Raw genomic sequence first — 71,184 nt, 5'->3', positions numbered from 1 at the left:
GGATAGCTATCTCAAGTTGCACTCACCACTTTAATTGCTACGGTTCGACATTGCGGAAACGTGGGAGTTGTAGTTTGGTGAGGCTAAAGACCTTGTCAAACTACACATCCCAGGATTGCTATCTCAAGCTGCACTCACCACTTTAATTGCTACAATTCGACGTTGCGGAAACGTGGGAGCTGTAGTTTGGTGAGGCTAAAGACCTTGTCAAACTACACATCCCAGGATTGCTATCTCAAGCTGCACTCACCACTTTAATTGCTACAATTCGACGTTGCGGAAACGTGGGAGCTGTAGTTTGGTGAGGCTAAAGACCTTGTCAAACTACACATCCCAGAATTGCTATCTCAAGTTGCACTCACCACTTTAATTGCTACGATTTGACGTCGCGGAAACGTGGGAGCTGTAGTTTGGTGAGGCTAAAGACCTTGTCAAACTACACATCCCAGGATTGCTATCTCAAGCTGCACTCACCACTTTAATTACTACAATTCGACGTCGCGGAAACGTGGGAGCTGTAGTTTGGTGAGGCTAAAGACCTTGTCAAACTACACATCCCAGGATTGCTATCTTAAGCTGCACTCACCACTTTAACTTCTACAATTCGACGTCGCGGAAACGTGGGAGCTGTAGTTTGGTGAGGCTAAAGACCTTGTCAAACTACACATCCCAGGATTGCTATCTCAAGCTGCACTCACCACTTTAATTGCTACGATTCGACGTTGCGGAAACGTGGGAGCTGTAGTTTGGTGAGGCTAAAGACCTTGTCAAACTACACATCCCAGGATTGCTATCTTAAGCTGCACTCACCACTTTAACTACTACAATTTGACGTTGCGGAAACGTGGGAGCTGTAGTTTGGTGAGGCTAAAGACCTTGTCAAACTACACATCCCAGGATTGCTATCTCAAGCTGCACTCACCACTTTAACTACTACAATTCGACGTCGCGGAAACGTGGGAGCTGTAGTTTGGTGAGGCTAAAGACCTTGTCAAACTACACATCCCAGGATTGCTATCTCAAGCTGCACTCACCACTTTAATTACTACGATTTGACGTTGCGGAAACGTGGGAGTTGTAGTTTGGTGAGGCTAAAGACCTTGTCAAACTACACATCCCAGGATTGCTATCTCAAGCTGCACTCACCACTTTAATTACTATGATTTGACGTTGCGGAAACGTGGGAGCTGTAGTTTGGTGAGGCTAAAGACCTTGTCAAACTACATCTCCCAGGATAGCTATCTCAAGCTGCACTCACCACTTTAATTACTATGATTTGACGTTGCGGAAACGTGGGAGTTGTAGTTTGGTGAGGCTAAAGACCTTGTCAAACTACACATCCCAGGATTGCTATCTCAAGTTGCACTCACCACTTTAATTACTATGATTTGACGTTGCGGAAACGTGGGAGCTGTAGTTTGGTGAGGCTAAAGACCTTGTCAAACTACATCTCCCAGGATTGCTATCTCAAGCTGCACTCACCACTTTAATTACTATGATTTGACGTTGCGGAAACGTGGGAGCTGTAGTTTGGTGAGGCTAAAGACCTTGTCAAACTACATCTCCCAGGATAGCTATCTCAAGCTGCACTCACCACTTTAATTACTATGATTTGACGTTGCGGAAACGTGGGAGTTGTAGTTTGGTGAGGCTAAAGACCTTGTCAAACTACACATCCCAGGATTGCTATCTCAAGTTGCACTCACCACTTTAATTACTATGATTTGACGTTGCGGAAACGTGGGAGCTGTAGTTTGGTGAGGCTAAAGACCTTGTCAAACTACATCTCCCAGGATAGCTATCTCAAGCTGCACTCACCACTTTAATTACTATGATTTGACGTTGCGGAAACGTGGGAGTTGTAGTTTGGTGAGGCTAAAGACCTTGTCAAACTACATCTCCCAGGATAGCTATCTCAAGCTGCACTTACCACTTTAATTACTATGATTTGACGTTGCGGAAACGTGGGAGTTGTAGTTTGGTGAGGCTAAAGACCTTGTCAAACTACATCTCCCAGGATTGCTATCTCAAGCTGCACTCACCACTTTAATTACTATGATTTGACGTTGCGGAAACGTGGGAGCTGTAGTTTGGTGAGGCTAAAGACCTTGTCAAACTACATCTCCCAGGATAGCTATCTCAAGCTGCACTCACCACTTTAATTACTATGATTTGACGTTGCGGAAACGTGGGAGTTGTAGTTTGGTGAGGCTAAAGACCTTGTCAAACTACACATCCCAGGATTGCTATCTCAAGTTGCACTCACCACTTTAATTACTATGATTTGACGTTGCGGAAACGTGGGAGCTGTAGTTTGGTGAGGCTAAAGACCTTGTCAAACTACATCTCCCAGGATAGCTATCTCAAGCTGCACTCACCACTTTAATTACTATGATTTGACGTTGCGGAAACGTGGGAGTTGTAGTTTGGTGAGGCTAAAGACCTTGTCAAACTACACATCCCAGGATTGCTATCTCAAGCTGCACTCACCACTTTAATTACTATGATTTGACGTTGCGGAAACGTGGGAGTTGTAGTTTGGTGAGGCTAAAGACCTTGTCAAACTACATCTCCCAGGATAGCTATCTCAAGCTGCACTTACCACTTTAATTACTATGATTTGACGTTGCGGAAACGTGGGAGTTGTAGTTTGGTGAGGCTAAAGACCTTGTCAAACTACACATCCCAGGATTGCTATCTCAAGCTGCACTCACCACTTTAACTACTACAATTCGACGTCGCGGAAACGTGGGAGCTGTAGTTTGGTGAGGCTAAAGACCTTGTCAAACTACAGCTCCCAGGATTGCTATCTCAAGCTGCACTCACCACTTTAATTACTACAATTCGACTTCGCGGAATCGTGGGAGCTGTAGTTTGGTGAGGCACCAGCACTCCTTGGTACAGAAGGCTAAAGACCTTGTCAAACTACAGCTTCCTGGATTCCATAGCAGTGAGCCGTGGCAGTCCCAGTGGAGTCAAATTACATCAGTGAACCCACAGAATGCCAAATATCCCACCAAACTACAACTTCCAGGCTTCCGCAACGTTGAACCATAGCAATTAAAGGAGTGAGTGCAGCTTGAGACTGCAATCCTGGGATGTGTAGTTTGACAAGGTCTTTTGCCTGAATTGCATTCAGCCATGGCAGCTCAATCGGTACCAAACTATGGCACAATCCTGGGAGTTGTAGTTTTACCATCTCTTTCCCCTTTGGTGCCCAGGAGTGCTGGTACCTCCCCAAACTACAACTCCCAGGGTTGCATAGCCTTGGGCTAAAGCAGTTCACATTGGGCCAAACTGCATCAAAGGCCATGGGATTTTGGGAGTTGTAGTTCGACAAGGTCTTGAGCTTTTCCTTGACCAAGAGCACCCAAACTACATCTCCCAGGATTCCATAGCCTTGGGCTAAAGCAGTTCACATTGTGCCAAACTGCATCAAAGGCCATGGGATTTTGGGAGTTGTAGTTCGACAAGGTCTTGAGCTTTCCCTGCCCAAACTACATCTCCCAGGATTCCATAGCCTTGGGCTAAAGCAGTTCACATTGTGCCAAACTGCATCAAAGGCTATGGGATTTTGGGAGTTGTAGTTCGACAAGGTCTTGAGCTTTCCCTGCCCAAACTACATCTCCCAGGATTCCATAGCCTTGGGCTGAAGCAGTTCACATTGTGCCAAACTGCATCCAAGGCTATGGGATTTTGAGAGTTGTAGTTCGACAAGGTCTTGAGCTTTCCCTGCCCAAACTACATCTCCCAGGGTTCCATAGCCTTGGGCTAAAGCAGTTCACATTGTGCCAAAGGCTATGGGATTTTGAGAGTTGTAGTTCGACAAGGTCTTGAGCTTTTCCTTGACCAAGAGCACCCCAACTACATCTCCCAGGATTCCATGAAAGGTCTAGACTTACCAGACGTCACCGAAAAGTATCAGATCTGGACGGAGCGGAGATGCGTTCAGTGCCGATCCCTCGATCCGGACGGCTTTTATACTCTCCGGAGTGCCGGGATTGTGTTATCCGCCCCGCCCTCCCATCCTTTTTCCTTCCTCCTTTGCAAAGGGCTTCGCGTTGTGCAACGTCAATATGCCTCACTGTCACGCCCTGATGTCTACATCGCGTGGCACCGGGTGCAAATCCGGACGGCTCTTCCTCTTGCCAGACCTTTTTGCACGAGAGCCTTGTTGTTATATTATTATTATTATTTTGCAAAACCAAGCCTTTACACAAAGACCAAAGCGTGGAGCAAGACCTTGCTCCACGTTTCGCACCCGGGTCTCGTTTTTGTGCAACCGAAGATGAAGCAAGAAACACAGCACATATGTCGAATGTTTCCAGTACATGTTGCAAACGTTTCGCTCGAATCGTATCAAACCGAGCCCTGGATCAAAATCAAGTCCAGATGTATCCTAGCTGTTTGATACAATGACTCTCCTATGGGATCCGTAGTTTGATGTGGAGCAACTTTAACTATCACCGTTCCATCCCATCGAAGACTGGGATTTGTAGTTTGTTGTGGTCCCACTTTAACTATCACTGTTCCATCCCATCAAAGACTGGGATTTGTAGTTTGTTGTGGACCCACTTTAACTATCACCGTTCCATCCCATCAAAGACTGGGATTTGTAGTTTGTTGTGGACCCACTTTAACTATCACCATTCCATCCCATTGAAGACTGGGATTTGTAGTTTGTTGTGGTCCCACTTTAACTATCACCATTCCATCCCATCGAAGACTGGGGTCTGTAGTTTGTTGTGGTCCCACTTTAACTATCACTGTTCCATCCCATCAAAGACTGGGATTTGTAGTTTGTTGTGGACCCACTTTAACTATCACCGTTCCATCCCATCGAAGACTGGGATCTGTAGTTTGTTGTGGACCCACTTGTTCCATCCCATCGAAGACTGGGATCTGTAGTTTGTTGTGGTCCCACTTGTTCCATCCCATCGAAGACTGGGATCTGTAGTTTGTTGTGGTCCCACTTGTTCCATCCCATCGAAGACTGGGATCTGTATTTGTTGTGGTCCCACTTGTTCCATCCCATCGAAGACTGGGATTTGTAGTTTGTTGTGGTTCCACTTTAACTATCACTGTTCCATCCCATCAAAGACTGGGATTTGTAGTTTGTTGTGGTCCCACTTTAACTATCACTGTTCCATCCCATCAAAGACTGGGATTTGTAGTTTGTTGTGGTCCCACTTTAACTATCACTGTTCCATCCCATCAAAGACTGGGATTTGTAGTTTGTTGTGGTCCCACTTTAACTATCACCGTTCCATCCCATCGAAGACTGGGATCTGTAGTTTGTTGTGGTCCCACTTGTTCCATCCCATCGAAGACTGGGATCTGTAGTTTGTTGTGGTCCCACTTGTTCCATCCCATCGAAGACTGGGATTTGTAGTTTGTTGTGGTCCCACTTTAACTATCACTGTTCCATCCCATCAAAGACTGGGATTTGTAGTTTATTGTGGTCCCACTTTAACTATCACTGTTCCATCCCATCAAAGACTGGGATTTGTAGTTTGTTGTGGACCCACTTTAACTATCACTGTTCCATCCCATCAAAGACTGGGATTTGTAGTTTGTTGTGGACCCACTTTAACTATCACCGTTCCATCCCATGGACGCCTGGGATCTGTAGTTTGTTGTGGTCCCACTTGTTCCATCCCATCGAAGACTGGGATTTGTAGTTTGTTGTGGTCCCACTTTAACTATCACCATTCCATCCCATCGAAGACTGGGATCTGTAGTTTGTTGTGGTCCCACTTTAACTATCACTGTTCCATCCCATCAAAGACTGGGATTTGTAGTTTGTTGTGGACCCACTTTAACTATCACCGTTCCATCCCATGGAAGCCTGGAATCTGTAGTTTGTTGTGGTCCCACTTGTTCCATCCCATCGAAGACTGGGATTTGTAGTTTGTTGTGGTCCCACTTTAACTATCACCATTCCATCCCATCGAAGACTGGGATTTGTAGTTTGTTGTGGTCCCACTTTAACTATCACTGTTCCATCCCATCAAAGACTGGGATTTGTAGTTTGTTGTGGACCCACTTTAACTATCACCGTTCCATCCCATGGAAGCCTGGGATCTGTAGTTTGTTGTGGACCCACTTGTTCCATCCCATCAAAGACTGGGATTTGTAGTTTGTTGTGGTCCCACTTTAACTATCACCGTTCCATCCCATCGAAGACTGGGATCTGTAGTTTGTTGTGGACCCACTTGTTCCATCCCATCGAAGACTGGGATCTGTAGTTTGTTGTGGTCCCACTTGTTCCATCCCATCGAAGACTGGGATCTGTAGTTTGTTGTGGTCCCACTTGTTCCATCCCATCGAAGACTGGGATCTGTAGTTTGTTGTGGTCCCACTTTAACTATCACCGTTCCATCCCATCGAAGACTGGGATCTGTAGTTTGTTGTGGTCCCACTTGTTCCATCCCATCTAAGACTGGGATCTGTAGTTTGTTGTGGTCCCACTTTAACTATCACTGTTCCATCCCATCAAAGATTGGGATTTGTAGTTTTTTGTGGACCCACTTTAACTATCACCGTTCCATCCCATGGAAGCCTGGGATCTGTAGTTTGTTGTGGACCCACTTTAACTATCACCGTTCCATCCCATGGAAGCCTGGGATCTGTAGTTTGTTGTGGACCCACTTTAACTATCACCGTTCCATCCCATGGAAGCCTGGGATCTGTAGTTTGTTGTGGACCCACTTTAACTATCACCGTTCCATCCCATGGAAGCCTGGGATCTGTAGTTTGTTGTGGCTCCATTTTAACTTTCACAGTTCCATCCCATCGAAAATTGGGATTTGTAGTTTGTTGTGGACTCCCTTTAACTTTCACTGTTCCAGCCCATCGAAGCCTGGGATCTGTAGTTTGTTGTGGCTCCATTTTAACTTTCACCGTTCTATCCCATCAAAATCTGGGATTTGTAGTTTGTTGTGGACCCCCTTTAACTATCACTTTTCCAGCCCATTGAAGCCTGGGATCTGTAGTTTGTTGTGGCTTCACTTTAACTATCACCGTTCCATCCTATGGAAGCCTGGGATCTGTAGTTTGTTCTGGCACCAGAGCCATTGATCTGTGCTATGGAATATTGGGATCTGTAGTTTTTGTGACCGACGAGAGCCAAGACCTTGCCAAAACTACACAAACCATTCATAGGATTTGCCCCGGTGAGGAAGACTCAGAGATGGGTTTTTCCAGTCCTATGGAACCAATGGGGCTAGTAATGCATTGGTGGCCTCCCATCCAAGGTCTAATCAGGGCTGACCCTGCTTAGCATCTAAGATAAGGGTATTTTTATGCCACGAAGATCAATATAATTTCATAGGAACTAGTTCATGATCAAAACCACATCTGATTGACCTTTAGAACTTGGAAGGAGGAGTGTTTTGGCCAAGGAGAACCAATGTCTCCAGAGAAGTCAGGGTGGAAGTCTAGGTATCTCCTGGATGCTCTCTGGGCCCCGCTCCACCCTGGGAGATATAGCATCTCAGAGATAAGCATCAACAGGTGTCTTGAAGGAGGAACAAGGACAAGGACTATCTCCCCGGAGCGTGGGAGGAGATGTGGATGATCTTTGGCGGTGCACGTAGAAGTGGTAGACTTCAAACGAGAGCTGCCTTCCTCTTCCAACCAGATTTGTTCTTTGAATTTGGAGTCTTGCTGGAACACCTCCATGGAGTTCCTCCTTGCCAAGACCTTTTTCCGAGTGAACCTGGTTAAAGACAACGCCAAGAGAGATGGACCAAAATCTGACACAGACAATAGTGAGAGAGATGGAGCAATATCCAGAGTAGACAATCCTGGTGTTGACCATACTGGGCTTTGAGGAGCAACATCTTGTACAGACAATTCTGAGCTTGAGGGATCAATCTTAGTCTAGTCAACACTGAGCTAGATGGAACAATTTTTGGTCTAGACAACGTCCAGCTAGATGGATCAATATCTGATAGAAACAAGATGGAGCTAGATGGAACAATATCTGGTCAAGACATTCAGTTAGATGGAAGAATATCTCATCTAGACAACTAGCTAGATGGATCAATATCTGATAGAGACAAGACGGAGCTAGACGGAACAATATCTGGTCAAGACATTCAGCTAGGTGGAAGAATATCTCGTCTAGACAACGTTCAGCTAGATGGAACAATATCTTGTCTAGACAACATCTAGCTAGATAGATCAATATTGGATAGAGACAAGACGGAGCTAGATGGAAGAATATCTGGTCAAGATGTTTAGATAGATGGAAGAATATCTCGTCTAGACAACGTCTAGCTAGATGGATCAATATCAGATAGAGACAAGACGGAGCTAGATGGAAAAATATCTGGTCAAGACGTTCAGCTAGATGGAAAAATATCTCGTCTAGACAATGTCTAGCTAGATGGATCAATATCGTCTAGACAATGTCTAGCTAGATGGAACAATATCAAGTCTAGACAACGTCCAGCTAGATGGATCAATATCTGATAGAGACAAGACGGAGGTAGATGGAAGAATATCTGGTCAAGACGTTCAGCTAGATGGAAGAATATCTCGTCTAGACAACGTCTAGCTAGATGGATCAATATCATCTAGACAATGTCTAGCTAGATGGATCAATATCTGATAGAGACAAGACGGAGCTAGATGGAAGAAGATCTGGTCAAGACGTTCAGCTAGATAGAACAATATCTCGTCTAGACAACGTCTAGTTAGATGGATCAATATCGTCTAGACAATGTCTAGCTAGATGGAACAATATCAAGTCTAGACAACATCTAGCTAGATAGATCAATATCTGATATAGACAAGACGGAGCTAGATGGAAGAATATCTGGTCAAGACGTTCAGCTAGATGGAAGGATATCTCATCTAGACAACGTCCAGCTAGATGGATCAATATTTGATAGAGACAAGATGGAGCTAGATGGAAGAATATCTGGTCAAGACAACGTCTAACTAGATGGAAGAATATATCGTCTAGACAACATCTAGTTAGATGGACCGCTATTTTCTAGAGACAATACGGAGCTAGATGGAACAATATCTGGTCTAGACAACCTCTAGCTAGATGGATCAATATTTGATATAGACAATACGGAGCAGATGGAACAATATCTGGTCTAGACGACGTCTAGCTAAATGGAACAATATTTGAGAGAGACAATACAGAGCAGATGGAAGAATATCTGGTCTAGGCAATGTCTAGCTAGGTGGATCAGTATTTGATATAGACAATACGGAGCAGATGGAACAATATCTGGTCTAGACAACATCTAGCTAGGTGGAACAATATTTGATATAGACAATACGGAGCAGATGGAAGAATATCTGGTCTAGACTATGTCTATCTAGATGGAACAATATTTGAAACAGAAAACATGGAGCTAGATGGAAAATATCAGTATAGACAATACTGAGCCACACAATAATGAATGGTCTACACAATACCAGTTGTGGGAGGAGCAAACCAAAGGGACGAGAGGAGGAAGAGTGATTGTTCCTGCAAGAGCTCATCTTCTCAAAACCTTATTAGGTTGTGCTGGGTGGTAAACAAAGCCGTTAGCGCTTCTTGGAAATGTCTGCTCTGTCATACCACCCACATCCGTACCTACTCCAGATGGGGCAAGACCTAACCAACAAGTTCCTGTTATGAAAATCTTCAAACCTGGTTCCTTCCCTATTCCATCATCCCTTGATTGTTGTTTCCTGGAACCACTCATGTGACTGAACTTGTCCACCTTCCTCCCCACCGCAGCGATTTTGTTATTGTGGGTTAGGCATGGAAGGACAACATTGGAGATGGGTTTTGAACCTTTTGACTACAGATCCGGAGGCCATGGTTCAAATCCATGGAAAGCCATTGGATGACCTTGGGCGAATCCCATATTCATAGCTCTGGAAAAGTCTATGAAGTACTTCCAGCCCTTAGAGTCACACTGGAGGACTGAGAAAGTCTTAGAGAGAACATTTTTAGGTCCTCCAATGATCCTATGGTCAACTTCTGGTAGACATTGGCCATTAAGTTGAATTCAAGGATTGAGAGATTCTTAGAGAGAACATCTCTAGGTCTCCCAGTGTCATCTGTGGTCAACTTCTGGTGGACATTGATCATAAATTGGCACTGAAGGATTGAGAGATCCCTAGAGAGAACATCTTTAGGTCCTCCAATGATCCTATGGTCAACTTCTGGTAGACATTGGCCATAAAGTTGCATTCAAGGATTGAGAGATTCTTAGAGAGAACATCTCTAGGTCTCCCAGTGTCATCTGTGGTCAACTTCTGGTGGACATTGATCATAAAGTGGCACTGAAGGATTGAGAGATCCCTAGAGAGAACATCTGTAGGTCCTTCAATCATCCAATGGTCATCCAATGGAAAGCCATTGGATGACCTTGGGCGTATCCCATACTCCTAGCCCTGCAAAAGTCTATGAAGTCCTTCCAGGCCTTAGAGTTGCACTGGAGGACTGAATGAGTCTTAGAGAGAACCTTTGTAGATCCTCCAGTGCGACTCTATGGTCAACTTATGGTAGACATTGGCCATAAAGTTGCATTCAAGGACTGAGAGATCCTTAGAGAGAACATCTGTAGGTCTCCCAGTGTGGTCAACTTCTAGTGAACATTGATCATAAAGTGGCACTGAAAGACTGAGAGAACATCTGTAGGTCCTTCAATCCTTCAGTGAGATCCTATGGTCAACTTCTGACGGACATTGATCATTCATTGTCTTCTATAGTTGACCAAGTTGACCAGGTCAAGAAACTCTTCCATATGCTTAGGTGGAATGTCTTTTTCTTGCAGTTCGAAGTTCTGGGACTAATCTCTGGAGCAGCAGAAAACAAGATGGCCCCATCTTCTCCATGGTGTCCCCAGCCACCTCTCCATCTTCTTTCCTCCAAGTGAAACTTTTGCCAACTTGGTTTTCTTTCCATGCACACGTTCCATCTTGAATTGTGGTGCTCAGAACTGTACATGACATTCTTGATGAGGTCTACGTTTGATCTGGACACTAAATTTATACCAAAGTATCCTAGTCCTCATTGCTACTATGATTGGATAGGGATCTTCATGAAATCATGTCCTACGGAGCCTACTAGGGCTAACATCTGAGCATCAAGTCAAAGTCTGCAACAGGTTGGATTATGGGGATCGAGATATGTTTTTTGATATCCCTTTATATGTTAGGACACAAGGAGAATGTAAAGATTTCTCTGGTGGGAATCTTGTATGACCTAGAACGCGATACTTGTAACACCTAGAATCCAAACATTGAGGAGCTGAAGGATTTTGGGGTATGTCTTTGATGTTCCCATATTCCTTAAAGCATGAATAATGCATCCACCTCCTAGAGTTGAAGTATAGAAGAATCCAAAACTCATGTAACACCTAGAACCTGGTACTTATCATGCTTAGAATGCTTCTCCTCAGGGGTTCAAAATCCATTGTGAACCTGGAACTTGCCACACAAATACCTCAAATATTTGGCTCAAGGGATAGGATATAGAATTGCTCTACAACTTAAGAACTGGAAAGCTGAAGGAACCCAAAACTCATGTGATACCTAGAACCTGATATTTATCACATCCAGAATTTTCCACCTGGGAGTTTCAAATCTTGCTGTAGCCCTTCAGGTGCACATGGATTACAAAACTCCAATGGGATCCCCCTATATGTATTACAACACAAGGAGAATACCAAGATTATGTGATGGGAGTTTTGTGTGACCTAGAACGTGAGTCTTGTAGCACTTAGAATCTAGCCCTTCAGGAGCTGAACGATTTTTGGGTATATCTTTGATGTTTCCATATTCCTTACAGCATGAATAATTCATCCACCTCCTAGAGTTGAAGTATAGAAGAATCCAAAACTCATGTAACACCTAGAACCTGCCACTTATCATGCCTGGAATGCATCTCCTCAGGGGTTCAAAATCTATTGTGATCCCGGAACTTCTTAAATAAATACCTCAAATATTTGGCTCAAGGTATGTGATATAGAATTGCTCTACAACTTAAGAACTAGAGTGGAAAGCTGAAGAACCCCAAACTCATGTGATACCTAGAACCTGATCTAGAATTGTCCACCTAGAAGTTTCAAACCTTGTTGTAGCCCTTCAGGTGCTCATGGATTACAATGCCCCATGGATTACAATACCCCACAATGGCTGTGGGGGTGGTCATGGTTCTCTTGATCTAGAACATCAGTGCTCAAACTCTAGTCATCTCAGTCAGGCAAGTCTTTTGGACTCCATCTTTGACAGTACTTAACCATCAGGAGTTCAAAAGACCTGGAGCTGGAAATGGCTGGTGTAGAACATTATCTAGAACATACAGGCACAAGACTTGACTGACTCCATAAAGACATCTTCCACACTCGTTCCTGGTCGAATTGTGTCCTCAGACAGATTTTCAAGGACATGAAGGAGGACAACAGGGCCCCCAGTTTTCACGAGACAGAACACCCATGTTGTTCTTGGCTGTGGAAGGAGGTCTACACACCCAATGGACAGGGAGAGGCGTGAAATCCTTGGAGACATCTACCTGCCTTTGACTGATTAGTAAGGCATCTCCATTGGGTTGAAAACCTGCTGAGGCAACATGGAGACGGGCCTGGACTTGATGGTATCACTTTATTGGATTACTCCAGGGAGGATTTGCATCCTTGGAGCCATAGTAATTAGTAGAAATTCGAGGAGAGGCTCTAGGGTCAGAAGAAGTCTAACTCTGAGTAGTCTACCATGATGGGGATGGTGCTGGTGCAGTGCCTTCAAGGCATTTCTGACTCACGGTGACGGAACCTTGGCCAGATGTCTTCAGAGGAAACTTTCCGTCGCCTTTCTCTGGGGCTGAGAAAGTATGACTTGCCTAAGGTCACCCCAAAAGTACTTAAGTAAGTAGTAGAGATGCTAACAAATCGTGTTGCTGAATTGCAGAGATGCATAGTAGGACATGCATTGAGTTTGGACCTCAACGTTGGAAGGGTCTACACAATACCAACACCAAGTTACACCAATTGGGTGCACACAGTTGTAGTTTGGATGATTCCCATGGCTCTATACTCTGGAGTCCTGGGAGTTGTAGTTATGTCTCTTTTGCCAGAGCGTGCAAAACTACGACTCCTCAGATCTCATGTCAATCAAAGTGTGGATGGATGAATGGAAGCTGTGAAAAGGCTTCTTCATGGAGTTCTCCAAGGTGCCCATTCATTCTACAGTGTGGATGGATGAATGGAAGCCATGAAAAGGCTCTTTCATGGAGCTCTCCAAGGTGCCCAGACTAGAAATCCCGGAATTTGGACATCTTACTCAAAGTTTGGAATTAAAAACACCACAAAGTCCAAGTAACTGACTTGGAAGTACTAACTTGAAAAGGGAAGAGTTGTCCTTTGACCCAACCGGATGGTCAACCCAACCAGATGGACAACGTCTTCTCCGTTGACCATTGCAGTATGACATGACTCGAACTGCTTTAGCTCCATGTTATGGAGTCCTTGGAGTTGTCTTTTCACAATTCCTTTTGCCTCCCCATGCCTAAGAGTGCTGGGGCTTCACCGAACTACACATCCCAGGACTCTCCAGATGGTCAACCCAACCAGATGGCCAACGTCTTCTCTGTTGACCATTACAGTATGACATGATTCCATGTTATGGAGTCCTAGGACTTGTCATTTTGCAATGCCTTTTGCCTCTCCTGTCTAAGAGTGCTGGGGCCACATCGAACTACACATCCCAGGACTCCCCAGATGGTCAACCCAACCAGATGGCCAACGTCTTCTCCGTTGACCATGGCAGTATGACATGATTCCATGTTATGGAGTCCAAGGAGTTGTCTTTTCGCAATTCCTTTTGCCTCCCCTGTCTAAGAGTTCTGAGGCCACACCGAACTACACATCCCAGCACTCCCCACATTGAGCGGAGAGGCGGGAAGGTCCCCAAAGGGTGGATCAGGAAGTCCAAGGTCTCAAATGGATCGGGCCGGTGACTCAAAGGCCTTCCTTTGGTGAGATGCCACTCTTTGGGACCTCCTTGCCCCACATCTACCCAACGTTGCATTATGGGCTTGGCAATCCCATCACGATCATGAGACACCAAGTCATGGCGATCGAGGCGGCATTGCAAAACCCTCTCCAGAAATAACATCTAACTTCATGCCTTGGACGTCTCTTCCTGCTGAGCTCATCCCTTTGAGGAGGACCTGGTTGGATTTCCACATCGGGCTGGGTCGTTGGGGACATGCCAAGGAGTCCTTCCAGATTCCCGTACGACACCTTTCCGGGAACTGAGGATCGATCTGGGTGTGTCCAGAGACACCTACACGTTGGGACTGATGCAGATCGGAACTCGAACTACATGGCTCAACTCAAGAGTCCTGGGATGTGCAGTTTTACAAGGTCTTTGCTCGATGCGAAGGGGTCTTCGGTAGACATTTCTGTAGACTTTGGTGCATCAATATTTAAGTTTAGTCTGGCTAGGATCCGTAGTTTGTTGTGGCCCCACTTTAACTATCACGGTTCCATCCCATAGAAGCCTGGGATCTGTAGCTGGCACAACAAAACATTGCATGGAAAGTTCCTTGACAAAATTGAAGGAAAAGCTGATAAGGAGAAGACCTGGCTCTGGCTCACGAATGGGACCCTGAAGAAGGAGACAGAAGGCCTGATCCTTGCAGCCCAGGAGCAAGCCATCAGGACAAAGGCAATTAATAATAATAATAATAATAATAATAATAATAATAATAATAATAATAATAGAAGACCTGGCTCTGGCTCACGAATGGGACCCTGAAGAAAGAGACAGAAGGCCTGATCCTTGCAGCCCAGGAGCAAGCCATCAGGACAAAGGCAATTAATAATAATAATAATAATAATAATAATAATAATAATAATAATAATAATAGAAGACCTGGCTCTCACTCACGAATGGGACCCTGAAGAAGGCGACAGAAGGCCTGATCCTTGCAGCCCAGGAGCAAGACATCAGGACAAATAATAATAATAATAATAATAATAATAATAATAATAATAATAATGAGAAGACCTGGCTCTGGCTCACGAATGGGACCCTGAAGAAGGAGACAGAAGGCCTGATCCTTGCAGCCCAGGAGCAAGACATCAGGACAAAGGCCATTCAGGCCAAGATCGAAAAATCAACTGATGACCCCAAATGCAGACTGTGCAAGGAAGCCGACGAAACCATGGATCATATCCTCAGCTGCTGTAAGAAAATCGCACAGACAGACTACAAACAGAGGCACAACTCTGTGGCCCAAATGATTCATTGGAACTTATGCCTCAAGTCCCACCTCCCTGCAGAAAAGAACTGGTGGGATCACAAACCTGCAAAAGTCTTGGAAAATGAGCACGCAAAGATACTGTGGGACTTCCGAATCCAGACTGACAAAGTTCTGGAACACAACACACCAGACATCACAGTTGTGGAAAAGAAAAAGGTTTGGATCATTGATGTCGCCATCCCAGGTGACAGTCGCATTGACGAAAAACAACAGGAAAAACTCAGCCGCTCTCAGTACCTCAAGATTGAACTTCAAAGACTCTGGCAGAAACCAGTGCAGGTGGTCCCGGTGGTGATGGGCACACTGGGTGCCGTGCCAAAAGATCTCAGCCGGCATTTGGAAAGAATAGACATTGACAAAGTTACGATCTGCCAACTGCAAAAGGCCACCCGACTGGGATCTGTGCGCATCATCCGAAAATACATCACACAGTCCTAGACACTTGAGAAGTGTTCGACTTGTGATTTTGTGATATGAAACCCAGCATATCTATCTTGTTTGCTGTGTCATAATAAAATAATAATAATAATAATAATTCACAATTATTCACAATATATATGCTGGATTTCGTATCACAAAATCACAAGTCGAACACTTCCTAATAATAATAATAATAATAATAATAATAATAATAATAATAATAATAATATCACACAGTCCTAGACACTTGGGAAGTGTTCAACTTGGGATTTTGTGATATGAAATCCAGCATATCTATCTTGTTTGCTGTGTCATAATAATAATAATAATAATAATAATAATAATAATAATAATAATAATACATCACACAGTCCTAGACACCTGGGAAGTGTTCGACTTGTGATTTTGTGATACGAAATCCAGCATATCTATCTTGTTTGCTGTGTCATACAATAAATAATAATAATAATAATAATAATAATAATAATAATAATAATACATCACACACTTGGGAAGTGTTTGACTTGTGATTTTGTGATACGAAATCCAGCATATCTATCTTGTTTGCTGTGTCATAATAAAATAATAATAATAATAATAATAATAATAATAATAATAATAATAATATAAAATGGTAGATTAATACAAATATTGACAGGCCAGATCTGGCCCGGAAGACATTAAAACCTAAAAATAGTAATCAGACGGGAGGTGCGATCAATGATTGATTTTGGGCATCTCTCAGGTGTCCTTTGTTTGATTTACAAATTAAGGAAAACAAAGGCTGCACAGGCTCGTTGCAGCGGGTTCGATTTTGCCACACTGCGATGATTGCGCGACCGGGAGAACAAGGGAGAAGTTGTGGTTGGCTCGATGATTTGCAAACTCTTGGTGGACTCATTCCAGGAAGAGAAAAGAAATCACAAATGGGGAAAGGAGGAACTTGACGTTGTTGTCATCATCACATCGAGGCGTTGGTACACACCACGTTGCCCGGGCGAGTTTCGTCACTTCTGTTGAAATCCGGATCCGGAGAGGTGTATATAAAAGCCCCAGGCCGGTTGCCTCCAGACATCAGCCTTGTCTCCTGGATTCATTCGTTGAGTTTGGTGAGTGCCAAGAATCTCATTTTCTTGCTCCATTTTGGGCTCGGTTTATCTCAATTCGGAACACTGGGAGAGGGGAAAAAGCCCTTTGGGAACTACAGATCCCAGAACAAATTTTGCAACATTTTCCTCCTCTAAATTGCCCTAGAGAAAAATGTCCTTTGGAAACTATAACTCCCGGAACTGACTTTGCAACTCTTTCCTAAGGGGCGAGGGTTCCCAAAAATTCATTTTCCGGGATCACCTTTGCAACTCTTTCCTAAGGGTAGAGATTTCCCAAAGATTCATTTTCCTTCTCTAAAGTGCCTTAGAGAAAGATGTGCTTTGGGAACTACAGAACCCCGAACAAGTTTTGCAACTCTTTCCTAAGGGGCGAGGGTTCCCAAAATTCATTTTCTGGGATCAGCATTGTGACTCTTTCCTAAGGGGCGAGGGTTCCCAAAATTCATTTCCTGGGATCACCTTTGCAACTCTTTCCTAAGAGTAGAGATTTCCCAAAGATTCATTTTCCTTCTCTAAAGTGCCCTAGAGAAAGATGTGCTTTGGAAACTATAACTTCCAGAACCAGCTTTGCAACTCTTTCCTAAGGGGCGAGGGTTCCCAAAAATTCATTTTCCGGGATCACCTTTGCAACTCTTACCTAAGGGTAAAGATTTCCCAAAGATTCATTTTCCTACTCTAAAGTGCCTTAGAGAAAGATGTCATTTGGAAACTATAACTCTCAGAATTGACTTTGCAACTCTTTCCTAAGGGGCGAGGGTTCCCAAAAATTCATTTCCCGGGATCAGCTTTGCAACTCTTTCCTAAGGGTAGAGATTTCCCAAAGATTCATTTTCCTTCTCTAAAGTGCCTTAGAGAAAGATGTGCTTTGGGAACTACAGAACCCCGAACAAGTTTTGCAACTCTTTCCTAAGGGGCGAGGGTTCCCAAAATTCATTTTCTGGGATCAGCATTGTGACTCTTTCCTAAGGGGCGAGGGTTCCCAAAAATTCATTTCCCGGGATCACCTTTGCAACTCTTTCCTTAGAGTAGAGATTTCCCAAAGATTCATTTTCCTTCTCTAAAGTGCCCTAGAGAAAGATGTGCTTTGGAAACTATAACTTCCAGAACCAGCTTTGCAACTCTTTCCTAAGGGGCGAGGGTTCCCAAAAATTCATTTTCCGGGATCACCTTTGCAACTCTTACCTAAGGGTAAAGATTTCCCAAAGATTCATTTTCCTACTCTAAAGTGCCTTAGAGAAAGATGTCATTTGGAAACTATAACTCTCAGAATTGACTTTGCAACTCTTTCCTAAGGGGCGAGGGTTCCCAAAAATTCATTTCCCGGGATCAGCTTTGCAACTCTTTCCTAAGGGTAGAGATTTCCCAAAGATTCATTTTCCTTCTCTAAAGTGCCTTAGAGAAAGATGTGCTTTGGGAACTACAGAACCCCGAACAAGTTTTGCAACTCTTTCCTAAGGGGCGAGGGTTCCCAAAATTCATTTTCTGGGATCAGCATTGTGACTCTTTCCTAAGGGGCGAGGGTTCCCAAAAATTCATTTCCCGGGATCACCTTTGCAACTCTTTCCTTAGAGTAGAGATTTCCCAAAGATTCATTTTCCTTCTCTAAAGTGCCCTAGAGAAAGATGTGCTTTGGAAACTATAACTTCCAGAACCAGCTTTGCAACTCTTTCCTAAGGGGCGAGGGTTCCCAAAAATTCATTTTCCGGGATCACCTTTGCAACTCTTACCTAAGGGTAAAGATTTCCCAAAGATTCATTTTCCTACTCTAAAGTGCCTTAGAGAAAGATGTCATTTGGAAACTATAACTCTCAGAATTGACTTTGCAACTCTTTCCTAAGGGGCGAGGGTTCCCAAAAATTCATTTCCTGGGATCAGCTTTGCAACTCTTTCCTAAGGGTAGAGATTTCCCAAAGATTCATTTTCCTTCTCTAAAGTGCCTTAGAGAAAGATGTGCTTTGGGAACTACAGAACCCCGAACAAGTTTTGCAACTCTTTCCTAAGGGGCGAGGGTTCCCAAAATTCATTTTCTGGGATCAGCATTGTGACTCTTTCCTAAGGGGCGAGGGTTCCCAAAAATTCATTTCCCGGGATCACCTTTGCAACTCTTTCCTAAGGGTAGAGATTTCCCAAAGATTCATTTTCCTTCTCTAAAGTGCCCAAGAGAAAGATGTCCTTTGGAAACTATAACTCCCGGAACTGACTTTGCAACTCTTTCCTAAGGGGCGAGGGTTCCCAAAAATTCATTTTCCGGGATCACCTTTGCAACTCTTTCCTAAGGGCAGAGATTTCCCAAAGATTCATTTTCCTTCTCTAAAGTGCCTTAGAGAAAGATGTGCTTTGGAAACTATAACTCCCAGAACTGACTTTGCAGCTCTTTCCTAAGTGGAGAGGGTTCCCAAAAATTCATTTCCCGGGATCAGCTTTGCAACTCTTTCCTAAGGGTAGAGATTTCCCAAAGATTCATTTCCCTATTCTAAAGTGCCCTAGAGTAAAATGTCCTTTGGAAACTATAACTCCCAGAGCTGACTTTGCAACTCTTTCCTAAGGGCAGAGGGTTCCCAAAGATTACTTTTCCGGTATCATCTTTGCGACTCTTTCCTAAGGGCAGAGGGTTCCCAAAGATTCATTTTCCTACTTTAGAGTAAGGTGTCCTTGGGAAACTACAACTCCTTGGATCAGATTTGCAGCTCTTTCCTAAGAGGGGAAGTTTCCCAAAGCTTCATTTCCTTGCTTTAGAAAAAGTTGTCCTTGGGAAACTACAACTCCCAGGATCAGCTTTGTGACTCTTATCTAAGGGACGAGGGTTCCTAAAGATTCATTTTCCTGGTTTAGAGTAAGGTGTCCTTGGGAAACTACAACTCCTTGGATCAGATTTGCAGCTCTTTCCTAACAGTGGAAGGTTCCCAAAGATTCATTTCCTTGCTTTAGAGTAAGGTGTCCTTGGGAAACTACAACTCCCCAGATCAACTTTGCAGCTGCTTCCTAATGGGTGACGGTTACCAAAGATTCATTTTCCTACTTTAGAGTAAGGTGTCCTTGGGAAACTACAACTCCTTGGATCAGATTTGCAGCTCTTTCCTAAGAGGGGAAGTTTCCCAAAGCTTCATTTCCTTGCTTTAGAAAAAGGTGTCCTTGGGAAACTACAACTCCCAGGATCAGCTTTGTGACTCTTATCTAAGGGACGAGGGTTCCTAAAGATTCATTTTCCTGGTTTAGAGTAAGGTGTCCTTGGGAAACTACAACTCCTTGGATCAGATTTGCAGCTCTTTCCTAAGAGGGGAAGTTTCCCAAAGATTCATTTCCTTGCTTTAGAAAAAGGTGTCCTTGGGAAACTACAACTCCCAGGATCAGCTTTGTGACTCTTATCTAAGGGACGAGGGTTCCTAAAGATTCATTTTCCCGGTTTAGAGTAAGGTGTCCTTGGGAAACTAAAACTCCTTGGATCAGCTTTGCAGCTCTTTCCTAAGAGGGGAAGTTTCCCAAAGATTCATTTCCTTGCTTTAGGAAAAAGTGTCCTTGGGAAACTACAACTCCCAGGATCAGCTTTGTGACTCTTACCTAAGGGACGAGGGTTCCTAAAGATTCATTTTCCCGGTTTAGAGTAAGGTGTCCTTGGGAAACTACAACTCCTTGGATCAGATTTGCAGCTCTTTCCTAACAGTGGAAGTTTCCCAAAGATTCATTTCCTTGCTTTAGGAAAAAGTGTCCTTGGGAAACTACAACTCCCAGGATCAGCTTTGTGACTCTTATCTAAGGGACGAGGGTTCCTAAAGATTCATTTTCCCGGTTTAGAGTAAGGTGTCCTTGGGAAACTACAACTCCTTGGATCAGATTTGCAACTGCTTCCTAATGGGTGATGGTTCGCAAAGATTCATTTTCCTGCTTTAGAGTAAGGTGTCCTTGGGAAACTACAACTCCCAGGATCAGCTTTGCGACTCTTATCTAAGGTTCCCAAATATCCAGTGTCGATAGAATACACCCTGTGGCACTAAAAAATCCCGGGAGTGGTAGTTTGCCAAGGACCGCCTCTTTGGTACAATTGAAACGCCTTGCCAAACTACAACTCCCATGAGCCGTGGCAGTTAAAATAGTGTCTGTGGTGTCAAACTGTATTGATTTTCAGTGCCAATACAATACAGTAAAGCACAAAAGTCAGCAAACTTCTGACCATGGTATTGAGACATGGCCGTCTCAATACCCTAGAACTGCAGAACTACAACTCCCAGATTTCCATAGCATTGAGACACAGTGGTTCAAGTGGGGTTGTGGATATCTTTTCTAGATTTTTCTAGAAACATCATGTCTCACGCCCATGCCACTCCCGCCGGGCACAAGCCGAAGTTGGGCGACGCCGAGGGAAACTGCACCCTGGAGAAGGCCTTCACCACCATCATAAACGCTTACCACCGGTACTCTCCGCGACAAGGCAAGGACGACTTCCTGAGCCCCCAGGACCTGAAGGAGATGCTGCAAGAACAGTTGCCCACGTTTCTCGAGGCCTGTGTAAGTAGACCCCATGGGAGGGAGGGGTTTACAATCGCAGGTTACAATCGCATTGGCCGCTTGAGCTGCCGCATCACATTGTTGGCTCACGTTCAGCTTATGGTCTGGAATGGACGGGTGGACAGTCAGACAGATAAAGATATACTTGGAGCTCTCCTTGAACAAAGGAGATAGATTGTGTGTTTCCTTGAGCAGAGAATTAATATGGATGAATAGGTGTGGATGGATAGATAGAGATAGATAGATACTGATAGACAGATAGATAGATGATAGATAGATAGATAGATAGATAGATAGATAGATAGATAGATAGATACTGATAGATTGATAGATAGTTACTGATAGATAGATACTGATAGATAGATCTATCATCTGACTAGGGTCAGATCTATCTACCTATCTTGCACCTCTGCTCAAGGAAGCATCCAGGTATCGATGTATCTATTGATTGATTGATTGATCATCTGACTGTCTATTAATCTACCTATCTCTATTGCACCTCCACTCAAGGATGCATCCAGATATCAATCCATCCATCCATCCATCCATCCATCCATCCATTCATATTACTGCTCTGCTCAAGGAGGGACACAAGTCTACCCTATCTATCTGTCTGTCTATCTAGTATCTATCTATTATCTCTCTATCTCTATCTATCTATCTATCTATCTATCTATCTATCTATCTATCTATCTATCTATCTATCTATCTATCTCTACATCCATCCATCCATCCATCCATATTACTGCTCTGCTCAAGGAGGGACACAAGTCTACCCTATCTATCTGTCTGTCTATCTAGTATCTATCTATTATCTCTCTATATCTATCTATCTATCTATCTATCTATCTATCTATCTATCTATCTATCTCTACATCCATCCATCCATCCATCCATATTACTGCTCTGCTCAAGGAGGGACACAAGTCTACCCTATCTATCTGTCTGTCTATCTAGTATCTATCTATTATCTCTCTATATCTATCTATCTATCTATCTATCTATCTATCTATCTATCTATCTATCTATCTCTACATCCATCCATCCATCCATATTACTGTTCTGCTCAAGGAGGCACACATGTATCTATCAATCAAATGATCCATCCATCCATCCATCTGAATTCTCTGGTCAAGGAGGCACACAAGTCTATCTCCCTTATCTGTCTATCTTTCTATCTACCCTATCATCAATCAATCAATCAATCAATTATCTATCTATCCATTCACACCCATCCATCCATATTACTTCTCTCCTCAAGGAGGCACAAGTCTATCTACCCCATCTGTCTGTCTATCTATCTATCTATCTATCTATCTATCTATCTATCATCCATCCATCCATCCATCCATCCATCCATCCATATTACTGCTCTGCTCAAGGATGTATCTATCGATTGAATGATCTATCTATCTATCTATCTATCTATCTATCTATCTATCCATCCATCCATCCATCCATCCATCCATCCATCCATCCATCCATCCATCCATCCATCCATCCATATTACTTCTCTGCTCAAGGATGTATCTATCGATTGAATGATCTATCTATCTATCTATCTATCTATCTATCTATCTATCTATCTATCTATCTATCTATCTATCATCCATCCATCCATCCATCCATCTATCCATATTACTGCTCTGCTCAAGGATGTATCTATTGATTGAATGATCTATCCATCCATCCATCCATCCATCCATCCATCCATCCATCCATATTACTTCTCTGCTCAAGGAGACACACACATCTATCTACCCTATCATCTATCTATCTATCTCTATCTATCTATCTATCTATCTATCTATCTATCTATCTATCTATCCATCCATATTAATACGCTGTTCAAGGAGGCACACAAATCTACCTACCCTATTATCTATCTATCTATCTATCTATCTATCTATCTATCTATCTATCTATCTAGCCGTCCATCCATATTACTTCTCTGCTCAATGGGACACACACATCTATCCTATTATCTATCTATCTATCTATCTATCTATCTATCTATCTATCATCTATCTATCTATCTATCTATCTATCTATCTATCTATCTATCCTATTATCTGTCTGTCTGTCTGTCTGTCTATCTATCTATCTATCAATCTATCTATCCATCCATCCATATTACTTCTCTGCTCAAGGAGGCACACAAATCTATCTACCCTATCATCTATCTATCTAGCACCTTGGCTCAAGGATACCTCCAATCGTATCTCTCTGACTGTCCACCCATCCATCCAAGACCATAAGCTGAACATGAGCCAACTGTGTGACGCGGTGGCTCAAGAGGCTAATGCAATTGTTGGTTGTATCAATAGGAGTCTGATTTGACCACAAGCTGAACAGGAGCCAAGAGTGTGGTGCAGCATCCAAAAAGTTAACGTGAATCTAGTTTGCATCAATAAGAGGATAGTATCTAGATCAAGGGAAGTCATAGTCTTCTGCTTTGGTCAGGCCTCGCCTGGAATAGTCCTGTATCTAGTTCTGGGCAAAGTTCCAATTGTGGCAGAATGAGGTTGGACTGGATTGCCTTTGGGGGTCCCTTTCCAACTGTGGTTCTAGTAAACATGGCCACCCGACCCACCTCCGGGACTCAATGTAGCAATGTTCAGGTTTCATTCCGTCTTCTTTTCTTCCCTTCAGGGCCGTAACCGCCCCGGTTACATCGAGCAGCTCTTCAAAGAGTCGGACATCAATAAAGACAAGGTTCTGACTTTTGAGGAGACCGTCCGCATTTTCCTCAAAGTGGCTGACGATGCCCACCGCCTCAGCCACAAGGAGGACCGGTGTGGACCCGACAAGGATTGAGCGCCACTCCTTCGGAGAAGAACCCATTGCAGCATATATTTCAGATCTTGGGGTTAGGATTCCAATACCTTCTGGCCTTCACCTCCCATAGGTCCACACCTTCTGGCCTTCATCTCCCATAGGTCCACATCTTCTGGCCTTCACCTCCCATAGGTCCACACCTTCTGGCCTTCATCTCCCATAGGTCCACACCTTCTGGCCTTCATCTCCCATAGGTCCACATCTTCTGGCCTTCACCTCCTATGGGTCCACACCTTCTGGTCTTCATCTCCCATAGGTCCACATCTTCTGGCCTTCATCTCCCATAGGTCCACATCTTCTGGCCTTCACCTTCCATGGGTCCACATCGTCTGGCCTTCACCTCCCATGGGTCCACACCTTCTGGCCTTCACCTCCCATGGGTCCACACCTTCTGGCCTTCATCTCCCATAGGTCCACATCGTCTGGCCTTCATCTCCCATGGGTCCACACCTTCAACTCCCATAGGTCCACATCGTCTGGCCTTCATCTCCCATGGGTCCACATTTTCTGGCCTTCATCTCCCATAAGTCCACATTTTCTAGCCTTCATCTCCCATAGGTCCTGGGGATCTTCTGGCCTTCACCTCCCATGGATCCACATCTTCTGGCCTTCATCTCCCATAACTCCTTCCCATTGGTGCGGCTCTTCAGGCTTTGCATCCGCCCCTCCTTATTTGAGCCAAGTAGCGTCAGATGGGATGAGCGATATATATGTTCTGCAATGATATATTGTCCACCATGTTTGAGTCCAAAATGTTGAATAAAGACACCTTGTAACAAACCAAGGAGCCTTGGATTGAGTCTTTCATGTCTTCCAGAGAAGGAGATTGGTTATCGTGTGCTTAAGGTTTTGTGCATTCCATACTAGCATTTCATGGGAGACACAAGAATACCCCATTGATATGACAGGTTAAGGTAGCGTTTCTCAACCTGGGGGTCGAGACCCCTGGAGGGATCATGAGGGGGTGTCAGAGGGGTTACCAAAGACCACCAGAAAACACATATTTCTGATGGTCTTAGGAACCCCTTTGAGTTGAAGGTTGAAGATCTCTCCACCTGTCCTTCTCTTCCTTTTTGGATACGGATGGTGAATCCTCCCACCAAAACTCCTCCTCTTGCTGTGACTGGATGGAGGGAGAACTGCAATTACCATCATGCTGGGTCATTCCCACCCCACAAACTCCACCAAAATTCAAAGTTGGTCTTATTGGGTATTTGTGCTATGTTTGGTCCAGATCCATCAGTTGGGTGCACATTGTGTAACAACTGCCACCAATAATAATAATAATAATAATAATAATAATAATAATAATAATGAACACACAAAGATACTGTGGGACTTCCGAATCCAGACTGACAAAGTTCCGGAACACAACACACCAGACATCACAGTTGTGGAAAAGAAAAAGGTTTGGATCATTGATGTCGCCATCCCAGGTGACAGTCGCATTGACGAAAAACAACAGGAAAAACTCAGCCGCTCTCAGGACCTCAAGATTGAACTTCAAAGACTCTGGCAGAAACCAGTGCAGGTGGTCCCGGTGGTGATGGGCACACTAGGTGCCTTGCCAAAAGATCTCAGCCGGCATTTGGAAAGAATAGACATTGACAAAATCACGATCTGCCAACTGCAAAAGGCCACCCGACTGGGATCTGCACGCATCATCCGAAAATACATCACACAGTCCTAGACACTTGGGAAGTGTTCCAAAGTTCCATCCATGATCCAAACCTTTTTCTTTTCTACAACTGTGATGCCTGGTGTGTTGTGTTCCAGAACTTTGTCAGTCTGGATTCGGAAGTCCCACAGTATCTTTGCGTGCTCATTTTCCAATACTTTTGCAGGTTTGTGATCCCACCAGTTCTTTGCTGCTGGGAGGTGGTACTTGAGGCATAAGTTCCAATTGATCATTTGGGCCACAGAGTTGTGCCTCTGTTTGTAGTCTGTCTGTGCAATTTTCTTACAGCAGCTGAGGAGATGATCCATGGTTTCGTGGGTTTCCTTGCAGAGTCTGCATTTTGGGTCATCAGCTGATATTTCGATCTTGGCCTTGATTGCCTTTGTCCTGATGTCTTGCTCCTGGGCTGCAAGGATCAGGCCTTCTGTCTCCTTCTTCAGGGGATATTATTATTATTATTATTATTATTATTATTATTATTATTATTATTTGTCCTGATGTCTTGCTCCTGGGCTGCAAGGATCAGGCCTTCTGTCTCCTTCTTCAGGGTCCCATTCATGAGCCAGAGCCAGGTCTTCTCCTTCCCAGCTTTTCCTTCAATTTTGTCAAAGAACTTTCCATGCAATGTTTTGTTGTGCCATTATTATTATTATTATTATTATTATTATTATTATTATTATTATATGTTTATGAATATTTACATAAAGGTCAAATTTAAGATAAGACTGTCCAACTCTGATCAAATCATTATTCTCATCTTCTTCAATGTCAATGTGCTTACAAATGTGGACCTTCAAAAAAGGCAGAATTTTGTCTTCCAATTGAAATGCCTATAGCCTGTCATTTCATCTTTAGCCACTAGAGGGCAGCCTTACATTACAAACAAGATCGGAAAAAAGGAATACAATACAATACAAAGATCTGAGAGCAGAGAGAGGTAGTTTTGCTTCACTTCCCATTATAAGGGGACCTTGGTATCCACTGGTGAGAACTGCAAAAGGAGATAAGATAATATTTAAGACTTAGCTTTCAATCGGAGCTCTTTCATTGACCTCGTTGTTCACAGAGGGTATTTTAAGGGATTTTTTGCACTTGTTTTAATAACTGAAATTCTTAATTCTATTTTAATATTTCTCCTATTAAATTCTAGATTTGTGTGGGCTGCTGTGGGTCCCAGTCCTAGATAATTTTCACTTTTATTATGTGTATAGATGGGCGGATCCCTAGACACCAGTAAATTTCCACTGGGAGTTTTAAAAAAAGGAAAAAACCAGTTCTACTTCCCTTGAAAAAAATTTCCTTTGCTGAATCCAAAGCAAAAGGCTAACATTTTTCTCGTCTGAATTAATAGTTGATAGGAATGATCTTTTCACCAACCCCGGAGCAGAGAACTATTTGACTCCTTCCCAGTTCCTCCCACTACATTTTCTCCTAAGTAAAGAAAATTTAAATTAAAACCAGAAACGTATCTATTAGGATTTACAACTGCAACATTCAATAAAAATGAAGATAGAATACTATTCCACATTAGCTCAACTAGCAAGAGTGTGGAAAGGGGAAGAAGTCCCAAAGGTTGAAGATTGGCTAATTAAAATACTAGACATTATACAAATGGACATTTTGACACAAAAAATAAGAGAAGGGAAAAATAAAGCAGACTGGACAAATGTTGCAAACTTCTTGAGAAAAAGGAAAATGGACTTCATGATAGATCTGTCTTGCATATAAAAACAAACAAAAAAGTTGGTGGCTAGAAGAAATGAAAAAGTATCAGAAAAGACGAGAAAAAAGTCTTCGAAGCATAAGATGGGAAGTCAAATTGCACCGTCGTCTTTTTTTCCTTTTTAATTTTTTTCTCTTTTCTCTTCTGTCTTCCCTTCCTACTATTCTTTACTATTTATTTTGTTGTCCCACTGTCGATGTATTGACACTCTTAAGAAATAAATAAAAATTATATTGCAAAGAAAATGTCAATGTTCGCTGACGATTTAATATTAAGATTATAAGACCCTTCCATTATTATTATGGTTTTCCTGGACTTTTAAGTCACTGACGTTAGGATTTTAGTAGCAGTAGCTTGCATGCTAAGGAAGGATGGGAGCTGTAGTCTCCCAACATCTGGCAGAGCCGGATGACTTTTCAGGAATAGCCATTGGAAATTCTCCCACTTTCGATGTATTGACACTCTTAAGAAATAAATAAAAATTATATTGCAAAGAAAATGACAATGTTCGCTGATGATTTAATATTAAGATTATAAGACCCTTCCATTATTATTATGGTTTTCCTGGACATTTAAGTCACTGACTTTAGGATTTTAGTAGCAGTAGCTTGCATGCTAAGGAAGGATGGGAGCTGTAGTCTCCCAACATCTGGCAGAGCCGGATGACTTTTCAGGAATAGCCATTGGAAATTCTCCCACTTTCGATGTATTGACACTCTTAAGAAATAAATAAAAATTATATTGCAAAGAAAATGACAATGTTCGCTGATGATTTAATATTAAGATTATAAGACCCTTCCATTATTATTATGGTTTTCCTGGACTTTGAAGGCACTGACATTAGGATTTTAGTAGCAGTAGCTTGCATGCTAAGGAAGGATGGGAGCTGTAGTCTCCCAACATCTGACTTTTCAGGAATAGCTTTTGGAAATTGGACATTTATTCAATCTAGCTGGGTTTTGGAGACAAGACTGGGCTGGGTTGACTGTTGTTCTCCATATCGGCATTTTCCTTCAGGAAATAAAAGAGAGAAATGGCTCTTGCTTCACTTGTTTCCTAAGACGCCTGCGGTATTTTCAATTTCAGGTTTTGCAACGGAGAGTCAATAAAGTGAGAGCTGAAAAAAAATGAAGCCACACAGAGGGGATTATTGATGGGGGTTTCCAAGTTTCCCAACTTAGGAGATATGGAAACACTATCAAGGGAAGGCTAAGAGCTTGAACACTGTTCCCACCCTAAATATCTTGGCATCACCTTAGACTGAACACTAACATTTAGGAAACACTGTGCAAACACCTTACTTACAGACTTACTTACTTACTTACTTACTTACTTAGACGATCCCTCGTAACCCGAGGATGATGGTCCTCCAAGTGTAGTGTCTTGGTGGTCAGTGCGTAGGTGGCTGTGGAGACCTATTCTTGACCCGCATGTTCTTCTATAGTGAAGACATCAGTTTCCAGGTGGAAAGTGGTCCTGGTGAGAGTTGGCTTGATACATCTTCCTCTTGGCACGTTTCTCCCTTAAGCCCTCCATTCGTGCCTCTTCAACCTCTTTTTCTGTCCACCAACATTACGTGAGTTAGGAGTATAGTGACTGCTTTGTGAAACGGTGATCGGGCATTTGGACAACATAGCCAGTCCAGTGGGGTTGATGGCGTAGGAGTGTCATTTCAACGCTGGTGGTCTTTGCTTCTTCCAGCACGCTGACATTTGTCCACCTGTCTTCCCAAGAAATTTGCAGGATTTTCCAGAGGCAACGCTGGTGAAATTGTTTCAGGAGTTGAGTGTGACGTCTGTAGACAGTCCACGTTTTGCAGGCGTAGAGCAGGGTTGGAAGGACAATAGCTTTATAAACAAGTCCCTTGGTGTCCCTACAGATGTCCCAATCCTCAAACACTCTCTGCTTCATTCAGAAGAATGCTGCACTCGCAGAGCTCAGGTGGTGTTGTATTTCAGTGTCAGTCAGGGCTGTAGCCAGAAAAAAAATTCGGGGGGGGGGGGGGTTGAAAATTTCAGGGGGGGGGGTTGAACCCCTAGCACCCCGACCCCCGCTACAAACCTGTCAATATCTGCTTGAGATAGTGCCTGGAGGGACTCTTAATGTTTTCCGTCTCATAGACTTAGCATGGGGATTTGGTTAACCAGTTAAAATTCATGAGTAAACCAGGTTTTTTTAATAACCTGAAAAATTTCAGGGGGAGGGTTGAACCCCTACCCCCCGCCCCCCCTTCGCTACAGGCCTGGTGTCAGTATTGACTTTTGTTGAGAGGTGGCTGCCAAGGAAGCAGAAATGGTCAACATTTTCTAACGTTACACCATTGAGCTGTATTTCTGGCCTTGCAGAGGGATTGGCTGGTGCCTGTTGGAAGAGCACTTTGGTTTTCTCGATGTTCAATGAGAGGCTGAGCTTCCCGTATGCTTCTGCAAAGGTGTTTAGAGTGGCTTGCAGATCTTCTTCTGAATGCGCACAGATTTCATTGTCATCGACATATTGGAGTTCTATAACAGATGTTGTTGTGACCTTAGTTTTGGCTCTCAGTCTGCTGAGGTTAAATAGCTTGCCATCTGTCTGATAGATGATTTCCACTCCAGTGGGAAGCTTCCCATCAACAAGATGAAGTATCATAGCGAGGAAGATGGAAAATAAGGTTGGGGAAATAACACAAACACCAAGCACAAAGTAGCTGCACGCAATAACATCCTGCGGAAACGTACTAATAATGGATAGGGTGCAGACCCACAAGTAATAAGAACATCAGCCCTGGCCTTGTTTTACTCAACTTCTGAGTATGCCTGCCCTGTTTGGCACAAGTCTGCCCATGTGAAGCAGGTGGACATAGCACTGAATGAGACATGTAGAATAATCACAGGATGTCTTAAACCTACACTTCTGGGTAGACTCTATAAGCTAGTTGGCATTGTCCCCCCTGATGTTGCTGCTAACTGGAAGAGAAATAAGGTTGAACACTGCGAAAGCCACCCACTGTATAGCTATCAACCTCTTCCCAGTAGACTTAAATCAAGGAAAAGTTTCATGAGAACCACCACTCCTCTTAATGTTCCTCCAGCAACAGCAATAATATCTCTGTGAGCAGCAAAATCAGGCAGTCCCAACTGGATGGTCCCCCATGAGGGACAAACCAACAATGGGCAACTTGGAAGTCCCTGAACAGACTCAGAGGCGTACTTGGCGGATCAAAAGACAACCTGTGTGCAAAATTTTCAACTTCTGCTTTCTATTGACGAGGAACCCGGATTAATTTTTCCGACAGCCTTTGGGTTTCACATGTTGAACTACAATCACTCCTGAGGATTATGTGATGTTTGCATTTCTCCAGTTTCACCCGAAAGGTGATTTTATGAGTGAGGTGCGAGGCAACAAAATGTAATCCATTTGGATTGCTGTCTTTCAGCATTCCTCGTTTCTTGCAACGCTTCAAGAATTCCATTAAATGCATTTTGTATTTGGCCTCTGATTCTTGCTTCTCAATATTCAATGGTGATGGTCCAGTACTATAAAAAGCATTGCACAGCTTTAGAGTGCATCTGCACTATGGAATGGATGTGGTTTGACACCACTTTGGTTTTTTAAAATTTTTATTACATTCCAACAATTAACAAAATTTTAGCGATGCATGTCTTATTTCAATATACATAATACCAAAAGTAACTAATGCTTAAATGACATTTTAAATGATCCTTTGGAATGTTAGCAATTCTGTTTTTGTTTCCTCCCACTACCCATTTTTGAAAGAGTTATCCCATTTCTTCAACAAATTGATAGGGATATTCACCGGGAGGGTTTGGAACAAGAATAAGAACTTGGGCAAGATCTTCATCTTGTAAATTTTTAGCCTTGAGGAGATATCTCGAAATTTCTTTCCCCATGAAATGATTTGTTTGCTCATATTTTTTCCATAAATGATTGTAGTTCATTGGTATAATATTATTAATATTTTTGGTATATCTACTCCCAGGTATTTCATCTTCTTATTCCCCAGTTGTATTCCCATGATGTTTTGAACCTTCTTAAGTTCTTCCCATGTTAGATTTTTATGTAGAATCTCTGATTTCCCTAAATTAATTGTGAGGCCAGAAGTTTTACCAAAATCCTTAACTGTTCTGAATATTAATTGTGGTGACTCCTCCACCTCCCCTAAAATTATCATAACATCATCAGCGTATAGATTAATTTTGGTGACTTCCTTGCCCACCTTATAACCTTTAATAGCTGGGTTGTTCCTTCTGAATTTGCTAAGGGTTCAATGGCCAATGAGAATAGGGCTGGGGAAAGGGGGCATCCCTGTTTAGTTCCCCTGTTAATGTTTATTTGTCTAATTTGTTCCCCGTTAACTGAGATAGTAGCTTTGTTTTCAGTATATAGTTCTTTTATTACCTTACATACTCCCCCCCCCCCCGCCATATTGCTTTCCTCACCACTTTGACACCACTTTGGTTGATATGAGTCCATGCAATGGAATTCCCGGGATCTGTGGTTTTACAGGATCTTTAGCCTTCTCTGCCAAACTACCACTCCCAGGATTTCATAACATTGAGCCACGGTAGTAAAGGTCAAACTTCATTAGTGGTAAGTTCTATCTGATCTTTGGCTGGAATCACCTCTCTTCTAATTCAAACCCAGCCCCAAACAAGCCATCTCCAACGTGAAAACCCCGCAGATATCTGAAGATCTTATCTTTTCACCTTTCACTCATCTCTGGGAGATATACCGCCCCATAACTTTACCTCTCAGGCCTCCGTTTCCAGACCTTTCACCCATCTGGGCTGTCCTTCTTGGGACACATTCAAGCTTGTTGACCTCCTTTGGAAAGAACCGCACCCAAAACCCAAGTGGAGGTCCAACCAACTCATTTGTTTGGGGTCAAACTTGTGGCTTTTTAGATATATTGGACTTCAGCTCCCAGAATTCCTGGCCATTGGACAAGCTGGCTAGGGCTTCTGGGAGTCGGAGGTCCAGATATCTGGAGAGCCACAAGTTGGACACCTTTGTTTTAGAGGAAAGTGGTTGTTGTTTTTTAATTGACAAGCAGCCTCAAATGCAAACCAAATTGTGCTGCTTCATAACACAATGAAAATAAGACAGGTCTCCTAAAACAGCATTGGAAATTAGTTGGACCTCCACAAACAACACAGGAAATCAGGTGGATTCCACCAAAACAGCACTAGAAGTTAGGTGGACCTCTCCAAACAATGCTTGAAATTAAATGGACTTCTCCAAACAATCTTGAAATTAGGTGGACCTCCACAAACAGCAGTGGAAATTAGGTAGGTGTCCCAAAATTGCCCTGGAAAAAAGGTGTATGTTTCAAAACTATACTAGAAATTAGATGGGCCCCCACAAACAGTACTGGCAATCATGAGGTCTCAGCAAACAGCATAAAAAATCAGGCGTACCTCTCAAAACAATTCTTGAAATTAGGTGGACCTCCAAAAACAGCCCTAGAAATTTGGTGGACTTCCAAAAACAGTCCTAGAAATGAGCTGAACCTTCATAAATAACACTGGAAATTATGAGGTCTCACCAAACAGCATAAAAATTAGGTGGACCTCTCAAAACAATAGTTGAAATTAGGTGGACCTCCAAAAACAGCCCTGGAAATTTGGTGGGCTTCCAGAAATATCACTGGAGAATAGTGAGTCTCATCACACAGCCCTGGAAATTAGGTGGACCTCCAAAAACAGTTCTGGAAATGTGGTGGACTTCCATAAATATCACTGGCAATTAGGGGGTCTTGCCAAATGCCACTGGAAATTAGATGGACCTCCAAAAACAGCCCTGGAAATTAGGTGGACTTCCATAAATATCACTGGAAATTAGGGGGTCTTGCCAAATGCCACTGGAAATTAGATGGACCTCCAAAAACAGCCCTGGAAATTAGGTGGACTTCCATAAATATCACTGGCAATTAGGGGGTCTTGCCAAATGCCACTGGAAATTAGATGGACCTCCAAAAACAGCCCTGGAAATTAGGTGGACTTCCATAAATATCACTGGAAATTAGGGGGTCTTACCAAATGCCACTGGAAATTAGATGGACCTCCAAAAACAGCCCTGGAAATTAGGTGGACTTCCATAAATATCACTGGAAATGAGGGGAATCTTTCAAAACAATACTCGAAATTAGGTGGACCTCCAAAAAATGAGAAATGAAGTGGGTTTCTATAACTAACACTGGAAGTCAGGTGGATCTTCAAAATAACACTGGAAATTAGGAGGGTCTCCATAAACAGCACTGTAACATGTGTGGGTTCCCCCAAACAGCCCTGGAAATCCACTGTTGAGTTCCATCATATCATCAAGCCAGGCCTCAATGGTCTCCCCCAAACCCTCTCTGATTGAGAGCAAAAAAAGAAGGAAGGATGTATCTAAAGAAGTATCTAAAGAAGATGGAAACTTACCTCTGCTGGAATTTTCCTTTGGCTCAAGAACATCTGCTGATTGCAGGAGACTTCACTGGAAAATATTTCCCCCACCAAACCAGCCGCGTGGACAAAAGGCCATTTTCTTTTCCTCTTTGATGTCCACAGTGTTGATGGAAAAATTGGAGTTGGGTAAGAAGTCGGTGTTTGTTGACAGTTGATGGCTATCAACCCAAGGGGGATTGTTTCAACATCAATCAGATCTTCTCAGAGAAGTATAAAAGTTCCCCAAAACTTAGGGGATCTATTCCATCCCAGCCCCAGCTCTTTGCAGAAGGTCCTGAGCGCTTGGAGACCAGGTAAGCCAAAGCTTTGCTGACTCTGATCTTGTGCTTGTATCTGAGTATGCTTACTCTCAAGAAAGACTGGAAAGAAAGTTCAGTCTTCCAGATGTTGCTGTATGTAACTACCATCAGTCCTTACTTTGGTTGCATCTATGTAGAATAAATGTGGGTTGGCACTACCTTAACTGTCATGGCTCAGTGCTGTAGAATCCTGGGAACTGTAATTTTGCTAGTCTTCTCTGCCAAAGAGTGTTGGATTCTCACCAAACTATAGCTCCTATAATTCCATACTATTGAGCCAAGGCAATTGAAGTGGTATCAACCCGAGTTCATTCTACAGCAGGGATCCTCAAACTTTTTAAGTAGAGGGCCAATTCACAATCCCTCAGACTGTTAGGGGGCCAGACTAGGATGAAATAGTCCAAAACCAAGATTGTTGTTGTTGTCTGACTTCAAGTCGTTTCAGACTTAGGTCAACCCTAAGTCTAAAGTTTAGGACAGGGGTCTGGTAAAGGACCTTGGAGGACCGCATCCGGCCCACGGGCTTTCATTTAGGGACCCCTGATCTAGATGGTCTCATAAGACCATAGGTAAGGAAAGGGCCCCCCAAAGACCATCTAGATGGTTTCATAGGACCATAGGTAAGGAAAGTGATCTCCAAAAGCCATCTAGATGATCTAATAAGACCATAGGTAAGGAAAGGGACCCTCAAAGGCCATCTAGACAGTTTCATAGGACCATAGGTAAGGAAAATGACCTCCAAAAGCCATCTAGATGGTCTCATAAGGCCGTAGCTAAGCAAAGAGACCTTCAAAGAACATCTAGACAATCTCATAAGACCATAGGTAAGCAAAGAGACCTTCAAAGAACATCTAGACAATCTCATAAGACATAGGTGGCCTTAGTCTGGGGATGCCTGTTCTACAGTGTCGTTGCATCCTTAGTCTCCTACTCTTCCGTGGGTCTTATTTCCAACTTGAGTGGTAGACACAACCTTATGTTAGAAAGTCCAATACGTTTGATGGAAGTTACTCCTGGGTAAGAATCCATCTAGTGTTGGATATGACCCATAAAGTCCTTTATAGACTATCTGAAAGACTATTCATTCCAATATAAGCCTGATTGAGTGTTACGATCTTCTGTAGAAGGCTTTTTCTTAGTCTCACCCAGGTTATTCCTGGGTAAGGGTCCATATAATGTTGGATATGACCCATAGAGTCCTTTATGGACTATCTCAAAGACTGTCCATGCCAATATCCTTATCCAAGAGTAACTTGGGTGGGACCAAAAGAAATCCTTCTACAAAGGATCTTAATGTTCAGTCAGGCTCATATTGGAACGGATATGAATGTTAAGATCCTTAGGCTTTCTCTTGGTCCCACCCAAGTTATTCTTGGGTAAGGGTCCATATAATGTTGGATATGACCCATAAAGTGCTTTATAGATTATCCAAAAGACCATCCATTCCAATATGAACCTGACTGAGTGTTAAGATTCTCTGTAGAAGGCTTTTTCTTACTCCTACCCAAGTTATTCCTAGGTAAGGGTCCATATAATGTTGGATATGTCCCATAAAGTCCTTTACAGACTATCTGAAAGACTATCCGTTCCAATATGAGCCTGACTGAGTGTTAGGATCTTCTGTAGAAGGCTTTTCTTAGTATCACCCATGTTTTTCCTGGGTTAGGGTCCATATAATGCTGGATATGACCCATAAAGTCCTTTATGGACTATCTCAAAGACTGTCCATGCCAATATCCTTACCCAAGAGTAACTTGGGTGGGACCAAGAGAAAGCCTTTTACAAAGGATCTTAATGTTCAATCAGGCTTATTTTGGAACAAATATGAATGTTAGATCCTTTGTAGAAGGCTTTTTCTCAGTCCCATCCAAATTATTCTTGGGTAAGGATCCATACAATGCTGGATATGTCCCATAAAGTCCTTTACAGACTATCTGAAAGACTGCCAGCTCCAATATGAGCCTGACTGAGTGTTAAGATCTTCTGTAGAAGACTTTTCTTAGTATCACCCAAGTTATTCCTGGGTTAGGATCCATATAATGCTAGATAGAATCCTTTATGGACTATCTGAAAGACCATCTGTTCCCAAGAATAATTTAGGTGGGACCAAGAGAAAGCCTTTTACAAAGGATCTTAACGTTCAATCAGGCTTATTTTGGAATAAATATGAATGTTCAGATCCTTTGTAGAAGGCTTTTTCTCGGTCCCATCCAAATTATTCTTGGGTAAGGATCCATATAATGCTTGATATGTCCCATGAAGTCCTTTACAGACTATCTGAAAGACTATCGATTCCAACATGAGCCTGATTGAGTGTTAAGATCCTCTGTAGAAGGCATGGAGGGAGGGCTTCTTGGTGACTCCTCCCAAACTATGGGATTTTCTACTACAAGTAGATAGTTGGCCAACTTCATGTTTCTGTTGGGTCGAATTAGATTGTGGTCTCTTTCAACTGAGTCTCTTTGGACCATCAGGCTAAGACCTCACCAAGCTATAACTCTCACAATTCCATGCTTTGGACCATAGCTGTTGAAGTGGGATCAAACTGCACTAAAATTGACATTGTAGCATCAGCCTTGGTTTCATGCATGGACCAAGATTTGTTCTGATCTCGTGTCTTCTCCATCTTGTTGTTTCCCTCTAGACACCTTTCTCAACAATGTCTCAGATGGAAAATGCCATCGACATCATCATCAATGTCTTCCACCAATATTCGATCCAGAAACCCCATCCGGACAAGCTGAGCAAAGGCGAGACCAAAAACCTGATCCAGAAGGAGCTGGCGGAGTTCTTGAAGGTGAGTCTGGCATGGATGGAGTCAGGCGGGGGGACACCATCAGCTCTGTGTATCTATGGACTCTGTACCCCATTGTCCATGACTTGAAAATATCCCTCTTTTCAGATTTAGGGTTCAATGGGGCCTACATATTCCGAGTTTAGATGGACTGCATATTCCGAGATTAAATGAAGTTTCTAGCTTCCATGGTTAAATAGAGTTGCAATATTCAGGCGTTCAGAACTGATGCTGTGGGGCCAGAGTGAAGACCATTCCATCTTGTCTCCTGTGCCATCATTTGGGGGCTTCTCCCCCCAGTAACATCTATATATATATAATGGTAATGAAATTTTGGCCTAGGAACTCTGGATCTTTGATTCCTAAGTTCTAAATTCTTTACAGCCACATGGCACTTCATGCTCTACTTGCTGTGAGCCGAATGCTCAAACTATAAGTATCTACAGCCACATGGTACTTCATGCTCTGCTTGTTGTGAGCTGAATGCTCAAATATAAGTATCTACAGCCACATGGCACTTCATGCTCTGCTTGCTGTGAGCCGAATGCTCAAACTATAAGTATCTACAGCCACATGGCACTTCATGCTCTGCTTGCTGTGAGCCGAATGCTCAAACTATAAGTATCTACAGCCACATGGTACTTCATGCACTGCTTGCTGTGAGCTGAATGCTCAAACTATAAGTATCTACAGCCACATGGCACTTCATGTTCTGCTTGCTGTGAGCTGAATGCTCAAACTATAAGTATCTACAGCCACATGGTACTTCACGCTCTGCTTGCTGTGAGCCAAATGCTCAAACTATAAGTATCTACAGCCACATGGTACTTCATGCTCTGCTTGCTGTGAGCTGAATGCTCAAATATAAGTATCTACAACCACATGGCACTTCACGCTCTGCTTGCTGTTAGCCAAATTCTCAAATTAAATGAGAGTTTTAAGATTTAGGAGCTACGTGGATCTTAATATTATCTAAGCAGCTATTCTAAACTGAATAAGCAGAATGAAGATCAGTGTAGGAATCAATGGTTTTTTTTCTCCCTATTCTATCCAAGTAGGATGGACTTTATGTTGATACTAGCTCTCTAGCATGTTCAGTTGCTGATCAATTCCTCTGTTTGCTGCGTGCCATAGAAAAGAATAGGAAAGGGTTAAGGGAGAGACAGTGGGCGGGATCATGCAAATTCCTCACTAATGGAGAGAGTCAGAAACACTGGGATGTCTGTGGTGGAGGAAAAACAGAAAATCTAGGATGAAATTGTCTGCCTTCACTTGGGTGGTGGTCAGGATGGTGTTTGTGGAGGTCATTGGCCGAGCTCTTGGACATGTTCATGGTGCTCACTATAACCCGCAATGTCATTGGACGGAGGGCCATTGGTGCCTCCTGAGTATTTTCACTTTTATCATATGTATAGATGTGTCTCATAAATGTCTTTCTTTTTTGGCGGTCAGAACCAAGTCAACCCGCTTGTTGTCGAGGAAATGTTCAAGCAGCTGGACCAAGATCAAGACAAGGAGCTGTCTTTCCAGGAATTCATGCAGTTGGTTGTCCAGGTCACGGTCGCGACCCATAACAACCTTCATGCTCAATGAAGGGCAGGCGGAGATGCCGCTGAGTCAACTGCAGTGGAGAAGAAGAAGAAGATAGCAGAAGATGAGGATGAAAAAGATTGAGGAGGAGGAGGAGAATGAAGAGGGTACAAAATGCACGTGTGCCAAGCTGGGCGCCCTGATCCCTGCCATTGGGGCACAGAGTCAAAGTTGGAGTCATGGTTTCATTGAGACATCAATAAAAGCAACATTTCATCCAGGTTCTTAGTCGTGTTTATGTTTGTGGTAGTATTGAAAGGTCCGTCTTGGCCTAAAGGAGACATCAAGATTCTAGAATGACATCAAACTACAGCCCGCGGGCCACATGCAGCCCATTGAAGCCATTTATCCGGCCCCCACGGCACAAAGGCTGAAGGGGGTTGGGCTAAATGGCCCAAGGGGTCTCTTCCAACCCTCTTTATTATTATTATTATTATTATTATTATTATTATTATTATTATTATTATTATTATTATTTTATTATGACACAGCAAACAAGATAAACATACTGGATTTCGTATCACAAAATCACAAGTCGAACACTTCCCAAGTGTCTAGGACTGTGTTATTATTATTATTTTATTTTATTATGACACAGCAAACAAGATAGACATGCTGGATTTCATATAACAAAATCTCAAGTCAAACACTTCCTAAGTGTCTAGGACTGTGTGATGTATTATTATTATTATTATTATTATTATTATTATTATTATTATTATTATTATTATTGTATGACACAGCAAACAAGACAGACATGATGGATTTCGTATCACAAAATCACAAGTTGAACACTTCCCAAGTGTCTAGGACTGTGTGATTTATTATTATTATTATTATTATTATTATTATTATTATTATTATTATTATTATTATTATTATTATATGACACAGCAAACAAGACAGACATGCTGGATTTCATATCACAAAATCACAAGTCGAACACTTCCCAAGTATCTAGGACTGTGTTATTATTATTTTATTTTTTTATGACACAGCAAACAAGATAGATATGCTGGATTTCGTATCACAAAATCACAAGTCGAACACTTCCCAAGTGTCTAGGACTGTGTGATGTATTATTATTATTATTATTATTATTATTATTATTATTATTATTATTATTATTATGACACAGCAAACAAGATAGATATTCTGGATTTCGTAACACAAAATCACAAGTCGAACACTTCCCAAGTGTCTAGGACTGTGTGATGTATTATTATTATTATTATTATTATTATTATTATTATTATTATTATTATTATTATTATGACACAGCAAACAAGATAGATATGCTGGATTTCGTATCACAAAATCACAAGTCGAACACTTCCCAAGTGTCTAGGACTCTGTGATGTATTTTCGGATGATGCGTGCAGATCCCAGTCGGGTGGCCTTTTGCAGTTGGCAGATCGTAATTTTGTCAATGTCTATTGTTTCCAAATGCCGGCTGAGATCTTTTGGCACGGCACCCAGTGTGCCCATCACCACCGGGACCACCTGCACTGGTTTCTGCCAGAGTCTTTGAAATTCAATCTTGAGGTCCTGATAGCGGCTGAGTTTTTCCTGTTGTTTTCTGTCAATGCGACTGTCACCTGGGATGGCAACATCAATGATCCAAACCTTGTTGTTGTTGTTGTTGTTGTTGTTGTTGTTGTTGTTGTTCTTCTTCTTCTTCTTCTTCTTCTTCTTCTTCTTCTTCTTCTTCTTCTTCTTCTTCTTCTTCTTTTTCTTCTTCCTCCTCCTCCTCCTCCTCTTCTTCTTCTTCTTCTTCTTATTATTATTATTATAAATCACGTTTTATTGATTAGCCCATCGGCCATATCAAAACATTAAACACATAGACATACATACAACATACAACCCGCGGTACAAAAGCAGTTAAAATAAACAAGCTGTTAACAAGATCCCGCTCATGTCAAATATCTGCATCACCTCCACAGTTTATCCCAATTGATTCCAAATATGCAATTCTCAGCTGTGTTGCTTTGAATAGGAAAAGGGCTGTTTTGTGTGCTATTGTAGGATTCTGGCCAGCCAACAAAAATGAAGTTTTAGTATGTGGGTCCCAGTTGTGAGAGCATGGAGTGCCATGAGGCTGTAGATACTTATAGTTTGAGCATTCAGCTCACAGCAAGCAGAGCGTGGAGTGTCATGTGGCTGTAAAGAATTTAGAGCTTAGGAATCAAAGATCCAGAGTTCTATCTTTCTGCTTGCTCTGAGCTGGATGCTCAACTATAAGTATCCTGTTTTTGCATATTTTTGGATGCTCTGCTCTTTTTGGGTAGTTTTCCCTGACACTCAGAAAATCGTAACACCAACCACAATAAGTGTGGATAATCCAGTCCCAGGAGTAAAGATGTGCCCGAAATGCAAGTTCTGGCTTGTCTTTTGCAAAAGAGCCGAATGGGGAAGGAGATGCCTCCTTCTGCTTTGGTTTGGTTTCCCAAGGCATGTGGAATGTGATTTCGAAAGATGGCAAGAGCTTAAGCCTCACCTAGATAATGGTCCGGGCTGTCATTAGGAAAACAAACAAACAAACAACCCAGGGTGGCCAAGAGTTCATCCATGACAGATTTTGCGAAGGTGGCTTTTTTGTTGAGTTGTATGTCGTAGTTGCTATTGTGGGCGATGGACTTAGTTCTGGGATTTAGTTCAGACTTTTTAGCAGTTTTCGAAGACCCTGTTACCTCACAACCTCTGAGGATGCCTGCCATAGATGTAGGCGAAACGTCAGGAGAGAATACTTCTGGAACATGGCCACACAGCCCGAAAGACATACAACAACCCTTCCCCTTATATGTTTGCAGGTCTTTGCAAATCCTTTATAGATATAGATCCATGTACCTGTGTATCTGTAGCCATACATATACATTATTTTTGTATACGAATTTCCCCTTATATGTTTGCAAGTCTCTGCAAATATCTATATAAAGAGAGATGTCTGGATAGATATGAATATATTCTTACCTACCTATATATAGGGCTTCCAAATATTACAGGGGGGAAATGAACACACAAATATATATAGACATGTCTAGATAGATAGATATATATATGGCTTGCAAATATTGTAGGGGAAATGCACACACACACACACAGAGGAGATTTACAAATGTTTCAGGGGAAAGCATATGTGAAATTAGTATCTATAATTATAGATCTATATCTAGCTCTGCATTGTTTATATAAGCATTGAATGTTTGCCTGTTACTATGTTGGAAGCCGGCCTGAGTCCCCATGGGGAGATAGGGTGGGATCCAAATGAAGTTTTTATTATTATTATTATTATTATTGACACAACGACGTTGTATGACACAGCAAACAAGATAGATATGCTGGATTTCGTTTCACAAAATCACAAGTCCAACACTTCCCAGGTGTCTAGGACTGTGTGATGTATTATTATTATTATTATTATTATTATTATTATTATTATTATTATTATTATTATTATTATTATTATGACACAGAAAACAAGATAGATATGCTGGATTTCGTTTCACAAAATCACAAGTCCAACACTTCCCAAGTGTCTAGGACTGTGTGATGTATTTTCGGATGATGCGTGCAGATCCCAGTAAGGTGGCCTTTTGCAGTTGGCAGATCGTAATTTTGTCAATGTCTATTGTTTCCAAATGCCGGCTGAGATCTCCATTATTATTATTATTATTATTATTATTATTATTATTATTATTATTATTATTTTATGATGACACAGCAAACAAGATAGACATGCTGGATTTCATATAACAAAACCACAAGTCGAACACTTCCCAAGTGTCTAGGACTGTGTGATGTGTTTTCGGATGATGCTGTAGATCCCAGCAGGGTGGCCTTTTGCAGTTTGTCAATGTCTATTGTTTCCAAATGCCGGCTGAGATCTTTTGGCACGGCACCCAGTGTGCCCATCACCACCGGGACCACCTGCACTGGTTTCTGCCAGAGTCTTTGAAGTTCAGTCTTGAGGTCCTGAGAGCGGCTGAGTTTTTCATGTTGTTTTTCATCAATGCGACTGTCACCTGGATGGCAACATCAATGATCCAAACCTTTTTCTTTTCCACAACTGTGATGTCTGGTGTGTTGTGTTCCAGAACTTTGTCAGTCTGGATTCGGAAGTCCCACTGTATCTTTGCGTGCTCATTTTCCAATACTTTTGCAGGTTTGTGATCCCACCAGTTCTTTGCTGCTGGGAGGTGGTACTTGAGGCATAAGTTCCAAGTTGTGCCTCTGTTTGTAGTCTGTCTGTGCGATTTTCTTACAGCAGCTGAGGATATGATCCATGGTTTCGTCGCTTTCCTTGCAGAGTCTGCATTTTGGGTCATCAGCTGATGTTTCGATCTTGGCCTGAATGGCCTTTGTCCTGATGTCTTGCTCCTGGGCTGCAAGGATCAGGCCTTCTGTCTCCTTCTTCAGGGTCCCATTCGTGAGCCAGAGCCAGATCTTCTCCTTGTCAGCTTTTCCTTCAATTTTGTCAAGGAACTTTCCATGCGATATTTTGTTGTGTCAGCTGTCAGCTCTAGTTTGTAGTGCGGTTTTCTTGTACTGGTTTTTTTGTCTGCTGTGCTTTGAGGTGGCATCTGCGGGGGGGGGATTATTATTATTATTATTATTATTATTATTATTACTATTATTATTTGTCCTGATGTCTTGCTCCTGGGCTGCAAGGATCAGGCCTTCTGTCTCCTTCTTCAGGGTCCCATTCGTGAGCCAGAGCCAGATCTTCTCCTTGTCAGCTTTTCCTTCAATTTTGTCAAGGAACTTTCCATGCGATATTTTGTTGTGTCAGCTGTCAGCTCTAGTTTGTAGTGCGGTTTTCTTGTACTGGTTTTTTTGTCTGCTGTGCTTTGAGGTGGCATCTGCGGGGGGGGGGGGATTATTATTATTATTATTATTATTATTATTATTATTATTATTATTATTATTATTATTTTGTTGATACCATATTGTTTTTGTTGCCCCTACTTTTCCACTTATAGAGCTAGTTTATTGCTTTTCTTTGAAATACGGTAAATATCCAAAAACATTTAACCTCTTGATGCCTCTATTAATGAAATTCTATTGGTATCTATTTTTATTTTGATATTTACCCGTAGCTGCTGCATTTCCCACCCTCGGCTTATACTCGAGTCAATAAATTATCCCAGTTTTTTGTGGTAAAATTAGGTGCCTCGGCTTATATTCGGTTCGGCTTATACTCGATTATAAAGGGTAACTTAAGTGGTCAGTGTAGATGGGCCTCTAGAAGCTGAGGCCACCAGCCAACAAAGCTATTGCACAACTCGCCAAATGCTGCCAAAATGAAGACTAATCCGAGGACAGCTATAATCCCTTCAGCGCATTGTCCTCTTTTGCTGTCCCACCCAGCTCAAGGAAACAAGTCAATGCCTAATAAATCTGCATCGATAATCCCATCTACTCCTTTCTTTGTTGTGACATTTGGCTCTGATGCCACGCAATCAAAATAAGTGGCAGGTCGGACTGATCTCAGACACACCAATTACTTAGACAATGTCACGAGATTCGGGTGGGAGGGGTATCTTGGTCCTTTCTTTACCCTTGACAAAAAAAGGTGAGGCTCAACGCCCAAAAGAAGATTTCAAAGAAAGGATTTTTTTTTTTTGGATGGGAGGGTCTGAACAGACCAGAACTGGGTGAGGCAGATATGGTAGAGCCAAGAAAAAGAGGCCACTGGGCTATAAATAAGACGTGCCTTGTTTGACATCTCCATCCCATTCTTCTTTCATTGGTGTTCTTGGATCCTGAGCTAGGTAAGTTTCAATGAGCAGATTTACTTTTCCCTCTGTCTTCTGTATGTCCTCCTCTTTTATTTCTGCCACAACTTCTTCTGTCTGGAAACTAAGGTTCTTCTATCTGCTTTCTCTAAAGGTTCTTCTGTTTTGAGACAAAGGAAATCAAGGTTCTTCCATCTCTTTTCTCCAAAGTTTCTTCCATCTGGAACCCAAGGTTCTTCCATCTCTTTTCTCCAAAGTTTCTTCCATCTGGAACCCAAGGTTCTTCTATCTCTTTTCTCCAAAGCTTCTTCTCTCTGGAGACCAAGGTTCTTCTGTCTCTTTTCTCCTTCTATCTGGAGACCAAGGTTCCTCTATCTCTTTTCTCCAAAGGTTCTTGTCTCTGGAGATCAAGTTTCTTCTATCCCTTTTCTCCAAGCGTTATTGTCTCTGGAAACCAAGGTTCTCTTATCTCTTTTCTCCAAGTGTTATTCTATTTGGAGACCAAAGTTCTTCTATCACTTTTCTCCAAGTGTTCTTCTCTCTGGAGACCAAGTTTCTTCTATCACTTTTCTCCAAGTGTTATTCTCTCTGGAAACCAAGGTTCTCTTATCTCTTTTCTCCAACTGTTATTCCGTCTGGAGATCAAGGTTCTTCTATATCTTTTTCTCCAAGTATTATTCTCTCTGGAGATCAAGTTTCTTCTATCCCTTTTCTCCAAGCGTTATTGTCTCTGGAAACCAAGGTTCTCTTATCTCTTTTCTCCAAATGTTATTCTATCTGGAGATCAAGGTTCTTCTATCTCTTTTCTCCAAAGGTTCTTCTCTATGGAGATCAAGGTTCTTCCATCTCTTTTCTCCAAAGGTTTTTTTCTCTGGAGACCAAGGTTCTCTTATCTCTTTTCTCCAAGTGTTATTCTATCTATAGATCAAGGTTCTTCTATCTCTTTCCTCCAAGTGTTATTCTATCTGGAGATCAAGGTTCTTCTATCTCTTTTCTCCAAAGGTTCTTCTTTCTGGAGATCAAGTTTCTTCTATCCCTTTTCTCCAAGTGGTATTCTCTCTGGAAACCAAGGTTCTCTTATCCCTTTTCTCCAAGTGTTCTTATCTCTGGAGACCAAGGTTCTTCTATCTCTTTTCACCAAGTGTTATTCTATCTGGAGATCAAGGTTCTTCCATCTCTTTTCTCCAAAGATTCTTCTGTCTGTTTTCTCCAAAGATTCTTCTATTGTTTCCTCTAAAGCTTCTTCTGTCTGGAGACAAAGGTTCTTCTTCTGTTTCCTCCAAAGATTCTACTGTCTACCAAGGTTCTTTTGTCTGTTTCTTCACCAACTTCCCAGATAAGGTTGATGGAAATGGGAGGCAGGAACTATTCAGTTTGGAATTCCCCTTTTGTGCAGCTAGAATATCCAATTCCTTTCTAGTTTTCTATCATAGCCATTCTTCCCCCACCTCAAATCCAAAATACAGGAAACTTCACCCAAGTATTTCAGATAAAAGAGACTTATCCTGAAGATGTATATAAGATTTGTTTTGTATAAAGAATGTGGATAGAAAGAGAAATGAACTGATTGTGCCCATTTTCTCCTTATTCATTCTAGGTTGCTCCTCGAAACTATTCAAAATGACTAAGACTAAGATGGAGACAGTTGCTGATAACATCATTGACATGTTCCATAACTACTCTGGGCAATCCAAAGATAGTGAAAAGGACACTCTGGATCCAGTTGAATTTAAGAAGATGATTGAAGTGGAGCTGCCTCACTTTGTCAAGGTGACGTTTCCCAACTTAACCTGCCATCTATCTTCTATCCCTTATTCTCCCCTTTCAAAGTCCCCTTTTCTAGGAATTCTGGTACCAAATATTCACGAATAATATGCCCATTTTGTGTTTTACCCATGCGCTGCAGCAAAACATTTGTCTATCTATCTATCTATCTATCTATCTATCTATCTATCTATCTATTTGGACTATACCAAGCTTTGAAGGTCTGTTTCACAATTCAGAGATTTAATACAAATCTCCAAATTACTAATCGGAATGGGACCCCTCTGAAGCATTACAAAATGCAACAGAAGCCTCTGAAACATTTCAGAGATTAGTAAAGATTTGTTGTTTCAGCGCATTTCAAGCTGTGTTTCTTTCAATGAAACGTACTTCGTAATTGTCTGGGGTGGGGATGGGGGTGCGAGGGGTCTGATGTGATTGACAATGGCAGTTGCATGCTGTTTATTTCCTTGTTAGCAAATCACACAGCTTTCCACAAAGCCGGTCTCTTGTGGAGTTAGTAGGGTTGTGCATTCTGGGTAAACCTTAACCCGCTTTCGGTGTGGGCCCAATCCATTTTTTCAGAGACTCACGAAATTGGGAGGGCAGATATCTGTTTTCCATATGGGACCCCGAAAGATCCGTTTTCTATCGGACTATTATGGGGCTTCGCCTTCCCAGCGCAGGGTTTAGGGAGGCTTCTTACCTGCTTTCTACTCTAGAGGAGGCGCTCAGCTGCAGGCACTGGCAGGCATGCATGCTTTCTGAGCATACATGCCATGCCACACTCACATTCTCCTTGGAAAGAGTGCGTGTGTGGCATGGCATGCAGTCCTGGAAAGTGCAAGTGCCTGCAGTGCCTGCAGCCAAGTTTCTCTTAGTCTAGAGTAAGAGGTGCTCGGCTGCAGGTACTGGCAGGCGTGTATGCTTTTTGGGCCTACACCCCACGCCATGCCACACTCACACTCTCCTTGGAAAGAGAGTGCGTGTGTGGCATGGCATGCAGTACTGGATAGTGTGAGTGCCTGCAGTGCCTACAGCCAAGCGTCTCTTACTCTTAGTCTAGAGTAAGAGGTGCTTGGATGCAGGTACTGGCAGGCGTGTATGCTTTCTGGGCCTACACACCATGCCATGCCACACTCACACTCTCCTTGGGAAGGGAGTGTGTGTGTGGCATGGCATGCAGTCCTGGAAAGTGTGAGTGCCTGCAGTGCCTGCAGCCAAGCATCTCTTACTCTCAGTCTAGAGTAAGAGGTGCTTGGCTGCAGGTACTGGCAGGCGTGTAAGCTTTCTGGGGCTACACACCATGCCATGCCACACTCACACTCTCCTTGGAAAGAGAGTGCATGTGTGGCATGGCATGCAGTACTGGAAAGTGTGAGTGCCTGCAGTGCCTGCAGCCAAGCATCTCTTACTCTTAGTCTAGAGTAAGAGGTGCTCGGCTGCAGGTACTGGCAGGCGTGTATGCTTTCTGGGCTTACACACCACGCCATGCCACACACACACTCTCCTTGGAAAGAGAGTGCATGTGTGGCATGGCATGCAGTCCTGGAAAGTGCGAGTGCCTGCAGTGCCTGCAGCCAAGCGCCTCTTACTCTTAGTCTAGAGTAAGAGGTGCTCGGCTGCAGGTACTGGCAGGCGTACATGCATTCTGGGCCTGCACACCACACATGAACTCTCTTTCCTAAATAAGGAGATAGGTTCTGGAAGGCGCTTGGCTGCAGATGAAAGCAGGCTTGGAGCTGGGATCAGCTTTCGTATTGAGCTGATTTTTCTGCGGGGAGGAGGCTTCCAATTTCGTGCTCCCAAAGAAACGAAAGAAATGAAAGCAACGGGAGAAACGAATTCTGTGCACAACTCTAGTTGTTAGTAGGAGAAAAAAAACTTTTTAAAATCCCTAAAGATCAGTAGACGAATGACACTTTGCAGGGTTAATGCCCTTCTTCTGTTGAGTAACTGTGCAGAAATTCAAGGGGATATCTCTTGTAGTTTTTTTTGACAAAACATTTGTAAAAACTTTAAAACTTTCTGAAAAATTAGTGGATGTCCGAAACGTTCTGAAACTTGGCAGGCTTAAAGTTGCAAACGAGGTTTACAATGAAAAAAAAGGAAGGAAGGAAGGAAAGAGCCACAGAACCATATTGCCACAGAGATGGGCTCTTTTAAAGCTGGAGAAGGGAGAATGAAGAGTGGAAGGAAAGAAAGACGAAAGAAAGAAAGAAAGAAAGAAAGAAAGAAAGAAAGAAAGAAAGAAAGAAAGAAAGAAAGAAAGAAAAGAAGGAAGGGAGAAAGAGACAGGGAAGAGGTATGAGGGGAGGAATGGAGGACCACAGGGAGAACTGAATATTGCTCCAAGGAAAATGTTTCTTTTGCTCTCGTCTTTGGCTTAAGATTTTCTGGTGGCCAACCTTTTAAGAACAAAGCATCTCTTGCATAGAAAGATCCAGGCAATTATTGTCTTCCCAATTCCATTCAGTGCTCTCCTCTCTTTCTTTTTGCAGCAAGTTCGTGATCCCAAGGCTTTGGAGAATTTCTTTGCCAAGGTGGATGGAAACAAAAATAAGCATATCAATTTTGAGGAATTCATGAAACTTTTTGGGGAATTCGTGGTGCTCAGCCATGAGAAATTCCACCATCAGGAGGGTGGACCCCATGACCATCCTCATCACCACTGAAAGGCCAGGCACAAGAGCACCCCGGGGAATGGTGTGGGCAAAAAAAATAATTAAAAAAAATCAAATCAAACCAAAGCAATCTTCTGAAATACAGATTTGTGCACCTTCCCAGAATACTCCCCCTTGGAATGGAATGATTGCGGCAGCAAATTAAAAATGAAAATAAAAATATATTGACTTGCACATTCTCTGAGGTTTTCTTCACTTGATTCTGTAAAGGACAGTGGTTCCCGACCATTTTTTCATCAGGGACCACATTGACCAGGGACCACTTGACCAGGGACCACCTTGATCAGGGACCATTTGACCAGGGACCACTTTGAGTAGGGACCACTTGACCAGGAACTATTTGACCAGGGATCACTTTGAGTAGGGACCACTTGACTAGGGACCACTTTGACCAGGGACCACTTGACCATGGGGACCACTCTCCAATATTAGTACCAAAAAGGTTACGAATCTGTTTTTAGTCAACTTTAGATTCGGTTTGGTTATTTGTGGTGCTGATTCAGAAAACTGCATTGGATAGACCACATCAGCTCTAGTTTCTGATACAGAACAGATGCCATCCAGTAGCCACCATCTTCTCACCCACAGAAAACCATATTTAATAATTTGGAGCTGATGTGGTCTATCCAATGCAATTTCCTGACTCAGCACCCCGAATAACCCCAGGAACTTCCAGGAGCCACATGAAACGACTCTGCTCAGGGGGAGGGAGGGAGGAGGAGAAGCAGCAGTCAGGAGGCTTGTTGTCACATCTTTCGTGGATAATCAGCCTCTCCCCTGCTGACATCCCCGCTACCTCGACACTATAAGAGGGTTTTACGAGCCAGTTGCTCTTGTAGCAACGGTGTAATAACCGTGAGGACCATATTTAAGTTCTTGAGGACCACTGGTGGGTCCACGGACTGCAGGTTGGGAATCACTGGTGTAGGATATGCTTTGTTTCTTAAAGACAAACAGATAGTTGCCCTGAGTCCCCTCGGGTGAGAAGGGTGGGGTATAAATGCTGCAAATAAATAAATAAATAAATATACCACTTTGCACAGGGGCTAACTGGGGTCCTATTTTCCTAAAGACGTACTCACAACTGTGCTTTTGCCCCCATATATTGAGATTCGATGCCATCAGATTTGTCAAATTAAGAGGGTTGGGTCAATTCATTAGTTCCAGAGAATAGTATTGGTTGGGAGCTGCTAACTCTGATTGTTCAATATTACCTCAATGGTCAATGCCTCTATTGGTGCGTCTTCACTGCAGAATTAATGCAGTTTGTCCCACTGCAGTTTGTCAATTGTTTGACAATTGGAGTTGCATGACAGGAGCTTGTAAAAGTACAACTCCCAGAATATTGTGACAGATACAGTGGTAAAGTGAGACCTACTTTTGTGGATTTTGATGCAAGGCCAACACGGCTCCCCTTGAATACGTTCCCTGGACCTAGATATGGTCATCACGGTTGCTTTGAAGCCTCAGATGTTTGATGACGTCTCCACGGGATCAGAGGCAGTTCAACCACCAGGCCAACTAGGCAGTTTCCTGTGGTGCCATCTTGTTGGGGGCACCATCAAGGCAACTCCTGTCTCCTGCGGCCTGTCTCCGCAAGGTATTGAACTGCTTTTTCTGTTGATTTGTTGTAAAACATGATGTTTTAGTGCTTAATTTGTAAAATCTTAATGTAATTTGATGTTTAATAGGCTTTTTCTTAATCCCTCCTTATTATCAAACATTTTCGCTTTTATTTTTCAGTGATTGGTTTGGGGGGCACACCAAAATTCTGTTCGCCTACACTTGAAAATTACCTAGGGTCGGCTCTGCACGGGATGTGGGGTTTGGGAGGGAGAAGAGACAGGAGATGAAGCAAGAGCTTCAAGAGCTTCATCTGCCATAAAGATCTTTAACACAGTGCCGATCTTGCCCAAGACTGTCCACTTCTTGTGGCGAAAGTTGCATCCTACCTTTATCGGCTGGTTCCTTACGACCTTTTTATGAGTTTGAAAAATAAGTCTTCGGGAGAATTGCTCAAGGGAAGGGGGTAGGCTTTTTGTAGAGGATGATATTTCAGGAAGAATCTGGTCACACGCCTTAGGCAAGAGCCTGATACTGGGATGGACAAGCAGGTTTGGTAAGGGAGGCCAGTTGCACAACTTGGAGGAGAGGGTTGTCTCAGACGGAGGTGAGAATATAAGAAGGGACTACACCCTAGGGGTCTTCACACCATCTTGAATCACTCCTCTTCTCCTGTTCATCGCTGATTCAGGTAAGTTCAAGACCCTCTGGTTGCTCTCTTTGCTCATGGGACACTATGCATCCCTCCTATGCTATAAGGGGATAGCAACCAAGAGAATAGAGCTGGAAGCAGAACATTCTGTAGACTTTTGAGGCATCTGTAGGACCAATACCACTGGAATGGACACAACTTGACTTGGCTCAATGATAGAGGATGAGGAGAGTGGTCGTTTTGCTAAAGAGTGCTGATGACCCACCAAACAACAGCTCTCTGATTCCATAGCATTGAGTCCAAAGTTGTAAAATTGCATTAATTCTGCCTTGTAGATGAATCCTCCCTTTTGTTCTGAGATTCTTCTACAGCAGAATGAGGTTGGACAAGGTCGTCCCTCCAACTCCAAGGTTCTACGATTCCAAGTCATGGAATTTTTTTGGGTTTTCTTAGACTAGGAATTCTCAGCACAGTTTGGTTTCTCTTCAGAGCTAGCCTACAGATCCTTACCATGCTTTGTAGACCTCCATCCAATCTTGGTGGGAATAGGGTTCAGAAGCTATTCATGGGATTGTCCTCTGCTTGGCCTGATGGAATGCTTCAAAGAAGACCTATTAAATTGGCAGGGATCCCTTAACTAGAATTAACGGAGAAAGAATTTCATATCCAATATGGCCTCAAGGACTCATCTTCTTCCACCTTTAGCCCTGAAGGGACTCATTGGTCCTCAGTTGAGATCTTTGAAGGGATATCAACATGTATCTATATGTATAGATCAGTGGTTCCAAACCTTTGGGTCTCCAGTTGTTTTGGATTTCAACTCCCAGAAATACCAGCTGTTAGGAACTGTGGAAGCTGAAATCCAAAACACCTGGAAGCCCAAAAATTGGAAACCACTGGTGTAGATAAACACATGTTAAAAAGCTGGCCTTCCAGAAGACCACATTTTGAGAAATATCTCCCCCACATTAAAATAAATCTCATTCCTGTAGGTCAACCACCAAGTCAAGATGTCTCCGACTCAAATGGAAAGCTGCATGGAGACCGTTGTCAATATCTTCCACCAATATTCCGTGCGCCAGGATCATTTTGACAAGCTCAGCAAGAAGGAGATGTCTCAGCTGGTTCACAAGCAGTTCCCCAATTGGTTGAAGGTGAGCATCAAGGAACGCATTGGACACAAGCTCATTTTTCAGAAGGAACCCCATTCCCTCATTCCCTTCCTTGTTGAGATCTATTGACCTACGCATAGATCTGGGAGGGAAGGAACTGAACGATGGGTTGGGTGATACCAGAGCTTGCTTCCAAATGAAGGTGGACTGCAGGTCCCATAAGACCTGCCTATTGATTGTGCTGGCTTGGGATTTATGGAAGTTTTAACTCAAAAACACCAAATTCTACTCCCCCTGGTTTAACGTGTTCCAGATCTACATTATGGGGTTATGGCGGTTCGATACTACTTTAACAACTGGTTACAAGTCCTGAGAGTTGTAATTTTCTCAGGGATTTCGAATGCATCACTTCGTGTCACCATTTTATGAAGGACTGAAGAAGTAAACAGATATATTTCTGGGTCGTACGGAATCTGGGGATGGTTCTGAGGGGTGAGGTGGGAGTATGGTTATGGAACAAAAATGTCATTTCTTCAAAAATATTCAACACATTGATGTCCCATGTATTAAGGTGCACATGTATACACAGTCATGTTTACTGCCATAGTTCCATCCTATGGGACTCTGGAATTTGTAGTTTGGTTGAGTATATCAGATTCTTTGCCAGACAGCTCTTGTTCCCTGTCATACACTAAAACAGTTGACCATTTCAGAAGAGGATTTGAAATCCCTCACCAAACTAAAAATCCCAGGAAATCAGACAATCCTAACTGCATGTTGTTATTTTTTATTTATATTTGTCCCATAAGTGTCCATAGTTCATCCTTGGAAATCTCTATTTGGGTCTGGATCCAATCCTAAACCCTATAATATGTAAACTTTGATATATTTTTAAAAAAATTAAAAAATAATATTATTGTTTCCATAGGAGCAAAAGAACCCCAAGGCCATTGAAGAATTATTCAAGCAGCTGGACCAGGACCAGGACAATCAACTGTCCTTTGGAGAATTCATGGTCTTCATCTGCAAGTTGACCATTGCCACTCATGAGCACATTCACCAAGAAGGGGATGATGGGCACGCCCACCACCAGCACTAAGTCCCTTGAGGAAGACCGAGAGGACTGGAAAAGCAAACCCAGTTTCTCCAATGCGCCTGGAAAAGGGGTTCGAACCATCAGGTCACAATAAAGTTAGTTTCAGAAAAAGTGGCCATGTGTTGTCTTTGAAAAACATCCATGTTCTTGGGAAGGTTCTGGTTTGGAGAACATTGTCACAGGTTTTTTTTTAACAGGAGGACAACTTCAATCTCATCTATCAAGGTGGAAATTGGGGTAGGTAGCAGCAGATAGTCTGTGCTGAAGGTCCTGGAGGAATGTCCTAGCCAACCTAATGATAAGTATTTCCCCTACAGTTGTGGTCCTTTCCAGTTCATCTTACCCAAATTCTCATAACGTCTACACCAGTGGTTCTCAACCTGTGGGTCTCCAGATATTTTGGCCTTCAACTCCCAGAAATCCTAACAAATGGTAAACTGGCTGGGATTTCTGTGAGTTGTAGCCCAAAACTCCTGGGGACCCAAAGGTTGAGAACCACTCATCTACACTGAAATATGATAAGGCTGAAGAATGGGAGCTTCTCCAAAGATAGTTCTAGTTCCCATTAGATCAGTTGTAGTGGATTGTAGGTTCTCCACATCTATTGTCCAGTATGCTAAGTCTAGGATAGACAATGATGTGTTTCCAGATATTGTTGGACTGCAACTTTCATCAGTCCTAGCCCTAATGGGGGTTGAGGTTGAAGAACATCTGGAGGGAAACAATGGTCCAGTTACATTGCTAGACCCTGATATTATCCTCATAGGCCTTCAAATAAACAAACCTAGTCTAGAGTTTCCTTAGACCGGTGGTTTTCAAAATGTGCTCCTTGGGACTCCACAAAACATACTGAGCCACTCCGCAGTCCATGAGAAGCTTTTGCATCAAAAAGGGCTCCGTGACTGAAAAAAATTGGGAAGCCCTGCCTTAGACAGATTCAGGAGTGATTTGCCATTGTCTCCTTCGACGGTTCAGAGAGTAGCTCAGCCAAGATTATGTAGTGGGTTGAACCCCCCTACCAGAGCTGGTCCAAGGTAATTTTCAAGTGTAGGCGAACAGAAATTTTGGCACCCCCCCAACCAATCACTGAAAAATAAAAGCGTTGGATAAGCAAAAATGTTAGATAATAAGGAGGGATTAAGTAAACGCCTATTAAACATCAAAATACATTATGATTTTACAAATTAAGCACCAAAACATCATATTTTACAACAAATTGACAGAAAAAGCAGTTCAATACATGGTAATGTTAAGTAGGAATTACTATATTTATGAATTTAGTACCAAACATTGCAATGTATTGAAAACATTGACTACAAAAACATTGGCTACTAACAAATTGACTGCAAATAAAGATAGAATTACATAAAATAAATCTGAAGTAAGAACCTTGTCAGAAGTTAAATCTGTAAAAACTTCAGCCCTTGCTGCCTAAAGAAATAGCTGTGGATCCAGGCGGGAGGCCGACTGCGTTGGTATTTTTTGGATTGCTGTAGGTTTTCGGGCTGTAGGTTCTTCCCCAGTCTCCAACAGACCTCAACCTCTGAAGATGCCTGCCATAGATGTGGGTGAAACGTCAGGAGAGAATGCTTCTGGAACATGGCCAGACAGCCCAGAAAACTCACAGCAACCCACTTGTCTTTATCGTATTACGCAAATGTAATGTGCACCTCAATTTTGGGATTCGAGGTCATTAGATTTGTCAAATTATGGGGATTGTCAAATTCGCTAGTGCCAGAGAATAGTATTATTTGTTTATTTATTATTTACTGCATTTCTATCTTGCCTTTCTCACCCTGAAGGGGACTCAGGGCGGTTCTAAAAAAAGGCACAATTCAATGCCACATACACATACATACTTTACTTACTTACTTAGGTGATCCCTTGTTGTCCGAGTATGATTGTCCTCCAGGTGTGGTGTCCTGGCGGTGGATACGTAGGGGGTTCGGACCATCAGGTTACAATAAGGTTAGTTCCAGAGAAGGTTCTGGTCTGGAGAACATTGTCACAGGGGGACAACTTCAATTTCCTTTATCAAGGTGTGGACTGGGGCAGGTAGCAGTAGATAGCCTGTATTGAAGGCCCTGGAGAAATGTTCTAGCCAACCTAATGATAGCCATTGACCCTACAGTTGTGGTCCTTTCCAGTTCATCTTACCCAAATTCTCATATCGTCTACACCAGTGAGTCTCAACTCCCAGAGATCTTAACAGTTTGTAGGCCAAAATACTTGGAGACCCACAGGTTGAGAACCACTGATCTACACTGAAGTACAATATCTGAAAGATATGCACCACAGTAAAGGTTCAAAACATAGAACACAATATGTATATTAGAGTATCATATACATAATAATGTTAACAATAATACAAATAATAATACAACTGATTATCCAATTCTGTCAGCTGTAGTGGCACACAGTCGTAACTTACAGAGTATAAAGATCTTTAGACTTCAATCATCCAGATTTAATTGCTACACAGAGCAGTTTTCAGTATAAAACATATATCAGACATATATCAACAAGACTCCAACTAAAGTTTGTTAGCGACACAGTATGTGTACATTCAGTCTCTTCAAAATGGCATGTAATATGCTGTAAAACTAAATATATCAGTGTACAAATCAATTGGTTCAAACCTGGCTTGGAGTCAAAACAAATCAAAGTCTCTGTAGTCTTGGAGTAGTTCTATAGGACTCCTCAGGATGTAAACGCAGTCAATTGGCTGTAGCTTGAGTTTGTAACAAATGTTGCAGTCATTTACAGTTCCCAGCCAGGAAGCCTGGTCAGATAGATGTTATTTTAAAGTGGCTGGCTGTGAGCCGAAGTAAGCTGTTTACATAAGCCGTTTACTACTGGTTCCCAGGTTTACTCGTTTCAGTTAACCCTTCATCTGGTAAGCGGCAATGTTTTGAATATTTGTATTGTTGGCTCAGCTTCAAGTTTTCTTAAAAAGATAAAAGGAAAATGGTCTAATATAGTGCTTTTTATAAAGATATCACATATGATTTATATAGACCAGGTGAAAATAGACATATCAACAAATGCTATATTTAGCATAGTGTTTACTCCCAGGCAGAATAGTCACAATTGTCTACTCACATGTTCGCAATGTCTATGTGCTGATTGTGGATTCTATAGTGCGAGCAGCCATTAGTGGTCATCTGACAGTTTAAATATATAATTATAGGAAACAGCTGAAGTCAAGTTTATCATTCATATCATGTGGTTGTTCTCAATTTGTGAATCCAAAACGTTTCCCTTCTGAGGAGACCAGTTCTGATGTCAGCATTGTCAGTAGTATGTCTAGAGGACTGTAGGTTCTCCACGACTGTTGTCCAGTATGCTAAGTCTAGGTTAATGATGTCTCTCCAGAGATTGTTGGACTGCAACTTTCATTAGTTCTAGCTGGCATAGCTAGGGAATTGCGGTTGAAGAACATCTGAAGAACATTTTCCCACCTACGTTGCTTCCTCACTGTGGTCCAGGCTGGTTAAGGCCGATGGAAACTGAAATTGGTTAATATCTGGAAGGCCCCAAGTCTTTCAGCCTTTCAACCACTCCATTTAGCTTGAGATCTAACCTTCTGTTCACCTCTTGCGAAATGAATTGCTCAACTTTCCCTGAGCTTCAAAGCTGATGTTGTAGATCTTTATTGGCCTTTTGAGGAACAAAGAGCCAAGGTGATAAAGTTTTTGTTCATAGCTTAGGGAGAAGTAACTAGGGTCACCTGAAGATCAATACTTTCTCAGTCACCTTCAGCACGATTGTGGAGGAGAACCTGTTATTCCAGATGGTCCTGCTGGAAATTACCTACACTTTCAAGCACGTTGAATTACTCTCTCTATTTGGGTGTGTGCAGATGGTCTGTCAAAGTGACCTATCCTCATTCGCAGGAAGAAAGAATTGGATGCTGGTGTGAAGAACAGTGAGAGAGTTCTCCAGAACTTCTTTCCAGTGCTTACTAAAGGTACTTGTTTGGAGTACAACTCCCAGAACCCCCTGGCTACTAGTACTTTCTCTTAACTGGATGTTCTTGAATTGATGTATGGTGTTAGACATTTGTTATTGTTCTTAAGTGTCTTCAAGTCAACTTTGACACATGGTGACCCCATGAATGAGAGTCCTCCAAAACTCAATCTCCTTGCTTATGTCTTGCAAACTTGGGTCCGTGGCATCTGGAGGGACACAGTTTCCCATCTACGTTGCTACCTCACTATGGTGCAGGCTGGTTAAGGCTGATGGGAGTAGAAACTGGTCAATAACTGGAGGGCCCTAGGTCTTAACCAGGGTCTTTCAATCTTGGTTAAGATGGTCCACCAAAACTGTCCTACGTTTAATGTTACTTTTGACCCTTGTATCATTAAATCATTATTGTTAAACTGGGGACATTTTATGTGTAGACCACGATTCTGTAGTCAACATCCACCAGAAGGCAGAAAAAAAAAAGGAAGACTCCATTCTAGATGGATGGCTCAATCCATCTAGAATGGGGTCTTCCTTTTTTTTCTGTCTTCTGGTGGATGTTGACCACAGAATCGTGGTCTACGCATACTCTATTTCCAAAAATGTGACTCACTGGTCAAGGACTGGTGGAAGTCAACTGTGGCACCATGCTGGAGGACCCAGAGGCACCTAGAAAAGTAGTCCCTTTATGCATTTTTGGTCCTCCAGTATAAATCTACAGTCAATCACTGGTGGAAGTTGACCATAGAATTGTGCCAGAGGACCCAGTGATTCCTAGAGACAACATACTAATCAAACCCACAAGTAACCAAATCAGCAAAAGTGAAACCTGCAAATGTGTCATAGTGAATATTTGGGGGGAAATTATCCATTGCAGCTTGTTGAACCAGAAGTGGCATAATGTCACTTCCTGTTGAAGGAATCAGCAGAAATATGGCTATTTTAAGGGTTCTTTTTTAAGGGGGTGGGGGTGGGAACTCGAGATATCAAGTCTTCCATATTCTTGTGATGGTTTGGGGTTTTCTTGGCCAAAGTTGTGGCTGGGCTGTGGCGCAGCTGGCTAGTAACCAGCTGCAATAAATCACTACTGACCGAGAGGTCATGAGTTCAAAGCCCGGGTTGGGTTAAGCCCCCGACCATTAAATAGCCCGGCTTGCTGTTGACCTATGCAGCCCCGAAAGACAGTTGCATCTGTCAAGTAGGGAAATTTAGGTACGTTTTATGCGGGAGGCTAATTTAACTAATTTACAACACCATAAAACTGCCAGCAAAACACGAGGAAAGGAATGAGTTAGTACAGCCACTAGTGGACGGTGAAGCAACAGCTCCCCCTGTGGCCGGAATCGTGAAGCTGGAAAAATGTTAAATTTTATTTGTTTATTCTTATCCTTTTTCTTATCCTTTTCTCACCCCGAGTTTTAACTGAGTGTTAGTGCGGCCTGCCCTGTTATATTGCTCTTTGGATTTTGTGTTGTACTGTATATGATTCTTTATTGTATTGTTGTAACTGTATTATGATATGTTGTTTTTATATTGTGTTATATTGTATTTTTCCCGGGCATGGCCCCATGTAAGCCGCCCCGAGTCCCCATTGGGGAGATGGTGGCGGGGTATAAATAAAGTTTTATTATTATTATTATTATTAAATGCCTCTGTGTCTGTCTATGCTGTATGTTGTTTGTCTGTTGGCATTGAATGTTTGCCATATATGTGTTCATTGTAATCCACCCTGAGTCCCTGAGAAGGGCGGAATATAAATACTGTAAATAAAGTTAGGTATGTACTGGTGGCTTTGGTGGCCCCCCAAAATGACGTCTTGTGGGCCTAATGTGTCCCATGGGCTATTACATCTTCTCAATTGCTGCTTTCAAACCCAACATTCATCTTGAGAGGCAGAAAGTGTTATTTTTCTCCCTTGGGGAACAAAACACGCTAAACTAGTTAGGGTTGAAGAGTGACTTTAGTCTCTCCGAGTGTCCCTTGCTTGGCTTTCCAGACATCACTGTCTTGCTAGAGCCACACTGTCTCCACCTTCCTGCTCTGTCGCCTTGGACTCCTCAGATATCAGGTATTTTAATCCATCTCAGTCTCTTTCATGATGTTAAGGTCATAGAATCATAGAATAGTAGAGTTGGAAGAGACCTCATGGGCCATCCAGTCCAACCCTCTGCCAACCCCCTGTCAGTCTACTCTCCTTTCCTCTTCTCTGGGCTAGTCCTTCCAGATGTTCTTCAACTACAATTCCCATTAGTCTTAAGCAGTGGCTGTCTTGGCTAGCACTGAGTTGTGCTCTAACAACATCTGGAGAGACACCATTGTCCACCCTTGATTCAGCCATGGAGTCTTCTTTGCTCAAAAGTGCTGGTGCCGCACCAAACTGCAACTCCCCTGATCCCATAGCTTTGAGCCATGGCAATGAAAGTGGTGTCCATCTGAATTAATCCTACATTGTATTGAGAGGTTGTAGAGGAGAGTGGAGTGGATAGACCCCCAATTCCCCCTACTGTTCTGTCTTTGTAAACTCATGGCTTTCTTGAGCCTATGAAACTCTATTTTTGGTGGGCAGGGCAGCATCTCTGATCCATTTCCTCAACGTGGGGCTGTCCCAGTGGTGGAAGCTTGAAACCACCAGTTTCAACAAGTCTTCCTTCTTCTCTTTTTCATCAAGTGAGGCAACATTCCTCAACTGGGTTGAGACAAGCAAAAAAAGGAGGAGGATCAAAATATCAAAATTAGAAGTTGAAGGACTGGCCAAAGACATTGTCATAGACAATTGACAGATTATTGCTATTGACACAATGATGTTGTATGACACAGCAAACAAGATAGACATGCTGGATTTTGTTTCACAAAACCATAAGTCGAACACTTCCCAAGTGTCTAGGACTCTGTGATGTATTTGATGACAGATTATTGCCATTATTATTATTATTATTATTATTATTATTATTATTATTATTATTATTATTATTTTATTATGACACAGCAAACAAGATAGATATTCTGGATTTTATATCACAAAATCACAAGTCGAACACTTCCCAAGTGTCTAGGACTCTGTGATGTATTTTCGGATGATGCGTGCAGATCCCAGCAGGGTGGCCTTTTGCAACTGGCAGATCGTAATTTTGTCAATGTCTATTGTTTCCAAATGCCGGCTGAGATCTTTTGGCACGGCACCCAGTGTGCCCATCACCACCATGACCACCTGCACTGGTTTCTGCCAGAGTCTTTGAAGTTCAATCTTGAGGTCCTGAGAGCGGCTGAGTTTTTCCTGTTGTTTTTTATCAATGCGACTGTCACCTGGGATGGCGACATCAATGATCCAAACCTTTTTCTTTTCCACAACTGTGATGTCTGGTGTGTTGTGTTCCAGAACTTTGTCAGTCTGGATTCGGAAGTCCCACAGTATCTTTGCATGCTCATTTTCCAATACTTTTGCAGGTTTGTGATCCCACCAATTCTTTGCTGCTGGGAGGTAGTACTTGAGGCATAAGTTCCAATGAATCATTTGGGCCACATGGTTGTGCCTCTGTTTGTAGTCTGTCTGTGTGATTTTCTTACAGCAGCTGAGGATATGATCAATGGTTTTGTCAGCTTCCTTGCACAGTCTGCATCATCATCATCATCAACATCATCATCATTATTATTATTGTATTGTATGACACAGCAAACAAGATAGATATGCTGGATTTCGTTTCACAAAATCACAAGTCGAACACTTCCCAAGTGTCTAGGACTGTTTGATGTATTTTTGGATGATGCGTGCAGATCCCAGTAGGATTATTATTATTATTATTATTATTATTATTATTATTATTATTATTATTATTATTATTATATATTGTACTACATTACATGATATTATTATACTATAATATTTATTTATACCCTGTTTTATCTCAGGAACTGAGATCCAAAGTGGCTCATAACTGTAAAAAAATGACAATTTTCATGAACACATGGTCAATAAATTAGAAACTCTGCAATAAAGAGGCCACAAGAATGCATTAGAAATTCATTGGAATGGCATTTAATTCTATTGATGGTTTATTTTAGTTCTTTCCTATGATGCTATCAAGGCTGTAAAGAGAAGGAGTTACAATAAGGGAGCATCTACATTGGAGAACGAACACAGCTTTGAACCACTTTAACTGTGGTGGTTCAACCTTATGGAAGCCTGGGAGTTGTACTTTTTCCAAGACTCTCACTTTCTCTGCTAAGGAGGGATGTTGCTTCACCAAACTACAATCCCCACGATACTACGGCATTACACTAAAAGGAGCATTGAGTTTTAGTCTGAAATTGAGATTCCACAAGGTTCAGATTCTATTTGGACAGTCCTTGGATAAATCCCCAGAGCAGATCCATACGGTCACTGTAAAGAAATTTTTTCCTCTTTTCTCCTTTTCTTTTCTAGTTTTTGAAAGGAAATCCAATTCGTGACATTGCTGCTCCCTTGTGGCATGAACAGGGAATACTTTCACACCAGAATATGGGACAATTTGCTAGGAAACTCCATCCTTATGTGTTAAAGCCAACAATGTTGTTATTGTCAGTATTAGGGATGTGCATAATTTTGTGTTTCATTCGTATTTCATATCAAATTTGTCAAATATGAATCGATATTAGAAACATGCAGGAAAGGTGGTAGTGATGGTGGGGAATTTAAGAATAGAAAAACACTCGCCAATCATATTCGTTAAGATTCTGTAACATTCGGATGCCTCCCAAGGTCAGTTTAATTTTCAGTATAAGCAATAAGCAATTTTGGTAAAGCCAAGACAACATCAAGTGTTTTGTAAACCAACCCTTTTTATTTGGCCCGATCACCATAAGGAAGGCGCTGTGGTTGGGACTAGCAAAGTTAATGTGTGGAGACTGAAGACACAGCATTCTGGGAAATGTAGTTTGGGAAGGCGAGGCCTCCTGCGGCAGAGAATGCAAAAGGCCTTGCCCTAAACTACATTTCCATGACTGCCGTTTGTTTTCCGGTCCCAATTCAAGGTGCAGACCATCACCTATAAAGCCCTAAACGGTTTGGGACCCACCTACCTTCGTGACCGTATCTCCTATCATAAACCTGCCCGATCCCTTCGATCGTCAGGGGAGGCTCTCCTGTCGCCACTGCCGATATCTCAGGCCCACTTTGTGGGAACAAGGGAGAGGGCCTTCTCTGCTGTGGCCCCCCGATTGTGGAACTCACTGCCCGGTGAGATTAGGCAAGCCCCCACACTAGCAGCCTTTAAGAAAGACCTGAAAACATGGCTCTTCCGTTGTGCCTTTGGAGAGTAACCACTACATACATCCCTTTTGCTGCTCTCCTTCAATATTTGTCCTCCAGATCGCACCGCCACTTTATGACCCTGTCCTCTGTGGTTTTTACTCCTACTTCCTTTCTCACCTCGAGTTTTAATCTAGTGTTCATGTGGCCCGCCCTTGGTTTTATTGTTCTTTGATCTTGTTTAATGTAGTGTATATTTTCTTTTATTGTGTTGTTTAATGTGCTATGATTTGTTGTTCTATTATATTTTGTTATATTGTATTGTTCTGGCATGGCCCCATGTAAGCCACCCCGAGTCCCCATTGGGGAGATGGTGGTGGGGTATAAATAAAGTTTATTATTATTATTATTATTATTATTATTATTATTATTATTTCCCAGAATGCAGTGCTCAGTATCAGATGAGAGCCCCAATGAGAGCTACAGTATCCAGCTATTGAAGGGAGATGTTGACAAGCTGGAAAGCGTCCAGAGGAGGGCGACTAAAATGATTAAGGGTCTGGAGAACAAGCCCTATGAGGAGCGGCTTAAAGAGCTGGGCATGTTTAGCCTGCAGAAGAGAAGGCTGAGAGGAGACATGATAGCCATGGACAAATACGTGAAGGGAAGTCATAGGGAGGAGGGAGCAAGCTTGTTTTCTGCTGCCCTGCAGACTAGGACGCGGAACAATGGCTTCAAACTACAGGAAAGGAGATTCCACCTGAACATCAGGAAGAACCTCCTCACTGTGAGAAGGGCTGTTCACCAGTGGAACTCTCTCCCCCGGGCCGTGGTGGAGGCTCCTTCCTTGGAGGCTTTTAAGCAGAGGCTGGATGGCCATCTGTCGGGGGTGCTTTGAATGCGATTTCCTGCTTCTTAACAGGGGGTTGGACTGGATAGCCCATGAGGTCTCTTCCAACTCTACTATTCTATTTAGAGCAGGTGTTGGGGATCTATTGAGTGGTTAGACTCAAAATAACTCTCTTCTGGGGTGATTCCTCAAAAATACAGCAGAGTGGCAGAACCACGTTTCATAAGCAGCAGAAACTTACTTGTGGTGAGCTTGGAGAGGCCTTTGTTCCTCAGGATGGATATAATGTCAAGGACAGAATGCCACAAGATAAGATATAACAAAGTTTATTGGAGTTACAGAACCAAAAATGCCCGTAAAAGACAAGGGCTAGGCAAACATTGGCCTTAAAAGTAAAAAGACACAAGGAAAACGTTCAAAAGATAAACCGGATTAAACCGGAGTTTAATCCGGGTTAAACCAAAAAAGCTTACTTCAGCCTGGGACTAAAACAAACAAAAGCTGGTGAACAAAAGGTTCAAAGGAATACAAAAAACTGGCAGCAGATGCTTCTCTGCTGCCAAAAGCTATGTTTGAGTAACTAAGAGGTTACTCCTCCACACAGCAAGCAATTTCCAGATACAAACGCAGCATTCAAGGGCAGAAGCGGTCAGCGAAGTTCCAATCCGGTCCGAAGGTCGTAAGGCAGGTACAGACGTTTGTAGTTCACCAGGTCCAACGATAATCACAGGAAGGAGAGTCCGAGGCCGTAGTCAGTCAGTCAGTCAGTCAGTCCAGAATAAACAGATGGCGTCCGTCAAGAAGACGACGGAGGTCCAAGCTATTAAGATTAAGCACAGGTTGCACAACAAAAGCCCACACAGTTCCTCCCGCCGTCTATGCCCAGTGTCCTTGGTAACTTACGTAGTCAGCAAACGAATCACACCCGTCTTCAGGAATTTCCCACACAGAGCCCAAGCGTTCGTCCAGATTACCTTGCCCAACGCAATTAGCCATTGCTTCCAAACCCCATTTTATGCCAGTTTACAGCTCCTCATCACTATCAGCTGTTACCCTAATTCCAGGCGTTTCCTCATCACTTTCCTCATCAGAGCTGAAACACCTTTGACTACGCCCCACAGCATCCCCAGCTGTGGATCCCGTCCCATCCCTCCAGCTTGTCCACGGGTCTAATCCTGAAGGTCCCCAATCGCCTTCCATACTATCATTGCCAGTGGCACCCAAATCCTCCCTCACACGAGTCCATTCCATGTCATCCTCCTCTGAGCTAACCATCTCTTCCTCCATTCTCTCAGTAAAACCCTCAAAGGAATCCTCGTCAGATGGTTCTGCAAATAAGTCCCGCAGCCGCTTCCTTTCTCGCTCCTCGAGAGTATCTGACTCCCGAGGAGTCTTACGACCACGTCTCCCAGTATCGGAGCCATAAGGCTCAACCATAACATATAAAGATATAATGAAGTTTATTTGGCAAAAGAAAAGAAAAGAAAAGAAACAGAAACCCAGAATTAAAGTAAAATACATGATTGATGAAAGAAAGAGGGGAGGTCTAGCTACACCTGATTTAAAACTATACTTTGAGGCGGCAGCACTATTGTGGGCCAAAGATTGGGCAAAACTTGAAAATAGCAAAACTTTTGAATCTGAAGGGAATAGACCTGAGATTAGGGTGGCACTCTTATCTCTGGTATGAAAAAAAAAAAGATAGAAAATAATTTCGTTTTATAAGGTCCTCAATTCTTAAAATATGGGAGAAATATAAAAAAAGTTATATGAAAAATCACCATTATGGATATCACCATTAGAGGCCTCCCAAAGAAGAAGAATAGGGTGGGGAAATTGGCTTAAATATAATGATCTATTAATAATAAAAAAATGGGAATTGGGCATTAAAAACACAACAGGAAATGAACAAATTAGATAAAATATATTTCCTGGTTTCAATATTATCGCATAAGGACAGATAGATCATAATCAGGCTCGGGAGGGAGAATCTTATGGCATCTATAAAGCAAGATTTGGGCCCATCTTAAAGTTGAAGTTATGTGTTTGTGTGTTATAAAGACAGGCAGATTCAAGGGGATTGTTGTGGTCGCTTTTTGGGGGATAAATTGATTTTGTCTCAACTTTTTAAAATCCCCAAAAATCTGTAGATGTGCAAATCTTTCTGAAACTTCTGGAGATTGATGCCCTGGCTATCTTGTGCATTGTATATAAAATTCAAGTAGTTAGCTTTTGTAGTTTTTTCCCCCCAAAAAGTTTGTAAAAAAATTCAAAATTTTCCGCAATATTTTTTTTAAAAAAATTCAGAATTTCCCCTAAAATTAGTTGATGAGTGTAACGTCCTGAAACTTGGTGGGCTAAGAGTGGAAAATGTGTGGTACCATTGTAGCAAGTTTCATCATGATCACTCTAAAAATGAGGGAGAAAGGAGCTCCTGAAGTTTCCCCACTTGCTCAATTGCTATAACGAAAAGTAACAAAATTGAAATGAAATGCCAGCTTCCCCAGTTTTATAATGATTTTGAAACATATTTTAATTGATCACACATCCCTAGTAGCTGTTGCTGATGCCTCTCCCATTGGAGCTGAAGATACCTAGAACCTGAACCTGAGAACTTCAGCACATGATGCAGGTACGCAGTTTGATTGAAATGGGGTCTCTAGTAGTGTTGTGCATTCATGTGGAATTGCTGCCCACTTTGTGTAGTTTCTTTCATGTCATCTCATTATTGTATTCGTATCCCGCTAACGAAAAAGGGCCCCTATACAACACACATTTTTGTCTGGCTTTCATTTTCATGTCGCCTCTCATTTCCTACAAAAATCTCATCATTCGTTTTGTGTAGACTTGGTTATGGGGCCAGGCTTTTGAATAATAATTGGCAGCGTTAATTATTATCATGTACGCTGGAACTCAATCGACAGACCCAGTTTTATGAACTGAACATGCCTACCTGTATTTTATAATGTGTTTTATGAATACTGATGTAAGTTAATAATAATTTTAACTGATTTATATTGCACTGTATATTTTTTATATATGCATTTTATTGTAAGCTGCCTTGAGTCCCCTGTTGGGTGAGAAGGGCGGGATATAAATATTGTAATAAATAAATAATAAATAAATAAATAGACGAACGGTCGAAACAAAACGATAGCACGAAGGAAATGAAGCAAAAAAATTCGTGCACATCTCTAGTCTCTAGGTCCTCCAAAATGGACTCTATGCTGGAGAACCTAGATATTTCTAGGGAGAACCTCTCTCTAGGAATCTTTAGGTCCTCCAATGGGATTCTGTTGTCGATTTCCAGAAGACGTTCACCATAGTCTTGCTGAAAGTCCTAGAAATTCCTAAGGAGGTGATCTCTTGGGTTAAAAAAAACTAGCAATTTCTGTAATTACAATTTTCACCTTCTTGGGGTCCCTATGCCCCTAATCCAAGCGAGAGAAAGCTCTTCCCGTTTCTCTCTGACATTGTGGATCTCGCCTCCACATCAGAGCTGAGAGTTTCGTTGCTACAGTCTCCTGGTCACGCCCTCAATGGCATCGACATTCACCACTGTATTTGGATTTGTTGCAACATCCCGGTTTTCCCTATACTCCTGCCTTTAAAAGGAAAGGGATGAGAAAGCCACCGCTCTTAGGAAGAGCAGGAACCTGGTCTTAGACAAAGCAGACGAGGTAGGTTCCAAAACTATATCTTATTGGGGATTGATCAGTGCAGGGGACCACCCAGATTCTTCCAACTACACTTCCCATCATCCACTAGCATTCTAGCATTCGTCATGCTGGGCTAGGCTTCTGGAGATCAAACTATCTGTGCCCTACTTCAGAAATGAACTCACCTAGCTCTTTGACGTCTATGGTCCTTAATGATTTGGGATTTGTAGAGCTTCTTGAAAGTCTTTGCTAACATATTGAAGTGCTGCAGATCAGGTAAAGACACTGAAGTGTCCTAGCCAAGAATTCGAAGTCTCTCCATTGTTGTTGTGAATCTTCATGTCTTATGGAGACCCAGAATGGGTCTTCTGTTGTGGAGAACATACGACTCCATGGCCAAGTGAGGATTCAAACCTTGGAATCCAGAATGATACTCCAATGCTCAAACCACTACATCTCTCTTAAGTACCACATAGAAACTACACATTCCATAAGTGGCACCTTCTTATATAATTGCATCCATTGCCACACGACACTTACTGTCAACATGTTTCTCCTAGTGTTCCACTGAAATGAATCCTTCCTTAACTCCAGGTCAGTAGATCCAATGTTACCCTCAAGGTGGCAGCAAATAAGACATTTTTGGGTTGCCCTCTATGTATTTTTTTTTCTAATTCTACTATCCTGTAGGCCCTCCACTTTCGCTGAGGTTGGCACGCAGGGCTCCTATGAAAGTGGAAAAAACATGCATTTAAATGGAGTTATTTTTCAACTTGAAAGAAAACCTTCCTAATACTCTCTATGTCCTCCATGTCAATTCTGTTGTTAACCTCCACCGCAAAATTGTTCTGGAAGACCTAGTGATTCCTAGAGATAATATATCTTTAGGAATCTCCAGGACATCAATGTCTGATGGAATGACTCTGGAGGCCCTAGAGATTCTTAGAGATATGTTCTCTCTAGGAAATGCTGGATCCTTCAACATCACTCTAAATTAACCATAGTGTTGCCCTGGAGGACCTAGAGATTCCTAGAGATAATATATCTTTAGGAATCTCCAGGACGTCAATGTCTGATGGAATGACTCTGGAGGCCCTAGAGATTCTTAGAGATATGTTCTCTCTAGGAAACGCTGGATCCTTCAGCATGACTCTAAATTAACCATAGTGTTGCCCTGGAGGACCTAGAGATTCCTAGAGATAATATATCTTTAGGAATCTCCAGGACGTCAATGTCTGATGGAATGACTCTGGAGGCCCTAGAGATTCTTAGAGATATGTTCTCTCTAGGAAACGCTGGATCCTTCAGCATGACTCTAAATTAACCATAGTGTTGCCCTGGAGGACCTAGAGATTCCTAGAGAGGAAAAATGTTGTTTGAACCTGTTTCATTCTGCAGATACTTCATTTCTTCCAAGTTGTTCTTGAGCGCTTTGGGCTGGACATCAATACGAAGAAGATGGTCAAGGCGGAGATTCTTCTGTTCGTGTTGTGTGTGTTGTCAGAAGGTAACTAAAAGGAAGAAAGGGCTTCCAGCGGGGAGAAATTATGGATAGATATGGAGAGTAAATTGATCTCTTGGCTCCCACTTTGGTGGTGGTGGCTGAACTTTGAAGACTCAATCCATGTGCTGAAGCCCACCAACAAAGTTGGCCATTCTATTGAATTTGCTTTGAGACATAGTCTAAATGTTGATGAAGCCAAGCTTAGTGCTCAAACCCAGTTTCAGAAGAGGTTCAGCACCTTTGATGGCTCTTTCAAAGTTCTGACCAAAACCCAGAGCAGATTGGCTGCTCGTTTTCTGGCATGGCAGTCTAGATGCAGAAGATAAGAGAATGGAGGCTGAATGTTGAAATCAAGGGACCCTATAGTTTTTCTGCTTATTGCTCACAGCCATGGCGTGTTTCCAACTCATTACTCCATCCAAGTGGGGAGCCAAGCCGGCCAACTGTTCTGCACCTTTGCATGACATTCTCCCAGAATACGTTGTCATCAGCCATACTGCAGGCACAACCTGCACCAGCCGTGAAGAATGCAGCCAGGAGACCAGGAATGCTCAGGACTATCACCAGCGCATCAAACGATGGTGTGACATTGCTTACAAGTAAGACGATGCCTATAGACTTCAAGTTCTCATGGCCTCCTCTGTGTTGACCTGGTTGACGTCAATGCTGGCTGGTGGCCTGTATTTCACGAGATAACTGGATCTCATTAAGGCAGTGATGGCGAACCTATGACACGCGTGTCAGCACTGATACGTCTAGCCATTTTTGATGACACGCGGTGGTCACCTCTTGGGTTGTTAAGTGTTTTGTGACCAAACTTAGTGTCATTTCATCCAGTTGTTTTTTTGTTTACTCCGTCCTACAAATGAACAGTACATATATATATATATATATATATATATATATATATATATATATATACATACATACATATATATACATTATTATTATATCCTATTATTATATCATCCTATTAATATATTTTATATCATTATATTATATTTGTATATTCTATTATCATTCTATTATTCATTCTATTATTATTCTATTATTGTAGTATATTATCATATCATTACTATTATATTATATTATTATTATATTATTCATTATTCATGACTATATTGAAACTAGAATAGAGAGAAATCAGTGTGGAAACTTTGTGAAGCTTAAACTGCAAGAAGTACCATACATGGAAATAACGGTAGTAAATAGTTTTTGATTTATTAAATACAGTTATAAAACTAGCTTTGCCCGGCCACGCGTTGCTGTGGCTTTATGGGAATCCTTTGTTGACCAGGTGTAATAGCAGTGAATAGCCTTGCAGTCTCAAAGCCTGTCCGTTTTCTAGAGTAGCTGGAGCTTTTTGTTGTATGAACGTAGAGACATGGACGAGGAGTTGTGCTGCCAAGTTTAGTGTTTCTGAGATGTGTAGTTTTGTTGTTTTGTCCTAGGCCGAAATTTCATTACCCTTTTATATATATAGACTTATACATTTTTGTTATTTACACTATACATATTGCGAAATTATGGTTTTTTTTCCCTCAAAGTGACACACCATCCAAGTCATGCTAGGTTTTTTAGCGAATTTTGACACACCAAGTGCAAAAGCTTGCCCATCACTGCATTAAGGTTTTGTCTTCAACTTTGGAAGACTTTGGAATAGGATTCAACCACTAGGTTGAAGAAGGTTCTCTGCTCTTGGATTAGGACTGAAGTATCATTAACACTGAAAACTTCCTTCCTTCCTTCCTTCCTCCTTCCTTCCTTCCTTCCTTCCTTCCTTCCTTCCTTCCTTCCTTCCTTCCTTCTTTTCTAGCTTCCTGATTGGTGAGGATGGTTATGTGTATGAAGGACGTGGATGGCGCAGCGAAGGTGCCCACACCTATGGCTACAATGACATCTCCCTTGGCATTGCTTTCATAGGGACCTTCACAGGTAAGTCCTTCACCCTATGGATCAAGACCACTAATTGCGATTGATGGGTCCTAACTTTGTGAGATGGTGATTCCTCTCTGAGTTTCAGTCTGAATGTTAAATGAGCTCTCAAAGGTGACAAGTCTTAAACCCAGAATACATTTGACATCTTGGGGAGCCCACAAAACCTGGGATGCAATTCACGACAGTCATGGTCAAAGCAGTGTCTCATTGTACCCTACTTAACTTTGGATTAGATCTCTGTAAGACTGGATCATATTGGCTCATCTCAGCTAGAAGCCATTGGTTAATCAATACCCCAGTAAATCCTATTAATTTAATGGGTATCCAACTAAGAAATCTAGGTCAACGTTCCTTAGAAAAGGAATGTGTGGATCTCAGTTCATCTGTGATTTCTTGTCCTTGTAAACTTCTTCGTGAATTTTTTTTTGCAAGAAACTGTTTTTTGTGAACAAAACCTTTGCTTCACTTGCCTCTCCAAACCAGGAAAAGATTAGTTTCTCCCAATGCTCTATTCTGCCTGAAACAACCCAATGTGAATTTTGTCCAGAAAAAGCTCCAAACTGTGAACATTCTGTCCGATCCAGAATTCGTCTAGTCAGGTTTCTCAAGACTTGAAAAAACATATTTTCCCCAATATATTAGAATAATATATTTCCACATGTGTTGTATAATTTCCACATGTGTTGTATAAATAAGAATAGGCTTGCAATAATCACCGTTGTAATGGTTGTACATCAACTTTTGATTT

General features: G+C 42.3%; 6 protein-coding genes across 7 annotated transcripts in view; 5 read left to right on the top strand and 1 right to left on the bottom strand.

The window, feature by feature from the left end:
• The window catches only part of LOC134292336 (protein S100-A9-like), a 19,537-nt gene extending 15,483 nt beyond the window's left edge, over positions 1–4,054 (bottom strand). The window contains exon 1 of one of the 2 annotated variants that reach the window (XM_062965071.1): positions 3,903–4,054. The gene's annotated coding sequence lies outside the window, so the exon portion shown is untranslated. The remainder of the gene's footprint in view (positions 1–3,902) is intronic. The other variant, XM_062965070.1, reaches the window with a different exon arrangement.
• Positions 4,055–16,611: 12,557 nt separating this feature from the next.
• On the top strand, positions 16,612–24,933 carry LOC134294342 (protein S100-A8-like). The gene is made up of 3 exons (XM_062965109.1): positions 16,612–16,812; positions 21,095–21,315; positions 23,968–24,933. The coding sequence occupies exons 2-3, from the start codon at positions 21,112–21,114 to the stop codon at positions 24,130–24,132; spliced, it is 369 nt and encodes a 122-aa protein (XP_062821179.1). The 5' UTR covers positions 16,612–16,812; positions 21,095–21,111; the 3' UTR covers positions 24,133–24,933.
• Positions 24,934–36,652: 11,719 nt separating this feature from the next.
• On the top strand, positions 36,653–38,939 carry LOC100554077 (protein MRP-126-like). The gene is made up of 2 exons (XM_016998757.2): positions 36,653–37,099; positions 38,549–38,939. The coding sequence occupies exons 1-2, from the start codon at positions 36,962–36,964 to the stop codon at positions 38,687–38,689; spliced, it is 279 nt and encodes a 92-aa protein (XP_016854246.1). The 5' UTR covers positions 36,653–36,961; the 3' UTR covers positions 38,690–38,939.
• A 5,410-nt stretch (positions 38,940–44,349) lies between these two features.
• On the top strand, positions 44,350–49,046 carry LOC100553480 (protein MRP-126). The gene is made up of 3 exons (XM_003229618.4): positions 44,350–44,460; positions 46,022–46,194; positions 48,690–49,046. Exons 2-3 carry the CDS (start codon positions 46,045–46,047, stop codon positions 48,861–48,863), a joined length of 324 nt encoding a protein of 107 aa, XP_003229666.1. The 5' UTR covers positions 44,350–44,460; positions 46,022–46,044; the 3' UTR covers positions 48,864–49,046.
• A 1,583-nt stretch (positions 49,047–50,629) lies between these two features.
• LOC100553681 (protein S100-A12) lies at positions 50,630–53,409 on the top strand. The gene is made up of 3 exons (XM_003229619.4): positions 50,630–51,126; positions 52,080–52,241; positions 53,128–53,409. The coding sequence occupies exons 2-3, from the start codon at positions 52,098–52,100 to the stop codon at positions 53,296–53,298; spliced, it is 315 nt and encodes a 104-aa protein (XP_003229667.1). The 5' UTR covers positions 50,630–51,126; positions 52,080–52,097; the 3' UTR covers positions 53,299–53,409.
• A 9,562-nt stretch (positions 53,410–62,971) lies between these two features.
• The window catches only part of LOC100553882 (peptidoglycan recognition protein 3), an 8,543-nt gene continuing 330 nt past the window's right edge, over positions 62,972–71,184 (top strand). Inside the window, exons 1-4 of the mRNA XM_016998760.2 lie at positions 62,972–67,015; positions 68,393–68,501; positions 68,887–69,097; positions 70,315–70,433. Of these exons, the coding sequence (XP_016854249.2) occupies positions 68,453–68,501; positions 68,887–69,097; positions 70,315–70,433 (379 nt within the window). The 5' untranslated portion in view covers positions 62,972–67,015; positions 68,393–68,452. The remainder of the gene's footprint in view (positions 67,016–68,392; positions 68,502–68,886; positions 69,098–70,314; positions 70,434–71,184) is intronic.

The sequence above is a fragment of the Anolis carolinensis genome, unplaced genomic scaffold (genome assembly GCF_035594765.1).
Source record: "Anolis carolinensis isolate JA03-04 unplaced genomic scaffold, rAnoCar3.1.pri scaffold_14, whole genome shotgun sequence".
Classification (NCBI taxonomy): Eukaryota; Metazoa; Chordata; class Lepidosauria; order Squamata; family Dactyloidae; genus Anolis; species Anolis carolinensis.
The sequence above is the reverse complement of the archived record's forward strand: the minus strand, read 5'-3'. Positions and strand labels throughout refer to the sequence as shown.

Excerpts from the sequence above, each read along its gene's own strand:
- LOC100553681 (XM_003229619.4), top strand. The coding sequence starts at position 52,098 with ATGTCTCCGACTCAAATGGAAAGCTGCATGGAGACCGTTGTCAATATC. Across the intron at positions 52,242-53,127 it reads AGTTCCCCAATTGGTTGAAG|GAGCAAAAGAACCCCAAGGC; the intron begins GTGAGCATCAAG and ends TTGTTTCCATAG.
- LOC100554077 (XM_016998757.2), top strand. The coding sequence starts at position 36,962 with ATGTCTCAGATGGAAAATGCCATCGACATCATCATCAATGTCTTCCAC. Across the intron at positions 37,100-38,548 it reads AGCTGGCGGAGTTCTTGAAG|AACCAAGTCAACCCGCTTGT; the intron begins GTGAGTCTGGCA and ends TTTGGCGGTCAG.
- LOC134294342 (XM_062965109.1), top strand. The coding sequence starts at position 21,112 with ATGTCTCACGCCCATGCCACTCCCGCCGGGCACAAGCCGAAGTTGGGC. Across the intron at positions 21,316-23,967 it reads CCACGTTTCTCGAGGCCTGT|GGCCGTAACCGCCCCGGTTA; the intron begins GTAAGTAGACCC and ends TCTTCCCTTCAG.
- LOC100553480 (XM_003229618.4), top strand. The coding sequence starts at position 46,045 with ATGACTAAGACTAAGATGGAGACAGTTGCTGATAACATCATTGACATG. Across the intron at positions 46,195-48,689 it reads AGCTGCCTCACTTTGTCAAG|CAAGTTCGTGATCCCAAGGC; the intron begins GTGACGTTTCCC and ends TTCTTTTTGCAG.